The sequence below is a fragment of the Phyllostomus hastatus genome, unplaced genomic scaffold (genome assembly GCF_019186645.2).
Source record: "Phyllostomus hastatus isolate PE091 unplaced genomic scaffold, TTU_PhHast_1.1 phas_contig_571, whole genome shotgun sequence".
Taxonomy (NCBI): domain Eukaryota; kingdom Metazoa; phylum Chordata; class Mammalia; order Chiroptera; family Phyllostomidae; genus Phyllostomus; species Phyllostomus hastatus.
This window is the reverse complement of record NW_025333913.1, coordinates 10,049-82,137: the sequence shown is the minus strand read 5'-3', so window position 1 is coordinate 82,137 and position 72,089 is coordinate 10,049. Positions and strand designations below refer to the sequence as shown.

The 72,089-nt window shown below is 40.4% G+C and overlaps 1 pseudogene; it reads left to right on the top strand.

The window, feature by feature from the left end:
- Positions 1-18,071: 18,071 nt before the first annotated feature.
- On the top strand, positions 18,072-70,791 carry LOC123824511 (annotated as a pseudogene).
- Positions 70,792-72,089: the final 1,298 nt, after the last annotated feature.

The following is a 72,089-nucleotide window of genomic DNA, read 5'->3' as shown; positions in this document are numbered from 1 at the left end:
AGAATTGAGAAATGGGAAATAAATCTCTTTTCTGGTTCTATATCCTTTCTTGCTCCTGGTGTCCTCTGGTATACTTGAGAGATCCTTGGGGACCTGTCCAGAAGTGAATTGTTTATAAGGAGAGGTGAAGACAGACCAAAGTCATGGAGGATTGGAGTCTGCTCAGAGTCAGGATGAGAAATTGTAAAACCTGGGATATGTTAGGGTACTAGGCATTTTAAGATTTCAAGGGACCCTAAAGCTGCCATCCAGGAGGGTTTGTTTTGGAGGCTCAGAATGAAGCTGAATGATATGAGTGAGGGACTGACCTACTTGTTGAGGGAGGGACACTGGAACTCCTGCAGTGAAGGGGGGATGCCTTTCTTTAAGACTAGAATGGCCATGATGGTAAGACACAGAGTTGGGAGAAATGATAATGTTTTGAAGATTCAGATTATTTTCCTGACTTTGGGATGAGTGGGAGCACCAGATGTATAAGCTGGTAGAGTCTTGACCCAGGGTGTATGGGACAGAAGACAAAGAGGGGGAAAAACATAATTAAGGTTAGTACTTTCCACGAGTTAGGGTATGGGGTAATTGGGAGCAATGTCTCAATGAGAACAGTTTTTTAAGTAATTAAAATCAGTACTGGGTAGACATGATGGCTACCCAACATGTGACTACTGTAAATGACACTGAATTGTTCAGTTTTTAATGAGTAATTTTTTTGTGTAAATTTTACCTCACAAAATAATTGTAAGGAATTAAAGAAGCCAGATTAAAAAGAAAACATAGTACATGATTCTATTTATATAAAAGTTCAGAAAATGCAAACTTATCTATGGAGAAAGAAAGAAAATGTGTAATTGCCTGCAAACTCTGGGGGTTGGGTGGGGAGAAGTGGAAGAGATTCCAAGGGCATATGAGAAACTTTTGGATGAAATGGATTCACATGGAGTGTGCACACATGCCAACACTCATCAGATTGTACACTTTACATATGTGTAGTTGATTATCTGTCACTTACACATCTGTCAAGCTATAGTCTATGCTTAATGTCATGAATTGTTTGTGTGGTCAGGAGGAAAAGGTATTGTTTTCCTATTAGTGCTGTTCTCAAGAGGGTATACCTGAAATGGGTACCCATGGGAGTACAATAAAGACAATACTGACTACTTTTCAGCAGTCACTGTGTACAAGGTACATCAATTGTATTAGCTCTCTAAACCACCAAAATGAGTCAGTAAAATTCATTACTTCACTAAATGTCTTTGCTTCCTGTCCTTTGTACATGGTGTCCTCTGCCTGGACCTCTCATTGCTGGCCCACATGTGCTCTACGTTTGCCTGGGCTCATTCTCTATTTGGTATTTCTCTTTAAAAACTTTAACTGGTCCTTCATTTTAGAATTCCAGTTATGTGAAGCCATAATGCTCCATATTTTACCCTTTTAACCATGATCACATTTCTAGTTTTTTACTCATTTATCAAAGAACAGCAGCCTTGTGCTGACCATCTAGTTGACTCTCTTCTAATCACTGGAAAGAAAACAGATGTAATCTCAGTCCTCATAGGCCTGATTTGCTGGTGGGTGGGTCACAGGATAATGCAAACAACAGCAACAATAATAATGTATGATAGTGATAGGGTACTCAAGAGTTGGGAAATTTTAGTTTAGGGTAAATAGTTAATGCGCTTAGTTGATAATGCATAAGTTAAAGCCATTATTTCAGAAATTGCAAATAAGACCCATCTTTTCTCCTGAGAGAGATAGCCAGCCTCCTGAGGTACTGCTAAAGATCACCACCTGGGGACAAGTGGAGGCATCCATGCCATTGTGTTCCAGGGAGAGACAGAGGAGGACCCACCCCTGGGAACAGTTCACTGTCCCGTGAGAGAATATTGCAGTTTTTAATATCATTTTCCCTGTATTTCAAAACCCCTCATCATACTTTGTTCCTGTTATAATAAGCATGGCTTGGAAGGAAATGTAAGATGGTCAGTTAGGGTATGAACCCACCATCTTCTCAGATCATTTGCCATCTGAATAAAGGGCCCATAAAGATTCAATCCCTGTCTCTGCTGATTGGGTTCAGTATGTGACAAGCAGCATGAACGCCAGTTTTCCTTGTTTCACTCTCTTGCAGAGAGCCTCCTGCCTCTCCTGGTTCTTCCTGATTCTTACTCGGGTGTGGTTAACTTTTTATCCCCTAGCCAGGTTCGTAGGAGACTTCTCTATTTGGGGGGACCTCTAGCTCAACATTCCATTCAGTTTATTTTATGACTTCATTACACATTTACAAAATCTACAAATGAATAAGTAATGAACAATCAAAATGTCTCCTGAACACCCATACACAATATTTCTTATTGACCAAGAAAATACAGAAATTCTGTAATTGGAGCAGACACCAGTGTTTGGGCTGCCTGTCACTACCAAACCCAATAAGCAATAACAGCGATTGAATCTTGTATGGGCATTTTATTCAGATGGCTGATAATCTGAAAAGATGGTGCGTTCATACCTTAACAGACCATCTTGCCTTCTCTTTCTAGGACAGACTTTTTATACCAGGAAATAAATAAGGTGTGGTGAGGGCTTTGAAATTCAGGGAGGATTAGATGATAGAAGCTGCAACATTCCTGTCCTGGGCAGTTAGCTGTTCCCAGGGGCATAGTCATCTGTCTTTCCCTGGATCACAAACGTCTGGATGCCTCCAGTTGACCCCAGGCTGGTCATCTTTAGCACTGCCCCAGGAGATTGGCTGTTTTCCCGGGAGCCAGTACTGGCTTTATCTGTAGTTTCTGAAACAAAAGCTTTAACATACCTATTACTTGCTAGACTTAAAACTCTTTTCTTAAGCTAAAATTTTACAAGTCTTGAGCCCCCTATCAATTCCTCAAAGTAACCATGACTGCAGGGGCCCTTATAAACCCATTGTCCTTATAGTGACATCAGGACCTCTCTGGAGCATTCCTGCTATAGGCAATTTAGGAACTTAATTAAGTTAAACATAAAAGTACTTGAATGATACTGAAACACAACAAAAGATCTTATTCAGAAATAACTACTAATAGTGTAACAGGGTGCAGCCCAGAGGAAAGCCCCAAATAGGGATTTGGAATGGGTTCCAGAACTCAAGGTGTCCAGGAAATATTAGAAAGATGTATAGGATGTCCTCACCCCTTCCCCTCTCAGGTGTGAGTTAAGGGAAGGGACACATGGGACAGGTACATGCAGAGCTGTTTTGTACAGCAACAGCTTTGCAGCTAACCTCTGGCATGACCATTTAACATATCTATAACCTTTAACTGGTTGCATAAATATGTTAAATAGTTGTGGCCATGCTTTGAGTCAGGGGGATGGAAGTTACTTCCACCCAAGATGTAACTAGGGGGCAGCGCCCCCTGGTTACAGCACCTACATGAAAGCTTGGAGTAGATTGGCTCCATGACATGGGGCCACACCTGCCCAGACTCACGATGGCAGCCCAGTAAACTTGGAATAATACAGGAATGCTGGCAGTTCCTTCCAGCCCTTTTCTATGGCGGAAAAGGGGGTACAGAGGAAGGTTGTCATTGGGATTTAAACCCATACTTGGCAGCCATGTGAAGGGAGAACCACATGGCTTTGGCCAGGGTGCAGACACCTGCAGCTTTGCCAGGAGAGAAACACACATTGTTGGCAAAGTGGTGACCCCTGCAGCTTTGCTGGAAGAGAACCATGCAGCTTTGGGGTGCTCCCTTTGGCCACATGACTTGGCAAGAAGGAGAGACTTTACCTGGAAGAAAATGAGTGAAAGGACTCTTGCAGGTGGGCCATCAGACGGTCCCACATGACTTTGGATTAACTGGAGACCCTGGCTGACAACACATGATGGTTCTGGGAGGCTGAATCACAGACAACTTCTTTTCCTGAGATACAGTACCCCAGATTAGGGCAGAGGGAGAAGAAAGGACTGAGTGTGTCAATGGGTATCTTAAAGGACTTTGAGGGGAAGGAATTTCAGGGGAATTTCAGGGGAAAAGGGGAAGGGTTTACAGGAACAAGTACAAAAGACACATGGACAAAAACTAGGGGTGGGTGGAAATGAGAGGGAGGTGGGGAGGACCGGGTGGGTGGCTGGGATGGGAGTAAAAGATAGAAAATTGTACTTTAACAACAATTAAAATAAAATTAAAAAATAAATATTTAAAAAATTTAAAAAAGGAACTTTGATATTTTAATGAAGACATTAGGTCACTACTTTAAGTATGTATAGCTTTCATTCCTCCTGAAAGGGGACACACTGCCTCATGCCTTGCTCTGAAAACAGAACAAAGAATAAAGTAAGTGTGGCTTCTCAAACTGTGGTTTCTCAGGCAGAGAGGGGATTGAACATAACATCTTCTCAAATTCCTTGAGCACCTGATATAGGCAGATTGCATACTTTCAATCAATTCTAGCCTTACACCAACCAGGTTTTTTCCTATGAGATAAAAGGTTTTTATCTTCCATTAACAATCAATTCTCCAATGGCATGTCCTCCAATTCCATGTAGTTCTGACACTGAGTACCCAGAGTGCATGCAGACCCCACAGGTTCAAGACTCAGTAACACAAGACTGCCATTACTGCTGATGCCAATTGCAAGTGGGGTGTCCAGGCTACTCACATTCCTGCCTAATCAACTACAAATTTGGAAATTGTTATTACCTCCCTTTAGGTAGTATAAATCTCTAGAAAAACACACAAAATGCATAAAAGGCTTTATTTGCTATTATTGGTTTATGATAAAGACATCACTCAGGATCATCAAGGTGGAAGAGACACAGTGGGCTAGGTAGGCATTGGGTGATAGTAATGGAGCTTCCATATGTTCCCTGGTCCCCACCCTCTGAGAAGCTCCTCGATCCTTATGTTTAGGGGTGTTTTTTTTTTTTTAAGTTTCATTGTGTTGGTATGATTGATTAAATAGTTGACCATTATTAATTATTTGTAGCACCTCTCCCTTTTAAAGGTTTTGGAGAATTGGAATACATGAATTAAAAAATACATATATTAAATCTGAAAACCTCTGTGGAGGCCTGTGTAGTGAACCTATGAATACCGAGACCTAAAGTAATGACACAGAATGATCAGAAATTAAGACTTAGTAACTGAAAGTGAATCATGGCAGGTAGTCATGTTTTATTCTGGGTTCTTTTATAAGAAACATTAGTCTTTGTTTTCTCTAGTGTCTTTTGCATCTTTGATAACAGAACCTTAAAATGTCAGAATGATATGTTTATGTAGAACCCTAATTGCACCAGATAAGAGACTAAATAATTTTTCATAGTTATTTTTATCATATTAATAAACTGCTAACTATCTTCTACATATAAATGTAAAAAAATATGTCTATTGTTGTAATTTTCATCTAAACCAAGAAATTTTACCTGTATTGCATCTCCCAACTCTCTAATCCAACATCAATAAGTTTTATTCAACCTCCATAATTTTTCCTTTGATTCTAATGATAAAATAAGGTGTAAACTGCCATTTTCTGGAACACTTTTTCAGTTTGTTGAAATATTGTTTCCCATTTGAAATTAACTTCTACATTTTGTGTACATGTTTACACATTTGTAACTTTGACATTTACTTGGCTCAGTGTGGCAGGATGCCAGAGAAGCTCAGGCAGGATCACTTTACTAGGTACCAGCAGGGGACTCACTGTGTTTTACCATCCTGGTATTGTATCAAGTGAGCTTGCTTAAGTTTTTCTGAGAATAATGGACATCCCTGTTTTAAGGGAAAAGGCTAAAAGGAATTGCTTTTTTGAGAGTCTGAACAAAACATTGTGCTGGACAAATGAGAGACTGTACTTGTTTGGCTTTGAAGACCAAAGGAACTTCCTTCATCAAGGTCCAACCTCAGGTATTCTGAAGTGACTAAGAATCTCTGTGCAGGTTTCTGAGAGAATTCCCCAAAATGTGAAAGACCTCATAATGAATTCCAACTCAATTGTAATGAAATAATTGATGTGAAAAAGGATGCTTACATAAATGTTGGTTACCTAATACCTGGGAGGAAAACTGAGACACATGATAGAGTTTGATGCAACTCAGGAAGTGACAGCACCTTGGAGCTCAAATCCATAAGCAGCCCACTTAAAGCTACCATGCAGCATCCCTAGAAACTTACACTCTGCAAATACCCAAAGAAAAGTAAAGTTGGTGTAAAAAATCATGATTCCAAGGCTAAAAGCTCTCAGTCCCAGCTCCCTCATTACTTGTCTGGTGGAGAGAAAATAAGTAAGAAGACTTTACTTGCAAATACTTTCAGAAATGGAAAGATTTTAATACAAGAGGTATCAATTTCTTATGGCCAAAATAGAACTCTTTCGCTATCTCATTAACTTCTGGATGCAACATTAAAAAAAAAAACAGCTCCAAAATTTAATTGAATAAATGGCAAGCATATATCTTTTAGAAATTAGAATCCTCTAGGAGCACAGATACAACCTCTCTTCAAAAAATAATAAAACAGATTTAGGGACTGTCTCTGAACTAACAATGTCTTCTGTGGCCAGCACCTCATCCCTCCTCCTTCTACATTTCCTTCACTATATTCTTTGCCTTTTGAGAATTTTTTTTTTTTTGGCCTGGAATTTCCCTCTTTCTTATTTTATCCTTTTTTATTTCTTTTATATCTCCTCCACCACCACTTCCTAATAAACTTAGATGAAATGAGAATAGAAACTTAGACAAAAATAATGCATGAATTCTAGCACCCTCCATCAGAAAAAAAAGCCAGTTTTAAGCAGAGGAGAATGAAAGACTTTACATATAAATTTATATATATATATATATATATATTTCTAAAACTGAAAGAGAATATAAAAATCTACCTATAATTTCAAAAATTTTCTTCAGGACATGCATAGTTTTGCAAAACAAAAATTAAATTCCTGGAAGTAAAGCAACAGATTATCAAACAAGATTCGTTAGTAAACTCCTGTAGAGAAGCCTATTCCCTTTAATGGGGTTATAGAAAAGTGAAAGAGGATTTAGAAGCAGAAAAAAATACAGAACCAAGCCTATGGTTGCTCAGAGAATTATAAGGGTGTTTCCTTTTCTCCTTACTAAAACGAGTGAAAAAGAAATAATAGTGAAGAAGAAATGAAAATTACCACAATTGTGGAGATTCCTAAGGCCCTTGTAGATACGGGGGCTAGTTTATCTGTTCTTACCAACATCCAATTAAGAGTAAAGCTTCAGTGCAAGTGGCAGAGACATCTAATCAACTAATGAATGTTCCTAAGTCACAACCTATCTTCTTCTAACTATAAAATGTCATGAGGTAACACAGGAGTTTACTGGTCTAATCAGCCTCAGTTTACCTGACAGGGAGAGATTGTTTTTGAAACCAAGGGCACCCACATAGTTTTTTCCTGGAAGGGTAAAATGTGTTTGAATACTGAAACACTAGGGAAAATAATAATTATAAAGGAACTTCCACAAGAAGAAAACATATCCTGAGATGGAACATATCTTGAAAGATGTTCCAATGCAACTTTGAGCCCTTTCTAGTACAGATATTGGCAAGATCCTGTTAAAATAAGTATTATAAAGCTTTGCCTCTGCCTAATATTTGCCATTATTCTTTAAGATCTCATGAATATGCTGGAATTAAACCTATTATACAAGATTACTTTTAAACACATAATTTATATAAAAGGTTCTGTAATTCTCCCAACTTGTCAGTGAAGAAACCAAATGAAAAACAATGGAGACTTGTACATACTCTCAGAGTTATAGACAAAATAGTTATTTCCAGATATCCAGTGATTCCAAATCCACATACCTTATTATCAGCCATTTCTGTGGACTGTAAATATTTTTGAGTAATAAATTTATGTAGTGTCTTTTTCAGCATTTCAGCAAAAAAAAATAAATGCACAGTCAGTATCTATTTGCCTTTACTTGGGAACATTGCCAATTTACTTTCATTAAAATGCTCAAAGGATATATAGAGAGCTCACCTATTTTCCCAGACATTAAAAGCTGATTTAAGTAATTCTAAATTTCTTAAAGTTTCTACTTTGATCCAATGTGTGGATAGTTTACTTTTATGCTCTAAGATAGTACTAGATTAAAAAACAAACAAACAAAAAAAGAAGCACAATTTAGCTGTCAAAACAGCTAACAACAAAAGGACATCAGGCCTCAAAGGATAACCTTGAATTTTGCAACCTCAAGGAAAATAGTTTGACCATCTCATATCTAAAGATGGATACTAATCAATCTTGAAAGATTCAAAGGAATCTTTTTTTTCTCTCTCTTTTAAAATAGGGGAAGAAATTTAGAGGATTCTGGGTCTCACAGGTTATTGTCACAATTGGATTTAAAACCTTCCCAGTTTTTATATGATCTATTAAAGTCAAATTGACCTGATATAATTCATGAAACACCAACCCCCTCCAAAAAAAGCAAGATGTAAAATATCTAAAGAATTATATAAAGCTCACATTATAATAAACAATAAGTATGAACTTTCTAACTTTTTATACAAAATCATTCTGGACGTTCTAACTCAAAAACATAGAGTTTATCATAGATCTAATATGATATTAGCAAATTAGCATCAGCAATTAGACTTAGAAGCCAAAGGGCTCCCTCCCTGTGTGACAGCCATCTCTGCTATAGACACATTTTGTGAACAAAGACAGAAAACAGCTATGGACTCTCCTTTTTTTTTTGGGGGGGGGGCGGGTGGGAACTGCCTTGCCTGGTTTCAAGAGCTGTAACCCCCCCACCCTCCACCCATGACTAAGGCTGAGTAAGGGACTTTCCCACCATAAGCCACTAAGGAAACAAAGCTTATCTCCCTGGCAGGGACTCTGCCTCTGCCTCTTTTACTTTGCCCTGCTTGGCCTCCAAGTCTTGATTGGTTAGCCAATGATGGGTAAGATTACTCAAGGGAGGGAGGACACAAGATATGCAGGATCATGGGGGGACACAGGACAGGACTTGGGGGCTACAGAAAAGGGGTGATGGACCCCTTGGCTTTGACATAGCCTGAGTCCTCATTCTGTCTTGGAGAAGTCTCCTAATCTCTTGGCTGCTTTACTTCCCCCATCTGACTTAAGCCTAAAACAATGCCTTAAGCACAAAACAATGCCGGTGGTGGGTGCAGCCCTGTGCTGGGACCAGTGGGTTCCCCAGAGGGATTAGGCCTAAGAAAGAATATGTAAAATCCTGTGAAACCTGATTTGTTTAGAATGCTCTCAATTAAATGATAAGGGTCCAAGCAGGAAGTGAGTTTGTTCCCCAAAGTTTTATGGCCATTTAGCTATCTGACCCTGACTCAAAATAGGTCCTCAGAGTTCTTTGTATGTTATCTATTGTTTGATCCTCATTGTCTGATAATGATTAATGAGCTTTACCTATACACCCTGTATTCCTTTGCAAGTTGAATCTAATAAAAGCTTCTCCCAGCTAGAGTTAGGGTGTTCTCCTCTTGAGAGGGTGGCCTCATTGCTTCAAGGCTTGCTCTCCCCTTGAGAGAGAAGTCAAACCATTGCTTTTCCTCCACGGGACTCGGTAGTCCATGTGAATTTATTTCATCTCATCCATAATGCCATGGACACTGCAGACCGGTGTCCATGTCATTTTATATTTCCATTCTTTTGAATGTCCACTGAACTCTCATCACACTCAACACTTCTGTAAGTTTCTTGATTTCAGCATCTATTGTTTTATTCTTGATGTAACAGTCTTATCACAGCAAGTTTGCTGCCTTCTTTGCAGAATTAAGACATCCATGACTATATTTTTCCCACTGACCATCTCTTTGTTTCCAGGGGTGGTTCACAGGAAACTCCTCGCTGATGCTGACTTAGTGTGCTTTACATATGAATCTGTGAACAATGAACAGTGATATTACCAAACTGGATACTCAATAACTTCTATGATGGACACAAAGAAATGTGTTTATTTTTACATCAGCAAGAAACTCCCAACAATCTGAATTAATTGTTCTAATTTAGGATTGTCCTGTCAAAAAATCAAAAACCCTTCATTTGTACTAACAGTAACCATGACCTTGGCATAGCTCACAACAGTAGAATGTTGTAGAAGCAGCTGTCATCTGAACTCGTTCAGGCAACTATATTAAATACAGGAGACAGATTTTAGAATTGTTAGAAGTTATACAAATATTGAAACATTTGGAAATTATCAGAACTCGAGAACACTATCCTAACTAAAATAAGCCAGGCCATGAGGGACAAATACCATAAGATCTCACCTTTAACTAGAACTAAATCAACAAAACAAATAAAGAAACAAAATATAACCACAGAGAGTGGAATTTAGAACAATCTGACAGTAACCAGATGGGAAATTGAAGAGGATAATGGGGTGAGGTAGGGAAGGGTTTTCAGGAACAACTATAAAGGATACATGGATAAAACCAAGGGGTGGTGGAAGCAAGGCAAGAAGGTGGGGATGATTGGGGTGAGAGGTAGTGATGGGAGTTAAATAGAAACAACTGTAACTGAACAACAATAAAATAAATTTTTTAAAGGAAAATTTCTAGAGAAAAAATAAGAATTTTAAGACTTCTAAAGCTGCTACCATGAAAGCAAAAGAAATTCACTTACCTGATGCTGCAGCTAGGTGGGCAATATTAAACAGGCATTTTTTTTTTTACTTGAGAATGCTTGTTACTTCTTATTGAATCAATAAGAGCCCCTCTTTTACAGTTCTGGTGGACCAGTGCAGAAAAAGAAAAGGGGGCCTGACAGCAAAAAGGAGAGACTTTGAAGAAGAGAAGCATATACAGAGTCAAAAAGGAAACAATCTTATCTATAGGGACTCAATTATTGATACTTTGACATGCATATGAACTAATGCATTGGGTTTTTAAAAACATGATTTCGTGAAGTAAAAATATTACTGAAAACTTCTCACTGTAGCTCATAAAGTCTGCAGCAGATGTTCTATCTGTCCAAATATGACACTAGATTATCATTCATTATTATTGAACGATATCATTATCATTATCATTCACTAGATTATCATTATCATTCACTAGTATTATTGGAAGAAAGTAACACCAATATTGGAATTCCCCCTGAGTTACAGTGACTGAGGGACTCCTTTCTCTGAGTGAACAATGCAATGCATTTGTAATATATGGCCTATTTATAATATTCTCATTGTTCCCATCTCCCTGATTTTCTGGAATGGTGAAACATACAAAATGTGCAACTAAAACTAATCTAAATATTTTTTTTAGAATCTTTTAACCCCCATTAACCAAAAAGCCTTTTAACCTACAATTTACTCCTCTTGGTAAACACATAGCTTTTCTCCTCATTCAGTAGTCACTGGTTACCCTATATATCTAAACAGATATATATAGAGCAAATATATATAGAGCATATATGTCCCTATATATATATAGGGACATATAGAGCAAACTTACTGAATGAGACATTATGTATTATTATCAAAACTTATTAATCAACTTATAACAAATGATAAATTAGTGATATACATTTCACAGGGGCACTGCTAGGCAATGATGATGACTTCAAACAATGACATTGGGTCTAACGGAGGAGACATCAGTTAAAGACACTTGCCACCATTGTTGGAAAAAAACCTTATCAGGGGCCCAACAGCCAATGTACACCTGCCCCTGTCTCTGATGCTTGCCTCTACTCATCACAATTGAACATATTTCAAGGATGAGAAGTTGCTGGTGTCAGAGACAGACAGCTAACCCAAGACATTGACAAATGCTTTGTAACTACAAATTGATATCAACCATTGTAAGTTTGATTGTCCTTACCTGTCTTCTAAATTTAGTCATAATAGTAATTATAGTTGTTTTGGGGGCTTTTCTTAAACAGTGTGTGTATAACATAACTGTTGATAATTTCTACAGTGTATGTGTTAAATTTTATTTTACCAAATATGCTCCTGTATGTTTTTTTTCTTTTGAGGCAGGTTAGTAAGAAGCTAGAAATACTCCTTTGCAAGTGAAATGGGGAAATTGAGAAAGGTGGTTGAAAAAACTGGTTGAGCAATCTACACTGGATACAATAGTTTACCCAGGTGAAAAGGCCCAGGTTCCTTGCAATAAATTAAATGTGCTGGAACTTGCTTTCAGGGCTGTCTTTTCTCTTCTGGCATACAGCTGCTCATGCAATTTAGACCTTGTGGCCTGGTACTGACCAAGTAGTTGAGACCACACCCTGGAAGGGCAAACCTGAAAATGCTGATGAATATTATCTTGAGATCTTCCTGAGACCTCACCTAAAATTTTTGCCTTTTGAAAGGCAATAAAACTCCTCAAAACATATTACACTGTGTGCACTCTTCTTTTTATTTTTAAAGGATTTTATTTATTCATTTTTTTAGAGAGTGAATGGAGATAGAATGAGAGAGAGAGAAACATCAATGCGTGAGGAAAAGATCGATGGGTTTCCTCTTGCATACCCCCAACAAGGGACCTGGTTTTCAACCCAGGCATGTGCTCTCACTGGGAATCGAACAGTGACTTTTCAGTTCACAGGCCCATGCTCAGTTCACTAAGCTAATCAGCCAGGATGGCCTGCAAATGTCTTGAGGTACATCTACTGAACTGTTTTTCTTTTTTTAGGGGAGGGTAAATTTCCTTTTTTGTCATCTTTGAGGGGTTCCATGAGACTTGCAATAAAGGAATATGGAAGTAGCAGCTTATCCCAAGAAACACCCATAAAACTTTCCACAAGGCCCCTTTTTCTGTTGCTCTGCAATAAGCTGAGAGCAGCCCCTCCCAGTGTCACCTGTTTCCCATAATGTTTTAAGAGAATCAAAGCAGCCCCACCTAGTCCCTCTTCTGATTCTCTTTTTATTCTAGGCTCATCTTTGTGTCACTGTCCCCTGCTTAAATAAATATACCCCCCAAATTACCTGGGCTTGTTTTGTGAACTTCCTGCACCAAGTCAAGAATCGGTGCAATAATGGTTAACCTTAGGCGATCCTACCTTGTGCAGGGCCCGCATTCTGGTAACTGCTGCAGACACCAGCCCACAGTGTCCGTGTCATTATGGATGAAATGAGACATTCACATGGATTACTGAGTCCAGTGGAGGAAAAGGGACAGCATGGCTTTTCTCTCAAGGGGAGCAAAAGCAGCAGCCTCCACCATGATAGGCCGTTATTTCTATCTCTCTCCACATTACGTGATGGTCCTCCTTTACTCTGCCCAAGTTTCCCTTGGGCAGGTGGTTCCCCTTTACAAAAAACAAAGGGTCCCATGCTGCTAATCACATCACAGAAGAGGAATATTTGCAAATGAAAAGGCAAAAGTGGTTGAACTGGTTACATTCATCCTTGGAAGGTTTAGCATGGATTTTAGGAAATCACTTTGCAGTAAATGTTCTCAATTCAGGGTTAGGGAGCAAGACTCAAAGTGGCCTAGGCACATTGCAGTCCTGATTCCCCACAGGAGAACCTATCTGTGGGCGTGGGTCCTGTGCATGTCTGAGTGGGAGCTGGGCCTGTAAGGTTTTCTTAGACCCCGCCGAGGAAATAAACAGCCAATTAGCAATGGAAACAGGCAAATGAGCTTTATTTTGGAAGTTTGTGCTCTCGGGCAATGTTTTCCCTGCCAGGAGAAGGGGCTAAGAAAAGACCACTTGGGAGAAGGGAAAGGCTGGGAGTTTTATCTGGCTTGACTTCGTGCAGGAACCAAGGATTGGTTCTTGGTGTACAAAAGAAGCAACTTAGCATTGGTGGCTTCTGGTCTGATGTCAGCCACCTCTTCTGGGTCAGAGTTCAGTTGCCATATTACTTGTAGTCCAAATGGTGGCCATGTTTGTAGTCCAAAATGCTAATTGTAACTAGATTCCCACTTGTCCTACCCTGCCCATCCTGACAGGGCCCACACCGTGCAGAACAGTCTCCTGCAGGTAACATCTTGAAATTTTGAAGAAATGTCATTGCAAAAGGAGGAAAAGTAATGTGTGTGTTTTATGAGAGTTTAAAATTCAGGTGTTTATCCCTGGCAGGTGTGGCTCAGTTGACTGAGTGGAGCCAACAAACAAAAGGGTAGCCAGTTGGATTCCCAGTTAGGGCACATGCCTTGTGGGGGCATGTGAGAGTCAAGCACACATTGACGATTCCCTCCCTCTCTTTCACTCTCCCTTCCCCTCTCTCTAAAATTAAATTTATAAAATGTTTTTTTAAGTAAGTAGTTTCTCCTACTAAGTTGGATATTTCTGAGTAAAAAGAAAATAAGATCAAATAAAGTTGTAGAATATTACTGGAATAAAAATACTGAGAAAGGAGTTTTATGAATAAAAGCTAGGACCAGTATTTTATGATTAAAAGCTAGGACCTAATTATATGAATATCCTGATACCCTAACTCAATAGGGACTGTTAACTGTATTATTCAAGAGGAGGCTGAAGTGCCTATAAAACACAGGCCTCCATGCCTGCTGCTGAAGCAGAGGAAATGTACTTATGAAACTCTTACTGTCCTCACCTTTGGAACTTTTTTATTCTAATTGTACTTTACAACATTGTGTTCTTACATCCTGGTCCCCAAATAAACTTTAAGGTGACATCTTCCAAGGGCACAACTACCTGCTTTTCTCCTTTGAGAACATTTGGCTTTGACTTCCATCCAAGGTGAAGGTCTTGCTGCATCACCAAATGTTCATCATTCAGCGAGGCAAACACTTAAACTTCCTAAAAATCCCTCCTTAATGTTGACGGGAGAGACCTGGTTCTTCTTACTGACACATGTAAAGAATTACATATCAGCAAATCTAGTAGTATGTAATCAGTTTATTAGTGGCTCCCTTTCATGGAAGAGAACAGGACTGGGTAGCGTAGGGGGTGAAAGGCACAACTTCAGGGCAAAGCAGGGTGAGAAAAGCAAGAAAGCCTGAAGACCAGGGTGGCAAGCCCCTGGGCAGCCTGAGGTCAGGTAGCCAGAGGCCCTGTGGACTGAGAGCCAAGAGCACCCTGAGCCCCTGCAGAGCGAGCATCCTGAGCCCCCAAGAGAGAGTGAGTCCTTTCTTCTTAGGACTTATATAGTTGGTGGGATAGGAAGGAAAGAAGTTACATATCGATTAATGGGTAAATGTGGTGCCAGCTTTCCTGGGGAAATGTGACTACCCAAATTTAGGGATGAATGGGGGTCTGTCCTCCTGAATTCTTATCTTGCTCCAGACTCCATTTGGTCATCTTGTTGTAAAACAAATACGTGACGGGAGGCAGTTAATTAAAATTGGGGCACTTTCAAAAGTTATTTATGGGCTTTTTCTGTATATGCATCAGGGACTCCCTCCTAACACAGATAGTGACCAGAGGTAGGCAATTAACCAAAGTTGTTTTATGGGCTCTTTCTTTGGGCACCAGGGACCCTCTTCCACATTCAGGCCTTGGGATGAAAGGACAGTTTCAAGGCTTTCTTTCCCAGACAGTGGAAATGTTACATGGAATTTCAAGGCCTGTCCTCCTTTCTTGCTAACATAGTGTTTCTTGTGATGTTGGAAAACCTGGCAATATTATCAGACCAGGCTTAGGACTGCTGAGTTAGCATGTGAGACTTGACTCCTTCCTCTTCCCTGCCTTGGTTTACTATTTATTCCACCTAATTGGTAAAAGGCATTTCCTGGCAACCATGGTGCTAAATGCTGGCCAGTGACAGTATAGCAGTCTCAGAGTTCTTACTATGCTCTCTCCGCTTCACTAGCACTTGAGACCATATTATTTAACCAAAAGTTTGGTCACCAATGCATCTTTTAGGTTGATTTATAACCAAAGAGGGCAGTGTAGACAAAAAACAAAGTGGCCACATAATAAACCTGATGAGCTCAGGGGAAGCTTGTATGGTTGAACTTACAAACTCAGAGACCCGAGGTGACCACATAGGGTGTTCTGAAATTAAAAATTTAACCAAAAATGAGTCATGGAGGTAGTCATGTCCAAGGCCAATATCTTTCCTGACAAAAGTCAATCTTTACCTTAAATAGGGTGTTTATTTTATTTTTATTTTTTCCTTTGCCTTAACATACCTTTAAAATGTCAGGGTAATTTTCTTTTTTTCCAGACCCCTCACTGAACCATAGCAGAGACCACATACCTTCTCATTACTATCGTTACTGTGTTTATTGTTAAGTGCTATCTTTCCTGTACAAACCTACAGAACAATTGTGTCTATTTGTTTCACTTTTTACCCAGTCTCAGAGACTTCTGCACTTTTCATCCTCCAACTCCTTACCGGATAGCCCATGGATTTCTTGTAACCCCTTATGCCTCTGGCTTTCACTGTGCTGTATAAAATAAGGGGCAACACTGCCATGTTTCAGAACATTCTCTCAGGCCATTGTCATTTTGCTTCCCAGGAATTATTATTATGTTTGGCCAATGTAGCGTCATAAAAATCCCCTTCAGGTTGAAATATTTCCTAAGTTGACAGCTGAAAATTCCAAGCTTCCTATCACAAGTTGGTTTTTCTGGTGACCTGCGCTCACTCTGCAACTATCCAGACACCAGCCAATAGTTGCGTCATTACAACAAAAGGCACTCTATCACCCACATCACTTAGAAAATTCCAAGAAAATTAGCTGCTCTTCTCTAAAACCCAAGAAAGAACACCAAACATATTTTTAAGACAACACATGAGAGAAGTGATGCTCACTGAGGCGGAGCCACTTAAGCAGATCGCATAACCTGCAGGTGGGCTCAGAAATGTCATGCATTGTCTGTGGTCACTTGGCATACGTGTTTTATTTTCTTAGGTTTCCTTTTATATCAGAGGGACTAAAAGTTAAATACTACCGTCTCCCTACTCTGAGTGATTGAGAATCCAGAGGTGAATTAGATGCGGTTTCTGAGGTTCACTGTTTCATAATTTAGAAGCTGGACTTGAGATGGAAACCTTAATCCTGTTACTGTGTTGACTGATGGGTGGGCTGGGGAAGACACAGCTTTATGTGAAGAAGCAGGAGTTTCTCTACCTCTGGGTGGGGCTGTGGCAGTGCAACCTTGAGGCCAAACTCCAGGTGTATCTCCCTAACTTCCATTCCTCTAGATATTCATGGTTTTACAATAGCTGATTCTTTGCATTAAAGACTTTTCTGCACACAAGTTCATCGCAGGGTTACTTGTAAGAACCCAAAACTGGAAACAACACAAGTGTCCATAAAGGGTGAATAGGTAAACAAAATTAATGAATCCTTGAAATGAGATATAACTAGGGAATAAAAAGAAAGAATTACAACAAAATAACCAAAAATGGCCTTAAATTAATTACCTTGTGATAAAAATTTTGAAAATTCCAGAAAATGAATTTATAATGGAAAATAAAAACTGAAGGCAGTTCCCTGAACACTAAAAAAGGAGGTGGAGACGTGAAGAAAAATGAGATTACAAGAGGGCATGAGAAGACTTTAACAGTAAAGGACATTGTCTTTATTTTCATTGTACAACTTCTCTGGTGCATGCATCTGAAAACATTTCATAAATTGCATACATTCAATATCTTAAGCTTATTATATTAAAATAGAATCCAATAAGTATACTACAATTATATATAAATCTATGAAATGTTTCCTAAAGTATAAGTTGAATACAAAGTCCAAAACTAAAAAAAAAAAAAAAAAAAAGATACCTAACTGTAACATGACAATTTCTTGCCCATGTTTCTACCTGTCCACAGGGCCCAGCAGAATTACTCTGTAGGAGGAGCCTTTCTGGGGCACTGCTGACTCAACTTCAGCAGCACCCATAGTGCAGCAGGGGACCAACCTCAACAGCATCACTCATTCCACAGTCTTTCTAACTCTTCAAGCTCATGCAGTGAACTCTGTCTACTCTTCCATCCAGCCAAGCATCACTCCTACAAAGGTCAGTTTTCTGGGGAAGATTTTTTTCTTTTACACCCTCTGTTTTATATGGAAGAAATGTCCACTAATTCTCCAGGTTTCAGCCAAGAGGTGACTTTCTCAAAAGTGCGCTGTGTGTTCCAGAGACCAACTGGGACTCAATTACATACTCTGGAGGGACCAGAATTTTTCTTTTGAGGCCCTTCACTGGATTATAATTAAGTTCCTAGAACCATGATTTACCTGACAGCCTGTCGGTGTTACAAGGTAAAGTCAGTGAGCACAGGGCCCACACTTGTTCTATTCTGTTTGGAGTTTCCAGGGCTCACCAGGAGCCTAACACATGACAGATTCTCTGTAAACATGTGTTAAATCAATAAGGGGAACTGCACATTGGAAGCCTGTCAATCTGTGTCATACTTGCAGTCAAATTTTGTTCTTATAGACACAAAGGCACTGGTGTCATCCTGACAGGAGGATTATGCCTGTTTGCGGACATGCTAGGGTTGGGCTTTATTTCTCATTCATTCAGGAGGAACAAAGGGAACTTCCTAGCAGTGAGGGGTTGGACTGCATTTGATTCCTCCAAAGTCACAGCCCTCCACAGTTTCACCATGTGAGTTATATCTCATCACCCCAGGCCTGTGATTTTCCTGTTCTCACAGATACCTGACTGGACAGAAACTCAGGATCTTCATCCCCTGGAAGAATTACTATCAGGGGAGGAAAGAGCATACCCTGACCTTATAGGAATCAGGGAAGACTTTTCATTCCCAAAATTCCTGTTCTGGGGCACACCTGCCTATTGTATCTGAAGACATGTCTCCAGTTCATGATGTCCTGGGGAACAAGGGAAATTCCCTGTGAAGAATGGGACAAGAAAACCCAGAATCTGTGGTTGCTTCCATCTCAAAGGGGCTGAGGGTTCTAAAAAAACCTCTCTTCTACTAATAAAAGAACACACAGGGGCCCTAGTTGAGTTTCACCTGGAGATACTCTTGCCCATGGGCCTTGTGGGAAGACAGAGATACAGGAATGACTTATATGCAACATTTCCGTGTAGTGGTCGTGGACACACAGGACATATTTTGGATCCACCCTCAAGGCCAGTAGCCTCTCTCAAGACCCTCAGAAGAACCTTCACCAGGCCCTTTTTATGGATACTTGAAAGCAGAAAGATCTGTATGACTCAGCACATGCCCCTTGGTGGGACAGTTCTCCTGGCACTGGACTCATAATATTTCCAACAGTGCCTGCCTTTTCATTGGGCTCACCCTGTATTGGTCAGCATCCCAGTCCTTGGCTGCAGGTCTGCTTCTGTCCTCTAGGGGACAACACTAAAACACACTGGGAGTAGTCATAGGAATCCTGCTTTGACTAAGATGGAGAAGTAACCTGATTTTCATCCCCTGCTGCAACAGGTCTTTTTTGGGCCCTCCCTCATGGCTGCTCTGTGGAACCTGCTACTATAGAGACTGTTAACACGAACAGACTGTAAAGTGACCCTGAAAAGCTCAGGGGACTACATGGCAGGTCTGACAACCCTCACAGGATATTTTCATCAGAAATTTCTAATTTGGCAGGCTGCCAAATCTCAGGCCTATATTTTCCTTAAGAAAGGTCAGTCTTTAATTTAAGTGAACACTGACCCATTTTTGTGCATCTTGGGGAGCATAACTTTGACCCATCAGAGTGATTTTCTTCACTGGACCATTCATGTCACAGAGTCTGGAACAAGTGTATGAGACCACAGCATCCTTTATGTTATCTGGTCCCCTGGGCATCTTCTCTGTGTCCTGTAAGTGCTAATTATCCTCTACCAACCAATGTAAAAAATATGTTTCTCCATTTTTGCCTTTTCTTTCAGTTCTGGGGATTTCTCTACTATGTTTTCTGTCACCTCCTTCTGGATTTTATCCAAATTTTATCATCTTCTACTTTGATGATAATGTATAAAATAAGCTGAAAAACTGCCTTTTTTAAAGTATTTGAGTCCTTTCATTGAGGCATATGAGGTCAGTTTGGCTCAGATAAACTCATTACATTGCTGCATAAGATTGGACTTTTTTTTTTTTACAGATCCTAGTAGCAACTCTTCTCTCAGGAGTTTCTGTGCTGCTTTCTACTCCATGCCTGGCATCATCCATGGGCAATTCTGTAGATGACAAGGAATCTCCCCAGGTATAACTCAGAGGTTTTCCCACCAGCTAGCAGCACAAGGACAGATCCTACAAACAGACTTGGAGAGGAAAGGTCTACCTGAAACTGCTTCTTTAGAACCAGGAAACTAATAAACACCTGACTTTCCACCACAGTCCTTTCTTCCTGAGACACACAGGACACCTCCCACTTCACATCCAAAACTCCGTGTCCTAATGAAAATTCTGGTTTTGAGATTCCATGCCTGGAAGCAAAAGCCAGTATGGTGACAACCTGAGATAGAAGAAGGGTCCCATCTTCAATTATCAGCAAGTGTGACCACTTCTCATCCCCAGAGTAATTTCTGGGGGTGAGTAATTACATTCATGAGGGAAAAAATAAAACCAGAGAGCTTTTGAGAACATGGAGAGACCTGGTGCCCAGCTGGGCTTCTGTGTCACAAACAAATAATCCCCTTTTTTGATGATATCTGGGGCTCTCTGTCTGGTGCTGACAGATCCAAGCTAAAGACACAGCTGAGGCTAATGCTGGCATTATTGTGTGATCCTCTCAAGACACCTGTGTCCCCATCAGCCTTGCAATTCCTGTGAACTCCACAGGCCATTAAGATCAAACTCCCCTCAAAGCTTGTCAGATACAGAGTCTCTGGCCCACTGCACCCAGTTAGAATCCACAGTATAGCAGGATCTGGAGACTTCCCCTGTGCACAGTAGAGTAGGAGAGGTGCTGCTACTTTTACATCTGGGGATCTCACTTTGAATGGGCACCTACATTAGCTGGACAGCTGCTTACGCTTTATTTTTAAGGTGTCATCTGGGCATTGCAATGTTACAATGATTCACAGGTGATCTGATGCAGAGCAGAAATGAGTTCCTTATGACAGTTTTTTGTGATTTAGTTAAAAAGTATTGCTCTAAAGGAAATACTCAAATGTGTGTGAGAGAGAGAGGGCTATGAGAGAGACTACTAGAAACCAGACAGGAAACCAAACAGAAACCCTTGACCCCAGAAAGCCCAGGCTTGTGCTTTTCCAAATACAGCATGAGAGTGGGTGTATGCGTGTGTTTGTTTATGCTCGCATGCATATGTTTACATGTGTATTTGTGTGGTGTTGAGAGGCCTCAGGAGTTCCCAGGGAATCAAGATATAAGAGAGCAATACTGGTTAGAAGGGCCAAGGTTGGCACAAACTAGAGCAGGGAGTAGGATATTCATGTGCATACTCCCTGATCTCAGCCCACATGACAACATTGGTAACCTTACCCCAGAATAAAGCTCAGCATACAGGTAGGACACACAGTACACTGCACCATTCTGGACAGAGGTGCCTGTGAGACTTACAGATCATCAAGCTTCTCTCAAAAAGGCAGCCACTGAGCAGTCAACATACACCATGGGGTTCCCTTCAGTTTCTACCCACAGAGGACTTCACCACTGGAAAGGGATCCTGATGGTCAGTAAGTAGGAGACAATTCCTTGGAGTAGACAATGGATCTGACACAGAGACTGGCTGGGATCTGCTGGAGAGCCCAGTGCACTGAGAAAAGAGGGAAGGCTTCTTTCTGGACTTGAGTGTAAACAATGAACTGGAAGAGTAGGATTGGAAAGGGGGCCCAGCAAAAGGAAAATCTCAAAATCTGGAAGGGGTGGGAGGAAGGAAAACCTGGATTACTGTTCATTTTCTGTTATTCATAGCTGAGTATTGAGTTATGAAAACTGGTAATAATAATAATGATTTATGTCAGGAAACACCAGAAAAATTAAACCAGGGGTGCTAGGTGTTTTCTTTCTTGCAAACCCCAGAAATGGGCAATTTAGCCCCAAGAGGTACAGGACTCATTCATTTAACCCCACATATTTTCAAGCTTTTGTAGTCACTGGGGGCACGATCATATAAGCCCTGTCCTCAGAAAGCCCATGTTTTGTGGAGGAGAGAGGGACAAGAAAATGTGTAGATGTGATATCAGGTACCCACAACAGTCATGAAAAGAACAGAGCTGGACAAGTCAGAAAGGCCCGAAAGCAGAGAATCTTTAGAGAAGGTGGTCAGCAAACATATCTTTCAAAAACTGCCCCTGAGTTTCAGAAGGGGTCTAAGCATAGTGAAGAGGTAACCAAAACAAACACCTAGAGAAAAGTATTTGAAAGAGAAAAAATAACAGCTTCAGAGGTGCTGAAGTAATGGGGGCCATGCTGTTGACCTTGACCATGGGAGACACACAATCACCTTCAGACCAATGCTGGGAGATAAAGAGACCTGCTCAGGATTCAGTGTCTCATCTTTCTGTCCCAATACATAGATGCAAATATTGATCCATCTTTTTCTTATTTCCTAGTCTCACTCTTAACATTCTGGTGCCCACCCACCACAGCCAAAATCAGTATTGAATTGACCTATACTGCTGAAGAGAAAGATGTAGTCCTGCATATCCACAATAAGCCTCCTGAGGTTGTAGGCATCATATGATACACAGGGAGAGACATGGATCAAAATAATATAATTGCATGTTTATTATGACATCAAGTTTCCATTTAAGTGGTCCTGAAAACAACAGATGACAAATATTAAACAATGATGAATCCTTGCTGTTGAAGAAGGTCACCACTAAGGAAACAGGAATATACACTGTAGTGGGCCACTTTCCAGATTCAGAAACAGAAATAGGATTTGGGCAACTTGACGTATATGGTGAGTGATTGTTCTCTGATGACGGGGTTTGGGTGGGGTGACTCCTACTTCACACAGAGGACTGACAGCCCTGGACACTACCTCCATTCCACTCTGCATTTTGTTTCAGGTTTGGTTTTGACATTTAATGCAGGATACACAGATTGTAGACAAACTTCTTAAGATCTCAGTTCCCTTCCCAAGTTGCAGCCCTGCAGACAGTCACGGCAGACAGAAGGGTCAGTCTGATGAGAGTCACTCTCAGAGGGAGACCAGTCTCAGTTCAGCCCCCTGAGCATGATTCTATGAACTTGACCTGAGGCTAACACTGCTATACCAGGTCAGAGCATGGTCTGAGAGACCTCCAGATATTCATACAGAGCTCAGCTCAGAAACCCCTCTTCTGAGTCCTGTGCCAGGGTTCTTGACTCCAGGGATGCATGGCAGCTTGAGCCAGGTTGGGTTTGGGGTCCATTAAAGAGCTTAGTGTGTAATGGTTTAATGGGCACCTGAGTCAGAAGGCTCCTAGCCTGTCACCACTCCTGGCTCAGGCCCAAGAGTCACATCTTGGCAGAAATGGAGTTTGGTGTCACCTGAGACTGTGTGTGGAGAGCACAGTTAGACAATATCTGTGGATATAGCTGACTGTCCTGGGGGGGCTTAGGAAGGTTCAGAAAAAGGTCAGCATCTCCAGAAAGAAACTGAGGAAATAAGATGCTCCTGGAAGGTCCCCATTCACCAGGGATCAGCCCAGACCAATAAGAGAACTGGGAGTTCATGCTTTGTTTGAGCATGCTTTGTTTGAGCAACTCTTCTATTTCAGGATTTAGGTCAGATAGTGACAATATTTTATAGGTGATATACTGATAGCCTTCTTCAGTGAAAACAAACAGAGGAACAGGGAGATACAGTCAGTACAGCAGAATCACACAGAATATGAGCAGCTCATCAGAGTCACTCTTGGGCTGTCTGTAGCCATAGACTTAATTTCTCTATCTTGGGGACCATAAAAGAGGGTCTTTGGATTTGAAACAAAAAAAACTGGTTCAGAGACTTTTTTATTAAATGTCCTCAGCTCAAAGGAATACAATTTGGTCTGTGGAGTGAAAAAAATAGAGACATAGTCTGTTTTTACTCTAGAACCAAATTACCTGCAGTAACAATCAGAATCACTGTATAGATTACCCAGGTATCCCCCTCAGGTGGCCTATTCACACCTCCCTGCACTGAATTTGACATTACTTATTTGTTTCCTGTTTGGGTGCAGTCTCTCCCAGCAGATATAAATGAGAGGAATTTTTCTTCTCACTCCCCACTCTCCCCCTGAAAACAGCTCAGGGACCAATAAGTAACAAACACTAAGTTGCTGTTGATGAATTAGGAAGAAATAAATGGGGAGTGAGTGAAATGAATGAAAGATCCAATATTACTTCAGAACCTAGAACCTGGATACAGAGTCCTTTAAATTATGGCCATGAGGTACAGCTTTTCTGAGCCTCCAGGAACTAAGACCATCATCTCAGATCCATTTCTTCTTTTTCTAAGAAAATAGTCTTTCTTGCAATTAGTCTTTGGCCCTGGGGTATTAAGCATCATTTTCACATGCAGAATAATTTTAAGTTTTTCCACATTTCTCTCTCATAGCCTCCTAACACAAATTGCCAGAAGGACTATAATTTCAGCAAGTCTATGCTCCACACTTGCTTTAATGATATGGGGCTCAAAACTTGGACAATTTTGGCTTAAGGCAAAAAGCTGTAAGTCTATCAAGTAATGTGTATGTTAAGCTTTTGTTTCAGAAACTAAAGATAAGGCCCATCCTGGCTCCTGAGAAAAGCAGCAGACCTCCTGGAGCACTGACTAGAGATTACTGCCTGGGGACTTATTGGAGGCATCTGGGCCTTTTTTGTGACCACCCCTCCTTTTTGGGAACAGCTAACTGCCAAGAAGAGGAAGGCTGCAGCTTAGCTCACCTAATCCTCTCTGAATTTCAAAGCCCTCACCACACCTTGCTTGTCCTCCCCCAGCCCCTTATAAAAGATCTGTCCAGGAAAGAGAAGGCAAGATGGTGTGTTAAGGTATGAACCCACCATCTTCTCGGATCACTGGTCATGTGCACAAAGTGCCCATAAAAGATTCAATCACTGTCAATGCTTATTGGATTTGGTAGTGACAGACAGCCCGAATGTGGTGTCTTTTCTGATTACAATATGAAACTGATTTTGCATTTGCACAAGTCGCCATCTGCCCTCAGGGGAGAGAGAATGACTTGAGTGGTCAGGGGCAGAGCACATGATTCCATTACCGATATCAGCTTCCTTGCTTCTGGATTGTATGTGTTGCTTCACTCAAACCCCAGTCTCTAGCATGTTCTGGGGAATTGTTACAGGGTGCAGCCAAGAGGGGGGCCCCAAATGGGCATTTAAAATGGGGTCCAGAACTCAAGGTGTCCAGGAGATTTTAGGATGTACTCACCCCCCCACCCTGCCCACAGGTGTGAGTTGGGGGATGGGGCAAATGGAGCAAGAACATTGCAAGGCTGTTTTGTACAGCAACAGCTTTGAAGCTACCCTCTGGCGTGGTCATTTAACATATCTATAACCTTTATCTGGTTGCATAGATATGTTAAATAGCTGTGGCCATGCTTTGAGCCAGGGGAATGGAAGTAATTTCCCCACCAGGACATAAAGGGGCAGGTCCCCTGAGTTACAGTGCCTGCATGGGAGCTTGGAGATCATTGGTTACATGACATGGGGCCACACCTGTTCAGACTCATGATGGCAGTCCAGTAAAGCTGGAAGAATATGAGTGGTGGCATGTAAGGCCAATTGTAGGAGGAGTCAGAAATGGGGTTGCAGAGAAAGATTGGCACAGGGATTTAAACCCAAACTCGGCAGCCATGGGAGAGAGAACCACACGGCTTTGGCAGAGTGGGGACCCCCGCAGCATTAGAAGGAGGAACCACCACTCGGCTTTAGCAGAGATCTTGGTGACACAGCTGAGGGTGCCGAGAACCCAGGGAGGCCAACCAGCCAAGACTGATTACAGGGAAGAACAAGGGGCTGCCTGAGCCAAGGACTTCTATTTCCTTTCCTGAGCTATGGTACCCCAGACTCGGCAAAGGGGGAAGGAAGGATTGTGTCTGTTTCTGGGTATTTTAAGGGACTTTAGGATTTTGATGAAGACATTAGGTCACTACTTTAAGTCTGTATAGCATTAAATAAATATTTCCTTTCCTTTTCACAAATCTCTGGCATTGAGAGACATCTTTCCTATAGGCGGTGGACATAAAGAACCTGGGGGGTTTCTTTTGGGTAATAGTATATCCTCCCAGGCCCCCCTTGTTTGCTCAGTAACAAAATGGTGCCCCATAGAAACACACCTCATCTGGGTGACAGAAGTCTGCGCAGCTGCAAGGAAAGGCTTCTGGTCAACCAGGAAGTCGGGATGTCTGGAGAATATTGTGTTAGCTCTGGGCTGTTATGTATGGCCTTTAGTATATGAATAGTTTTCTTCTCTTCCTACAGCCAATGTCTTTTGTTAAAACTTTAACTGTTTACCTCTAGAGATTAATTATACCATCATAATGACTCAGTTGGCAAGGAGACAAATTCTTGTTTAGAGTGAGAGCCTTTTAGATATAAATCCTCAAGGTGTAAGCCATGAACACTGGATTGGGCCATCCTTAATGCCTAATATTATTTTTTAACAAAAACTGAATGGTTTTCCACTTGCTGTAAACTTCCCTTGGTCCCAGAGATGGACAAAGGTGGTAAGCTTGTCTTCCCTAAAATATTTAAACCTTTACATAAGAAGGGGAACCTGATGTCTTGTGGAGTCAAAATAAAAGTTCTACAAACAGATGGATAAAGCTTACTAGAGAAAAAATGTACCTGATAATGAGGTTATGAGCCATATGCACTGGAAAGGGGTTTTGTGTCCTGCTACTACAAAGAAGAGTGAGGGAACAGGTATAGAATCCCCCTGAGCTTATATGGGCTCAGAGAGGAGGTGAAACTTTAACTGTACATACTGTCACGTAAATTTAGAGAATTCTTTCTGCAAATGTCAGGACCATGCTCTGGTGACCTTTACATAGCTCACTTTAGACTGTGAGTGGTGGAGATCTCTGAGGAAGCAGCATAGCTCCATGACTCAAGGACATTCTCAAAGATTCACATTCTCTGTTTCTCCACAGAGTATCTGAGAGTGCCTGTCCTCCTAGCCAGAAGCTATGGAGTCAGAGACAATGAAGATGATGTCATCTTGACTTGCTATACAAATGGAAAATTCCCCCAGTGGCTTTTAAATGGCATGGATCTGAAGTTCACAGACAGAATGAAGCTGAACTCAGATGGCAGAAGCATCACCATAAATCCCGTCATGAGGGAAGGTGCTGGGGATTACAAGTGTAAAGTGTACAACCCCATCATGTCTACTGAAAGTCGGGGTCTTGAACTTTATGTGTATTATGACTGACCTTCCTTTCTTCCTCTGTGTTATTGAACTTTAAATTGAATTTCATTACATTATTATAAACATTTGTCTGCAGGTGAGTAGTTCTTAAAATATTTACATTAAGTCAATAAACACTCAAAAATGTGATATGACATTGTCATTACTGTTGACTTAAAGTCACATTTCAAACATGTGCCTTGGTTTGGTCTTACTTTTACCATGTCCACAGTGAAGTTAACACTGTGTCCCTCAGGGAATTTGCAGTCATTTTATGATAGCCAACAGGAGCAGGTGATGAGCTCACAGAATCTGAGCTCTGTCACTTCTCCATGCAAACATGTGAAGGCATCTGGTGACAGTTTAGACAATGGAAATGGACAAGAGGACACCCATGTGGATAGCAACTCTGATCTTAGCTTTTCACCTAGATTGCTTTCAAAAGATTTCTAAAGTCTTCAGTATTGTTATTTATATGTCAATAAAATTATTTGTGAATGGATCAAAAAGCCATGGTACATGTACACAATGGAATACTATGCAACAGAAAGAAGGAGGTCCTACCATTGTGACAGCTTGGATGGAATTAGTGAGCATTATGCTAAGTGAAATAAGCCAGGCAGTGAAAGACAAATACCATGTGATCTAACCATTTAGTGCAACCTAATCAACAAAACCAACAAGCAAGCAAAATATAACCAGAGACATTGAAATTAAAAACAAACTGATGGTAACCAGAGGGGAGGCAGGAGGAAAGAGCGGGGTAAAATTGGGAAGTGTTTTCAGGAAGAATTACAGAGGACATATGGCCAAAACAAAGAGAGCACAGGATCAGGAGAGGGATGTGGGGATGGCTGGGGTGGGACAGTGCGGGGAATGGTGGGGGTAAAAGCAGACAACTGTACTTGAGCAACAATGAAAAATAAACAAGAAAAAGTATTTGAATAAATTTAGCATATTTCTGTTCTTTTTCTTAGTAAGATATAATTGGAAACTTTGGTAATAAAGCCAGGACTTTAGTTCAGATGTCTTAGTTCAGACCAATGCCCATGGAATTAGAAATGAACCCATAGTTTATAAAGCTAAGTTTCATCTCTTGCTCTTTTGGCACTTCTTGGAGTAAAATACATAACTCAAAGCTAGAGAGAATATAGGTGAAGTGTGAGAGTGAACCTCCTTAACCTCGTTAACAAAACTCCCATCATATGTTTTATAGAAAAACCTTCATCAGAGCAAACCAAGTGGTAAAAGTTGATTCCTCTGCACTTAGGTAATTAATGAGGTAAAAATATGTGACTCCAGCTATGGTGTAGGATCAAGTACACACTTCTTCCTTAGGGATTATGTTTGATAAGAGGGAATGTTACTATAGAGAAAAATGTAGTGTCTAAATGGAAATCTCCAGAAGCACAGCCTTCTGGGAGGTCAGATTCAAGCTCTGTTCAGGAACCCTTAGCTATTTTGTGCCTGTTTATAAATAGTGGGAATTTTCACCTGTTTATAAATTGCATTAATAGATGGAGATGAAAACTGGGTCTTGGCTGAAAAAGATTTACTTGTGTTTCCCACCACTGTACAGAAAGCAGTTTTGTTATGACCCAGAGGCCTTCATGTTCCTGAGAGTCACTGACCGTTACACAGGTTCTTCCTGATTGTAGGACTCTGACCTCCATACTTTTAGAGCATTTTTCTTCAGAAATATAATTGAAATTTGTAATTTCAGATTCTTTTATTGCCCATTTGAAATGTACATGAGTCTTCTTAAAATCTTATTGCCAATATTACAATTCAAAGTGTATCTGTCAAGTGGGCACATGACCATGACTTTAAATTTAATCATCCTAGTGTCTATGTCTCATCTCTCTGGGAGGGCAGAAAACTAAGTTGTGTGAGGACCTTTAAAACCATGAGGTAAAAAGATATACTGGGAAAATTTCATGACATGATTTACTTTTTATTTCTTTTTTGTTAAGCCAAACAGCAAACAGAGGTGCCTTCAGTTCTTTCTCTTGTTCTTAAAATCTATTCAGCCTTCTCTTTCAAGGGTGTTGAATTCTGACTCAATATACTAACACATAGTTTTTAAGAAGTCTCTCTTACCTCTTTAAATTTGTTTGATGCATCTTTCACTCTGCTATAACTTACTTGTAATTAGCAAATTTTTTCACCTCACTCACAGTGCCCATCCATACCTTATATTCAAATCTTCCAGATTTTTAACATCCGGCTGCAATTTTCCAAGTAACTTTTTTTCAGTTGCCCTACCTTCCTTCTGATTTGGTGTCCACAGGCAAAGATTACCTGATTGCCAAGATTTCTCTCAGGATGTGTTTGTCTTAAAGTGGCCTTTTTCTTAGAATCTGACAGAAAGGACAGTTGTGAACCTCTGCACCTCTGCAGTGGCCTACACATCAATAGTGTTTGCATTGTACATACATTTTCACTCACCTTCAAGGCAAAGCTTACGGAGGTTTGAAAATTATTCTGTTATGAACCCTAGAAAGTCTAGTAAACATGTAGGTTCCTGTGACATCAGCCCCCACAGGCCTGCACTGGGAGACCCTTTTTTTTGTGCCTCCTGTGACCTGAGACTCAGGGCACAAATCAGTGTCTTTGTTCTGTGATTTCTGTTAGGTTTACAAAGTCCACACCTCTACCTTTAGTGTCTACAATCAGATTTTGAGAAAGGTGAAGTTAATTTCTTTTCTGGTCAACTTTTTAATCCTATCTGGGTCCTCTGAGGCATTTGACTGAATCCTCTGGTTAGAGGTGGATTGTAGATAGGTAGAGGTGTGCATACAGGGGTGTCAAAAAGAAATAGGATCTGCTCAGAGTCCTGAAGGAAAAGTGTAAAGCATATGGATTTTGGGTATTAGGCATTGTATGGATTAAAGAAGACATAAGAGGGTGACGGGAGGGGGGAGTTTGTTAAGGAAGTTCAGCATGGGGCATACAAGGGGCAGACCTAAGTGATGAGGGAGGGATCATTGGAGCTGGTGCAGTTAAGAGAGAGGAGCCATTCTCCCAGAGTAGAATGTCTATGTGGGGAAAGACACAGGGTTGGCAGAGAGTAAGGTTTTGAAGACTCAGATCAGTGTTCTAAGGTTAGTGTAAGAGGGAAAACCGCATGTACTAGGCAAAAAATATTATGAAAGAGGAGACATGGGATAAGAATCAAGGGAGAGTTGAGATGAGCATCCTGTTGGGCACTAGCAGTCTGAAGAGTGATGAAGGTATATAAGATTGGGGGCAACATGAAGACAGAAATTTTAATCAGGAAGAGAATTGGAGGGTGTGGTAGTCAGACTAGCAAATGGATTGCAATGGAGCCTGGCAAAGGTGGGGAATGCAGGGCAGGCTTGAGGATGAGGACAGGATTCAAGGTCAATGGTCTCTATTCTGACCCAGTGGAAACATGTGGAGCAGACTCTCAAAGTGTGCTCTGATGGCCACTGTTTCCACATGGCTTTGGAGAACTGAGAATAACTAAAACTAAATCCCATAATCTGAGCCAAGTCAAGAAGCTGAGTCCCATCAGTTGAGTCAACAAGTCAGCCATGTTTTAGGGGATTTGTGTGTTAGTAGGTTGAGTAGGTGCTGGGGGAGAAGCAAAAATCGTGGCTGATGGTGTATGAGGTTGGGAGGCGGAATTGAGGGCCAGAATGAACTCGGTGTGGAGCCATTGAATTCTTTGTTGAAAGTGATGGTGAACCTTCTGTGATTCCATGATAAAGCTATGTGACAGGCCACTTGCTAAAGCAGTAGGTGCTAATGGTCTGGGCCACCTACCTTGTGTAATCCAGATCTCTCACTTCTATTTGTGATGGACACTACTCTTCCTACTTTACATTAAAATCTGAGTATGCAATAGAACCCAAATCTGAGGAGATCTGGCTACCTTGTCACATTACAGCCCATATTTAGGCAATCTGACACCTCTGCGAGTTGAAAGCCAATTAGGAGCAATTGCTGTATTGCTGTGGAAAGCATGGCCTTGCTCTGAAGCCTAGAATTCTGAATGTCATTCTCTTATTAGGTCAAACCAGGGGGTTCATAAAGCACCTTTCCTTCTTCTAACATTAACTAAAAGGAGGTAGAAACACAACAACATGGCTGTTACTCTGGAGGGTATGTCCAGCATAGCCCAGACTGTGTGACAGATCCGTGAATGGTCACAGAAGTGGATGTAATGCTCTGCATAAACTGCCCACCCTTGTAGCTGACCTGTACCCTGGTGTCACTGGTATCACTAATGTCATTGTCTGAGAAATATCAACATTAGTAGGTGTTCAATTCCACCCTCCAAAGCCCATGTGTCTACTGAGGCATTTGAAAACTTGCCCCTTTGATCATTTCTAGAAAGAAAGCCTGTAGTTCAAGCCATTAAGGATGACAGTACTAGTAAGTCTGTAGGGCTTTCATGACTTGAGATTGGTGTGAAAATGACTTGGAGGATGAACATATTCATTTTCCCTGCTGGGGAGGTTTAGCTTCATGGGTTCACACTCTGTGCAGTCACTAAGAGCCGATGGTAGGTTTAATACTCTGCCTTCACCATCCTGAAAATCATATTGACTTTTTAACAAGGAACCCCATATTACTTGACACTAACTTTTTCAGGTTTTGCTCCTAGGCATGACTTGGATTGGGAAAAAGTAGTTTGACCCCATTGGAAGCTGCCATTTGAAATGTGATCACCAGAGGGCAACAACAATGCAAAGTAACCAGGAGGGGCTATGAAGAGATTGAAGGAGTTTGGGGCTTTATCTACACTATTTGTGTCACTAGAAGTGTCTAAGGAGCAGAAGTATTTCACCCTCACCTCTCCAGCTCACAGAAGGTAAGGTAACTTCTTCATCTCTGATGTACTTCAATATTCAAACTTAAAGAAAACTCTGTTGGTGGCTCAAATGTGAATAGAATTAAAAAGACACAATAAAGTTTACACTAAATATCATTCTTTAGAAAAATACTGGAAAAATAGGATGGGAAGTTTGGCATGTAAGGTTGTACATCTATGTGTGTGTGTTTTGGTGATGGGAAGAAAAGCAGCTGAGTCCTTGTTTTTCAAGAAGGAGGATCTTGAAAATATAATGCATAAAAGTCAAAAATTAGGGTATCTTCTGGGCAAGACTGAGGCACCAGTGGGAGAAACTGCAAGCCTCAAAGGAGAGTTGTTGGAGAGACCCACAAGTGTAGGTGGACCACTGTGCCTCCTTGCTCAATGACAAGAAGGACAACAAAAAATGTAAACACAAAAAAAAAACTAGAACTGACAGAAAAATTGATCTGTATGCAAGTTCCACAACCAAGGATTTAAAGAAGAAATAATCATGCAGACTGGTAGGAGGAGCAGAGACAGGCATGCAGAGAGGACTTGGGACAAAGGAGCAGCTGGAATACATGGGCTGGAGGGGCAGCTGGTGGACCCGGCCAGGCAGCAGCTTGCTGACTGGGTACCCCCACATTTGTGTGCTGATAAGCCGGGAGGATCAACTGGAGAGTGAGATAGACCACAAAACCCATAGTTCCAGCACAGGGAAATAAAGCCTCAAAGCCTCTGACTGAAAACACCTGTGAGTGTTGAGGCACCAGTGGGAGAAACTGCGAGCCTCAAAGGAGAGTTGTTGGAGAGACCCACAGGGTCCTAGTGTATGTTCATACACAAAACCACCCATCTGGGAATCAGCACCAGAAGGGCCCAATTGGATTGTGGGTAACAGCAGAAGTGACTGAAAACTGGCAGAGAGTTGAACAACCAGCATTGTTCACTCTCAGACTTCTCCTTCACATATAGTGTCACTAGATAGCCATGTGGGTTGCCCCCCTGGTGAATACCTAAGGTTCAACCTCTTATATGTAATGGGCTTGCTAAGAGAAAAAAAAAATCAAATGAAAGAACAGATCATAGCCCCAGAAAAAATACAATTAAGCAACAAAGAGATTGGTAACCTATCAGATGCACAGGTTAAAACACTGCTAATCAGGATGCTCATAGAATTCATTGAGCTCACTTGCAAAATGAAGGAACAAATAAAGGCTACCCAAAGTGAAATAAAGGAAAATGCACATGGAACCAACCGTTACAGGAAGGAAACTGGGACTCACATCAACAGTTTGGAGCAGAATGAAGAAAGAAACATTCAAACAGAACAAAATAAATGCACAAAAAATTAAAAAAAAAATGAGGAGAGACTTAGGACCCTCCAGGACATCTTCAAATGTTCCAATATCTAAATCATAGTGGTGCCAAAGGGAGAAAAAGAAGAGCAAGAAACTGAACAATTATTTGAACAAATAATGAAGGCCAACTTCCCCAATCTGGCAAAGGAAATGGACTTCCAGACAGTTCAGGAAGCTCAGAGAGTTCCAAAGAAGTTGGACCCATGGAGGAACACACCAAGGCACATCATAATTAAATTTCCCAACATTAAAAATAAAAAGAGAATCCTAGAAGTATCAAGGGAAACGGAAAGAGTTACCTGCTAAGGGGTCCCCCTAAGACTAGTAGCCAATTTTTTTAAAGAAACCTTGTGGGCAAGAAGGGGTTGGAAATAAGTATTCAAAGTCATAAAAGGCAAGGACCTACATCCAAGATTACTCTATCTAGCAAAGCTATCATTGAGAATGGAAGGGCAGATCAATTGCTTCCCAGATAAACTCAAGTTAAAAAAGTTCATCATCACCCAGCCCATATTATATGAAATGTTAAAGGGACTTATCTAAATAAAAGAAGATAAATAATATGAACAGTGAAATGACAACAAACACATAGCTATTAACAACTGAACCTTAAAAAACAAACAAACAAATAAAACAAAATAAAATTAAGCAAACAACTAGAACAGGAACAGAATCACAGACATGGAGATCACTTAGGGGGTTATTAGCAGGGAAGTGGAAGGGGCATAGAGGGGAGAAAGGTAGAGAGAGGAAGTAGTATAATTTGTATGTATAAAATAGGCAAAAGGAGGTTAAGAAAAGTATAGGAAATGTAGAAGCCAAAGAACTGGTATGTATGACCCATGGATTTGAATTAAAGTGGGGAGAATGTGGATGGAAGAGGGTGTGCAGTGTGCAGGAGAATAAAAGGGGAAAAATGGGACAACTGTAATAGCATAATCAATAAAATACATTTTTAAAACAGGAAAGGAAAATTAGTGAGCACCCTCAAAGAATGTAATGTAGAGAAGACTTGAGTTCTCCCCAGAGGGATTTCTTATTTTGGGCCAGATGTACTCAGTGTGGCCCACAGAAGACAGAGCCTTCCTGTGATCACTTTGAGCAGCACACACTGAGATACAGGGAATACCACAGCAATGTCCAGTGTGGTCACAAATGCAAGAAAAGACATTTAACATGAGGTAGTTGGGAAATGGTTCTGTTCACAGTATGAATATGAAACAAAATTATTTAATGTTTCACATTAAATGGGAGTCAAAATCTACTGAAGCTTTTAGGTGTTCACTCAAAAAAACATATGTCCTCCATAGTCCAAACGAGTCTTAACGCATTGGGTAAGATTTGTTTGAAAAAAACGAAACTCTCAGCTCTTGGACCAATTTATAAGTGGTCTGCCTTTTTTTTCTGTAGATAAATAATCTTTATTTTTTTTCTACAAAAATACAAAATGCCTTTTATTGCTAAGTGGAAAGGTGGGGAAAGTACTTGAAATAAAGATTTAAGAGGAGTCTTATTTATTATGCATCATTCTCTTGAAATTACAGACATGCAACTGCTTTAAAATTAGTTTGTTGTAGAAATCCTTTCATTAAATAAACCATAATTATTTCTTTTTAAAATACACAAGTAAATAAACAAATTTTTGCCATGACACAGGTACAAAAATGCAAAAAGCATTAATTTATAACCATTGAAATAAATTGAATTTATTCATTCATATAGTTAAAACGTTTATTAATATTTAGAGGACAATTTTAAGATTTGTATTTATTGGCCTATGGTAATAATTTTGTCCCAGAGCTGGAAGATGGTGTGCTCCTTAGGTAAGTGAATGTTTGAGGCACTCATTAAAAATCTTTCTGCCCTGGCTGGTGTGGCTCTGTGGATTGAATGTTGGCTTGTGGAGAAAAGGGCTGCTGTTTTCATTCTCAGTCAGGGCATACGCCAGGTTCCCAGTAGTGGGTGTCTGAGAGGCAACCACAGAATAATGCGTCTCTCCTCTTTCTCCACCAATTCCCCTCTCTCTCTAAAAAATAAATAAATAAAATGTTGAACAAAATATTCTTCCATTTCTCTTTTGGTTTATTTTGAATTAGGCAATAAAGGCTGTGTTTATATCCTGTCTTGTTTTTTTTTTTTTTAAGAAGGTGTTGAATATGCTGAGAAGTCTTTTAAAAATCCTGTTAGGAATGGGTCACCCCGCTCCCATCACCCAGAGAAAGAACTGCTGACTTGAGCTTGCTCACCTCGTTCACCTGGGTGCACTGCTCACATCAGAACCACTGATGTTCTCACATGATGTTGGTGTCAACCCGTCTCTGGTAGTTGGGCACTTGGTCTACTAGTAAGTCAATTATTGTAACTGGCTATTCTTTTTTTAAAGAAAAGAAAACCACTTCTCTCTTTTGCTACATCACATCTCCCCAGGAATTCGCCAAATTTTATTTTGTTCCCCAAAGACTGACCTTTAACTGCACCAGCAGAGGCAACACACTGCAGTTCAGAGAACACACACTCTGTGTTCTGGCAGATGTGCTCAAATTTCGTTATCCCTGCTCTACTCTGTGATATCAGACAAGCAAGAAAAGCTGTCTGATCCTCTTAAACTCACCTGTTTCCCAGGGCTCTGTAACTGAGGGGGCCTTGATGAAAAAGAAAACCCAGAGCTAAACAGGTGCTGAGCTAAGGTCGTTTTCCCTATTATTCACTAAAGCTGAAACTTACTTTTCTTAAAATTTAAAAAATTACACTTGACATTTAATATTCTATTAGTTTTAGGTGTAGAATGTAGTTATGAGACATTGATATACCTTATGAACGAATTCCACAACAAGTCTAGGACCAAATTTGTCAGCACACACAGGTATTACAATATTATTGCCTGTACATGCCAAACTGTGTTGTGCATCCCTGTGACTATTTTACTATCTAATATTTTCTCTTTTTAATGTCTCACTTCTACTGGTGTCAATGTTCCTGTCCCCAGTGGCTACTGCATAACACTCACATGTACTGCCTAGGGGTGCAGAGCATTCCCCGGTGTAACCCCAGTGAATTCAGGTGTCACTCACCACCCTGAAAGCATCGGCAGCCCCACTTTTAAATGTCCTTTGCTCTGGTCACCTCCCCAAACCGAGAAAGCAAATTTAACCCCAATGCCAGGTTCTGGCTCATGCTGCTCCCATAACCAGAACTGATCTTTATCAGGGTTCAGATCATACATGTTTTCCAGATTGAAACTCATTTATCACATCTGGTTTACCACATCTCAGGGACTGAAACCCAAATAACAGTCAGTCGCAGGCCCCTGGGAAGTTAGGATCTACTCAAGAGAAACAGACACACTGTAAATAAATAACTTGGAGAACTGTGGGTTTTATGGACTCAGATTAGAACATAGCTAACTTTTCGTGTCCCCAGCCCCCTCACTTGCTGTGCATGTGGTCTGTTGTCCAATTTGCCCTTCATCAAAAAATGGAACTATTAATAGTATAAATTGATAGGGGTGTTGGAAAGACTAAGTAAGATAAAGTTTATAAGGACTTAGCACAGTGTCTGGAATACACATAAAAATGTAGTTACTCAAAAAATGAGCATGAAATGTGAAATATGAAAAAACATTTAATTTTTTGTGTCTTAATAATTCCTTTTTCAAAAGCATACCTTTCATATTTAGGGGAGGAATCACACCCCTGAGTACTCACATATTATCTGCTCCGCCTTCACACACGGTGGGGGAGGCCTAGTGGTTTTGCTACTTTCAGCTGATATTCCTGAAATCAGGATTTAGAGCCAGCTTCCTGCCCACCCTCATCTCTGCTCCAGGTTCCTCCCTCAGCCTGGACACATCCTTGGTCACTGAGGCCCACACAAGGCTGCTGAGAAAAGCATGGCTTTGCAGGGTGGTGGCCCTATTTTCTCTCAGAGCTGAAAATGAGGGTGGGGAGCAGGTTCTCATGAAAAACCTTATTGCATTTTTAACCTGATTCTTATTAAAAAAACTTATAACATGAGAAAAGAAACAATAATCTCACATTAAAAATTAGTTTGACAGAATTCTTTCAAAGCACAAGAACCACCTTTATACAGAGCATCCCATGGTCAGGGAAAGATTCATCAAGTGGTGCTAATTGGGGCACATCAGCTGTGGTAGGGCTCCACAAACTCCCATCTGCAGATAGATTTCCATGTTGAGAGTTTCCATGAACAATGTTTCATAGCCAACAGGAATCAGAAGAGGTGCCGAGGAACACCTGGGAAAGTGGCTTCTCACACACTCTACTGCTTGCAGCTGCATCCTTCTTGGCTGCCTGACAGCCAAGAGGACATCTGGTGTCTGTGCATCTCATAGTCCCTGAAGAACCAGTGCACAGCTGCCACATAACAAGTTTTAAAGGGGTAGGCAGCATATGTCACAGGGACAGCAAGATAAATCTCTGGTTTGTGTCTGAGGCCACTGAGGGAAGACATTTGATCTGGCAGGAATGGGAGTAGCTGATTCTGTTGTTGGTGTCACTGTCATCACTGATGTCATGTCTGAGAGCATCAACATTGGCAGTCACCCACTTTCACCCCTCAGAGCAACCGTGTCTTCTAAGGCATTTAGAAACCTGACATTTGATCTTCTACAGTGAGAAAACCTCTGGTGTGCACCATTAAATACAGCATGACCTGCAGGTGTGTAGGTATTTTATGACTTGAGTTTCTCATGGAAGTCACTGGGGGAATCAACACATACACTTGCCCTGCTAGGGAGGACCAGCTTCATGGGCTCACAATCTGCCCAGTCATTTAGAAGAACCTGCTGTAGGTTTAATGCTCCACCTTCACAATCTTGAAATTCTTAAAGAATTTTGAACAAAGAGCCTTGTATTGTCACTTGATTCTTACTTTTCTTACGTCTGCTTTCAGGAGTGACCTTAGGTTAAAAAAAAAATGTTTTGACCTATTGGGACATGACATTTGTAATGGGACCACCAGAGGGTGGTATCAACACCAGGCAACGTGGAGGAACTATGAAAAGATAGGGAGAGTTTTGAACTTTTTTACTACTCTTTTTTTTTAATCATTACTTTTATCTAATGAGCAGGGCAATTTCCCACAAATCCATTGCTCACAGAAGGAGGATTCTCCATCTGCAATGTACATCAGAGATTCAAATGTAAGGAACTCAGAAAGTTATTTGGCTCAAATATGAATAGCATTAAATCTACACAATAAGATCTACACTAAATTTTGGTCTTTAGAAAATACTGAAGAGACAAAATAGAAAGAAGTGTGTGTATGTTAACAAATATGAAAGAAAGCAACTGAGTCTTCATCTTCTAAGAGGGAACACCTTGAGTTAGGTCATGTGTAAAAGTGAAAAATCAGTAAGCATCCTCAAAACATGTTGTTTAGAGATAACTTTGGTTACACTGGGGGGTCTGCCATTGTTTGGAGCAGATATCCTTAGGGTGGCTGAAAGAAGCTGAAACCTTCCTGTGATCAGTCAGAAACAGCAGAAACAGAGACCCAGGGAGTTCTATGGCCAAGTATAGTGTTGTCACAAATACTAGAAAGAATGTGCAACTGAAGGGAGCCAGGGACTGGTTTTGCTCCCAGTGAGAATGTAAGACACAGAGCAATAAATTTATGTTCCCGCCATAATTGGAGATAAAATATTTTGGGGTTGTAGTTGATCACATCAAAAAATGTGTTCTCTGGGCATAACAAGCTGATTAGGATTTGTTCAAGAAACCAGACATTCTTGGTTCTTTGTCTAAATGACCAAAGATGAGCACTGACAAGATTTCTCTTGTTTTTTTTTGTTTGTTTGTTTGTTTGTTGCTAATATCAGGAACATAGAATTTGATAATTATATGCCTTAAGTCATGAAACAGAATCATCATTACTTTATAAATAATCTGCTTTTTTTAAGAAAAAATGACCCATTTATAGTAACTTAATATTTTTATTTACATGTATGATAACAGAGTGAAAACAAAGCTTCTAGAAGAGTATCTAAAAGCAGACTAGAGATCTGCCTCACTAAGAAACTTGTTGCTACTTCCTGGGATATGCACGCTACATTGCTCTCTGTCCACAAACCCTCTGAAGCCTTCTTAGTCCTTACTATAGCAAGAGCCATAACAAACATCTAACAAACACACTTTCCTCCTCCAGAAACCTTACAATGAAATCTTTCAAAGACTAGAACTTGGATGTAGACTCTTTGAAATTCTAACCACACAAATAGGCTCCCTGTACCTCAGGAGGCTGAGCCCCATGTCTCAGATTCTTTGTTCCTCTCTGGAGAAATATTTTCATCATTGGCCTTAGGCTCTAAAATACTGATAATAATTTCACATATAAAATTTTAATTTGTTCAAATGCTATTTCATGACCACCACACATAAATGGCCAGAATTTAGGCAATTTTCTGCCGCTGGCTTGACACTCCACACTCCTGCATTTGCACAAGTCCTGACCTGCCCTTGGTAGAGAAGGAATAAACAAAATGACAAAGAACAACCCACATGAATTGGCTGCCACAGATAGCTCCTGCCTGTTTCCCTCACTTTTCTAGCTCATTTTTGGACTCCGCGCTATCACTTATTGGCTAACTAGCTCATGTCAGTTACACTACCTTGGATGTCCTCACACACCTCCTGGACCAGTGGCCTTAGTAGTCAGCGTTTAACAGCCTTCTCCTGGTCCCCATGTGTTATCTGGTTCAGATTTAAGTTTGTACAATGACCTGGGAATGGGTGCCTCACAGAAGCACATCTCCATTGGATGAGGAGGGGTGTGCAGCCTGAAGGAATAATGCCTTGTCCACCAGGACAGTCAGCTGGTCAGTGAAGCACCAGAAGTTCAGAGTGGTCTCTGACTTCCAGTCCCTTGTATTCCGTCATCAAAACCCAATAGTCAACAGACAACTGAGAATGTTAGTATTATTTTTTAGATATAGCAAGAGCAGTTAAAGCTCTGAGCAATGGGATCTCCATCTATTTGTTATGTGACTCACAGACCTGCCTTATTTCTTTATAAAACAAGTTAGCTTAAGGGTGAAATTCACAAACTCTAATTGAAGAAACCTTTGGAGGACTGAGAGAGACCACACAGTGAAATATTCTCTCTGTCCCTGCACAGCAGCAATACCCACAGCCAACATCAGAGGCAACCACTTTGACCCTGAATTTTGTGATTTGCAATTTCCATATTATACTGAATATGAGCATGTTTTTATGTGTTTAATGGCCATTTGCATATCTTCCTTGATGAAATATTTATTCAAGAATTTTGTTCATTTTAAATAGTGTTCTTCGGTTCTGTTGTTATTGTTCAGTTGTTTGAGTACTTTGCATATTTTTCACACGGGAGAAAAAAAGGTGAGCACCTAGGGGAGGGTGAGAGTTTGGAGTCTTGACATTGAAGAGACATGGTAAGATTGAAAAACCATGAATGCAGAAAGTGAGCTGAGTTAGCTTAGAGATGTGTGACAGAAAGAAAGATGCAGTGAAGAGTAATCAGACTAGAACAGAGGTTGAGATGAAACCTATGGAAGGTAAAGGGTGAAGGGCAGTCTTTGGGGGTAAAAACCCAATTAAAGGCCAGAGATGTCCATTCTCCAGTTCTGACATAGAAGAAATGTGTGCAGCTGGCTCTCAAAATGTGGTCTGGAAATACAGGTTTCATAGGGCCTGGGAGTGCTATGAAATATCAAATTTAATTGCTGTACACAATGTGCATCAGCTGAGTCAACAAGTTAGCCAGGTTTAGGGAATGTTTGTGTCAGTGAGTAAATATGACTGGAAATCTAGTGACAGGTAAGGGAGTGAGTAAAAGAGTGTGTGTATGAGAAAGTGGCGGTTAAGGTCTGGTTGAGCTTGGAGTGAGTGGAGTCTTTTCTTTCTTTGCTGACTCCTCAGAGTGAGCTTTCTGTGCTTCCACAGGTTAAGAGTTATGTAACAGGTCACTGTACTGTATTGGTTGGTGCCAATGTTCTCAGTCACTTGCCCTTGTCTAGCCCAGGATCTGTAACTCCCATCTGTCATGGATGCTGCTCTTCCTACCTGACCCTATGTTGGCGGGTTTGATAGCACCCAGGTCATCATGAATATTTCCAGCCACCTCTCCACATTAGAGCCCCCTTTCAGACTCTCCATGTTTCCTGAGGGCATAGGGCCAGTCTGCAACTCTGGTTCCATTTTTGTAAAAGGCATGGTCTTGCTGTAAACTGAGGACATCAGCATGTAATTGTCTAAGTAATACTCACCAGAGGCTTCACAAATTACTTTTTACCTTCTATCATTGGCGAGATAAAGGTACAAGTACAGCAACTCGTTCTTCAGTTTGGAGTATATGACCAGCATGGCCCAGACTATTGGAGCCATAAAACTCTCATAGAGGTGGCAGATCCCTGCATGGTCACAGATGAGGGTGTCCCCACAACTTATGCTTTCCTGAAATTGCTCATCACTAAGCTGACTTTATCACTGGTGGCACTGTCATTACTGACGCCATAGACTTAGTGAATTGACACGAGCATGCATTTACTTCCTACCTTTGGAGCACATGGGTCCTACTAAGCCATCTAGATAATGTGATACTGTGTTTATCTCTAGTGGTCAAGTGCTAGTTTTTTTTTGGAACTGTGACCCTCAGGCTGGATATGAAATATGCCTCATCTTCATCCTCTACTTTATTAAACTCTAAATAAAATCTTTTGAACTTTTAAAATGAACTTGTTGACAAAGTAGAAAGTTTTTAGAAGATTTTCCTTTAATTATTGAATTCTCAAATATGTGAGCTATTCTATAGTGGAACTAAACAACTCTAGTAAATAAGCTGATCCCTGTCACATTAGCCATGTGCAGGCCTATAACTAAAAGACACTACCTTGTACCTTCCATGATGGGGAACTCAGGGCAGACATTGGTGTTTTGATTCTTTGTTGTTTTTATAATTCCACATGCCTGTCCTTAGAGTATTTGGAATGAAATCCTGGTAAAGGGAAATATAATTTTTCTCTGGTTCTTATTTTTTCCTGCCTATTGTGGTCTCTGGGTTATTTGGCTATAATAATAGAAGACCCAACCAGAAGTGGATTGTTCATAAGCACAGGTATTCATATAGAGGGGTATTGAAGGATGTGTTGTATGTACAGTCAGAAGGAGAATGGTAAAGTCTGGGATGTTTGAAGTTAAGCATTCTATAGGATCAAAAGGGTATAGCGTACAATAAAGGAGGGCTTCAAGGGAGTCTTAGGATAAGGCCAAAAAGTGAGTGAGGGACAGACATTCCTGCTGAGCAAAGACCCATGGAGCTGATGTTGTGAAGTGGGGGTTCCATTTATTCAGACTTGGATGGACATGAGGGGTGAGACACACAGTTGGGATAAAGGATAATGTCTTGAAGACTCAGATTAGTTCTGTGACAGTGGGACAAGATGAAACTTTACATGTATAGGTTGGTAGGAGGCATGGGACAGAGGTCATTAATATGGGGCAAGCAGGGATGAAAATGAGCACTGTGTGGTGGGCTAGGTGTCTGAAGAGCAATAAAATGTTGTAGGAAGGGGATACATTGAACCCAGAATATGTGTGAAGGGATTTTGTGGATTGGGGTCTGGAAGGTAGTTGGAGTGTGGGGTAATCAGACTACAAAAGTGTTGGAAAGGAGACTAATGTATGTGGGGAAAACAGAGCAGCTTTGGTGGTGAAATCTGATCGATAGGCCCAAATATTCAGTCAACTTATGACCCAGTAGGGAAGTGTGAAGCTGGTTTTCAGTGTGTCCTGGGAACTGCAGTTATTACATGGGTGAGGAGAGCTGTGAAAAGCCATATCTCACCCTTGCACCTGAAGACATCACTTAGCTGAGTCAACAAGGTATCCAGGCCCCAGGATGTTTGTGTGTCAAGGACAAAGTCTGACTGGGAGCATGGGGACAACCAAGGAGGTGACTAATGGAGTGTGCATGTGAGGGGTGGGATTGAGGGCCAGAATAAACTTAAAGTGAGTGGATTCTTTCCCTTCCAGTCAGAGTAGACTGTCTGTGATTCTACACAGAAGACCTGTGTGACAGGTCACCATGCTGGAGTGGTCAAGCACAGGCACTTATTCATTACTCTGGATGGTAAGTACAGCATGCCCCAGGCTATTGGAGCCATGAAAGTTTCATAGATATAGCAGATCCCTGAATGGTCACAGATGTAGGTGTCCCTAGAGCTCAAGCTTTACTGAAGCTTCTAATCACTAGAGCTGCTGCTGTCACTGGTGTCACTGTCATCAGCGATGTCACCATCTTAGAACATCAATATCAGCAGGCATGTAATTTTAGCTTTCAGAGCACATGTCTAAATGATTTTTAAGGCTTGTCACTTAGCATGTCTTTATTAGGAAGGCTTATAGTTCCACCATTAAGTATGACATTAATTGTAGCTCTGTAGGCTTTTTATGACGAGTTTGGGGCAGAACTGACTTGGTGGCTGAACACATCCATTTTTATTGGTACAAAAGGCCAGTTTCATGGGCTTGCAATCTGTGAAGTCACTTAGAACAGCCTGTGGTAGGTTTAATCTCTGCTTTTTCCATCATAGAATCCTTTATGATTTTCAACAAAGAGCCCTGCACTTTCATTTGGTACTGATTTTCTGGTTTTGCTTCTTGGAGTGACCCGAGTTGGAAAAAAAAGGTTTGATCCCATTGGGGTATTCAATTTGTGACCTGACCGCCAGAGGGTAATGCCAACATCAGAGAACCTGGAGTAGCTTTAAGGCAACTGGAAGAGCTTTTGGATTTTCCATGCTATTTTTGTCATTACAAGTGTCTAATGAGCAGGACCACAATTCCCCCACATCTGTTGCTCACAGAAGGATGTTTCTCCATCTCTGATGTACTTCACAGTTTTAAATTAAAAAAAAAAATCAGAGTTAGTTGGCTTGATTGTGAATATCATTAAACAGACACAGTAGCCTACACTATATATTCCTCTTTAGAAAAAACATTAGAGAGACACAGTAAGAATGTGTGTGTGTGTGTGTGTGTGTGTGTGTGTGCGTGTGTGTGTTTTGGTGAAAAAAAAAAAAACAGATGAATCCTCATTTTCAGGATAGAAGGCCTTGAATTAAATAATTCCTAAATGCTAATAAAAAAAAAAGGAACCTCAAAGAATGTTATTGAGAGATGTCATTGGTTCCATTTGGGGAGTTGTGTTTATTTGGGGCAGACCTCTAGTGCGTGGCTCAGACAGAGAAGCCAGGGATCCTTCCTGTGATCATGTTGAACAGCACAGACAAGGACACAGGACTTACAACAGTACAGTCTGGCGCTGTCACAGATACAAGAAAGAACATCAAACAGAAGGGGCTCAGGAACTGGCTTTGCTCACACTGTGAATATCAGAGTGAGAATAACAACTTCATGTTCCAGCCACAGTGGGAGTTGAATTCTCATAGAGGTTGCAGGTGATCACCCCTTTTGGTATTACACACTGATTAAGGTTTGTCTGTGAAAACCAAATGTTGTGGCTTTTTGTGTAAATGCCATTAGAAGGACACTGACATGTTTTTGTGTTAGTTTCCCTTTAATATAAGAAACATATAATTTAAAAATTATAACCCTCAGTTTGTGAACCAGTATCAACACAAGTTTATAAAAGGTCTGCATTTTTTAGTATAGTATTACTTATATAAATTAATTTATTTTACTCAGATATTTGGAAGCACATGTAGAAACACATGAAGCTGTAGCTTCTAGAACGATCTTCAAAACTGGACTGAAGATTTGACTCATGAAAGAAACATGCTGCTACTGCCTGCAAAATGCACACACTGTACTGAGCTCCAGGCACAGCCCTTCTGCAGCCTCTGTAGCAACAGTCGAAGACACAGCAGTAACATGGCCTTGGGTGCTGGGAAAGGCTCAACACACATTTCACAAAACCACTTCTGTCTTCTAGAACTGTCACATTTAATTTGTTTACAGAGATTTTGAGGATTTATGGGTTCAACATCTGAGTTATCTGTTTGTTTTCAAACAGGTTTAATAGCAAATGAGTTAAGCCATTTGGGGGGTATCTATTTTAATCATTATTAGGGCACCTCTAATGTATCATGTGCACAATCAAGGTCTTCATTCTCCCAAACTGTCAACCTGAACCTCTCAGACTCATTCTTTTTTCAGTCAAGGTCAATTCCTTCATTTCTAAGCTCAGGTCTAAAATCTTGGCTTTATTGGTGATGCCTGTCTTGCTCACAGTGATATCTACCCAGCACCACACCTGAACTCTGTTTTCAAAGTGTAGATAAAACCTCAACACTAAGGTCTAAGCCAACATTGCTTCTACATGAAGTAATGTAATAGTGACTTCACTCTAAGTGAGGTGGGAGGGTGAAGCCTCCTAACCTCAAGAGACTATTGAACTCCCATCTTATGTTCTATAATAAAACCTGCATCACAGCAAACTATGTGGTGACTGTCAGTTAATCTTCACTTTATTATCAAATCAGGACAAAGCAAATCGCAGAAGCCCTGTTGAAAGGTCAAGAATTTTCCTCTTTATTTGACATGACCTTTGGACAACAACCAAGAAAGTGATTGCATGGAGGTATTCATGCACAGCCTCTTGGGAGATGAAATCTTGGCTCTGTTCAAGGACTCTCAGCTCTTTTGCCCCTGTGCCTACATTGCTCAGAACTGACACCTCTTTATAAAATGCAGGAACTGATGGAGATGCAAACTGAGACTTGGCTAAAATAGATTTAGCTGTGGGTCCCTCCACTGTGAAGAAAGCATTTTTGTTGTGATCTGGAGGGTGAATGTTCCCTCAGAGTCAGGAACACTTACAAAGGATCTTTGTGAATCTAGGCCACTCATATCTTTTTTTTTATACTACTCCATTAAAAATGTAATTGCAATCTGATAATTCTTGATCCTTTCTCTATTCTTTTGAAACATACATAAGTCTTTTTGAAAGTTTCTTGCCAGTGTTAAGAATCACAGAATATCTCTCTCAATATCCTGGTCCCATTACTTAGAATTTTATTCCTCCTGCTGTTCAGTAGAGACATACCTTTGTTGGGGATCTTTACAGCCAAAACATAAAAGGACTTCCCATCAAAAGTTTATGAAAAGTTTGCTTTCTTTCTGTGTAAAGAAAATTAGTAAACACACATTCTCATGGTCCCTTCTGTTCTAAAATCTGTCCAACGTTTGTCCCAGGTGAGTTGTGTTCTGCTTCCCTGCCCTATTTCGTGGTCTTTATAAAGTCTCTTTCTTCTTTTTAAACTTATTGAATGTATGTTTTACTTCAACATAACCTCCCTATAACTAGCTAATCATGTGGTCTTACTCAAAGTCTCTATGCTTAACATATTTTTAAATATTCTAAATTTTCCTTATTTTGCTAATTTACACACAAGTTTCCAATAGTCTTGCTTCTGTTTTGCTTGATGTTGACAGCAGCAGAGGACCTGAGTTCCCAGATGCTCCTGTGTCCCCAGGTTGGCTCAAAGCGGCCTTTGGTCAGAATCCTAGAAGATGTAGCAGCAAGAAATGGCTCATTTTGAAAGCATCTTACCCATCAATAGTGTACTCATTCCACATATGTTTTCCCTGAATCATCATGAATCAAGATCACAGAGATCATAAAAGATATTCTGTCATTAACCTCAACAACTCTAGTAAACATGCAGGTCTCTGTGACATCAGCCACCCACAGGCATGTACTGAGTGACTCTCTCTCAAGCCCTATTTGACTTGCAGCTCAGGGCAGACATCACTGTCCTCATTCTTTGTTTTCTTTGTTCTTTTTGCAATTTCCACATGTCTGTCCTTAAAGAGCCTGCATCCAGAGTTGGAAAATGGGAAATAATTCTCTGTATTGTTTCTATTCATTTTCTGCTCCCTGTGACCTCTGTTGTGTTGCACTGAGATCCTTGGGGACCTGTTCTGAGGTGGATTGTGTGCAAGCATAGGTGAACGCAGAGCAAAGTCATGGAGGAATGAAGTCTGCCCAGAATCACACAAGAAATTTTGAAGTCTGGGAGGTGAGAGGGCATTAGGCATTTATGTTTCAAGGGACCCTAATGGTGCCATATAAATGGATTTGTTGTGGAAGCTCAGGATGAATCTGAATCAAATGAGTGAGGGTCTCTTCTACCTGTTGAGGGAAGAGCCACTGGAGTTCCTGCAGAGAAGTGAGGGTGCCATTCTTCCAGACAAGGATGAGCATTAGTGTAAGACACACAATTGGGAAGAGAGGGTAATCTTTTGAAAACTGAGATTAGTTTCCTGACTTTGGGACAAGTGGGAGCACCAGATGTACAAGCTAGCAGAGATCATGAGACAGGACATTAGGACAAAAAATGAAGAGGTAACAAAGACAAAATTAAGGTTGGTACTTTCCACAAATTAGGGCATGGGATAGTCGGGAGCAGTCTCTCAATGGGTATAGTGTTATATGTGATTGAAATATTTCAGAACTGGATAGACATGATGGCTACAAAACATGTGACTACAGTAATGACCCTAAATTGCTCACTTCATAATGATTAAATTTAATGTGTACATTTTACCTCATAAATAATTATGGGGAATTAAAGAAACCAGATTAAAAATAAAACATGCTACATGATTTTATTTAAATACAACTTCCGAAAATGCAAACTTATCTATTGGGAAGAGAGAAAATATTTAATTCCTGACAACTCTGGTTGTTGGGGGGGGGGACATAGAAAGGAATTTCAAAGGCATGTGAGAAACTTTTGGGTGAAATTAATACATTTGGAGAGTGTATGCATGCCAACATTCATCAGATTATAAACTTTATATATATATATATATATATATATATATATATATATATATATATATTTCTTTCCTGTCACTTATACTTCAGTCAACCTGTAGTCAATGCTTAATGTCATGAATTGCTTGTGTGGTCAGGAGGAGAATGTATTGTTTTCCTATTACTGCTATTCTCAAGTGGGTCAACTTGAAATGGATATCCTAGGGGTGCACTAATGACAACACTGGCCATTTTTTAGTACTGACTGTGTACAGGGTACCTCAAATTTACTAGCTCTCTTAACCACCAAAGTGAGGCAGTAAAATTCATTACTTCACTAAATGTCCCTGCTTCCTTTCCTTTGCACATGCTGGTTCCTTTGCCTGGACCTCTCATTCCTGCCCCCTCATGAGCTCTATGTTTGCCTGGGCTCATTCTCTGTCAGATGCTTTCATTTAAAAAAGATTTAACTGGTTGTTCTTGTAGGTCAGATTCCAGTTGTGTGAGGTCAGAATGCACCATATTTTAACGTTGTAACAATTATCATGTTTGCAATTTTTTACTCATTTATCAAAGGACACCGACCTCTAGCTCACCATCTCCCTGACACTTCTAATCATTAGAAAAAAATTGACAAAATCTCAGTCCTCATATACCTGTTATGCCAGTGGAGGAGTCACACAATAGTCCAAACAACAGTGACAACAATAATGTATGAAAGTATGTTAGAATAAAGTAAGGCATACTTGGCATGATTTCCAATATGTTGGCTCAGCACAGGAGATGTGAACTTATTGGAGCAGAGAGATCAAAAGATGGAAATACATAAAGTCAGAAATAAAGAAGCCAGAAGCCATAAGTGACTTGGCTTTACTCTGAATGAAGTGGAGAGCTACTGAAAGGTCGAAAGAAAAAAAAAAAGAGATGTTATTAATTTGTGGTTAGTGAAGGAAACCAACATTTTGCCTTCTTGAAATTTTGGTTTTAGAATATTTATTTTAAACTGTTTGTTAAGAAACAAACTCAGGGGAGAATGGGAAGGCTTTACAGGAACAAATATAAAGGACACATGGACAAAAACTGGGGGGCAGTTAGAAATGGGAGGGGGTGGGGAGATATGGGCAGATGGGCTAAGATGGAACTAAAGGACATAAAACTGTATGTGAACAACAATTAAAATAAAAAAAAAAGAAAACAGAAACAAACTCAGAAAAACTGTTGACCCTCTCCACATTCCTCCCAAGAGTTCCAGATAGAAAATGTGCTTCAGAAGAAAAATCACAATGTTCCCTTTAGACCAATTCTTTACATATGGTAAATGAAAGGGCTTTAGGAATTACCTGTTGGCTAGGTACCTCATGTGTCTCTCTGAATCTGAGTTGCCCAGAAAATAATTTCCTTGCCATGTAGTATCTTCACTTCTCAATGACACGAAAAGCACTTTTCTAGCTTCTGAAATATAAGACTCATTGTCCCTTTTTTCTCTTTGTCCAAAATATATTATAGCGTAGTGTTGCCTCATTCCCATGGGGATTTTTATGCTATGTAAATTCTCCATGATCATTTATTAAAAACTGTTTGCCCTTCTGCTAATCAGACTCTCTTAATTTGATGACTAGTGCAGCTGGAAAACAATTTAGAACATGGGAGAGACAATATTACTAATTTTTAGCCTCCTCATTAGCCAGGATTCGTGATGCTTCTGGGTTGCAAGCAGGGAGTATGTGGAGAAAACAAGTATCGTCATTCAGGTAACAGGAGAGGATAGTTGGAGGTGTGTGAAGAAATAGTGTCCATTTCTAAATTTGTTCTGAGCACTGAATCTAAGAATTTTCTGAGGAATTTGATGTGAGGTGTAAGAAAAAGTGAGGAGTGGCAAAAATACCAAGAGATTAAGAAAAAATCTCCAGGAGCTCATTCAGGTCAATGTTCTGCCTGGGATTACAAATCCTAAAGCATCCTGAAGTGCCTTTGATATTAGCGGTCTAATAAATACTCAGACATCAGCAATCATATTCAGTTTGTCTCTTTCAACCACTACCAGGTCTTCATTGCCTCAGACAATGCCTGGTAAGTTTATAAGTTGAGTCCATTACACATTTACAGAAACTACAAATGAACAAGTAATGAAGAATCAAAATGTCTCCTGGACTCCCATACATAGCATTTCTTATTGACTAGAAAATACAGCAATACCACCAAGTCACCATGAATGCAAGGGCCCTTCTAAGCCCATTTGTTGTTGGAAGTGACATCAGGACCTTTCTTGAGGCTTTGTGCTGTACTTATTTTTGGAACTAAATTCTGTTGAACATAAACGTAATTGAATGATGTTGAAATTGAGCAGGCACCACTCTGGGAGACCTCCTGGTTCCAATTTGTCAACAATAAAAATGGGACTGGAGCCTTTCAGGCTGCAAGAGGCTCAGCAAATGTTAATTGATAGGGGGCATGCAAAAACACAACAAAAAATGGTTTAAGCAGTAATCAATGATAGCATAAACACTAATCTGAGACATGAGTCCGAGTCATAGGACTCCTGGGTCTTCCTGAACAGCTGTGGATAAGATGAGAACACAGGTGTGGAATTGCTTTCCAGGAGTTAAAATCCTCACTAGAGGGAAGCTGTGACCACCACCACAGGGAACATTTTTTCCTAGACGATTCAAAGTTATCTTATAAATTTTCTCTCCAATAAGGAGTCAAAAGTTGATACACTGAGACTGGCAAAACAGTGTTTCAGTATCTTATCTTGTTTGGTAATAATTTATGGACTCAGAGACTTTAGTTAAATGACGAGGTGTGATGAAAGTGAGCTTTCAGTGAGACTTGTTAAACCAGCATTAAGAGTCATGTCTCTCTGTGAAGGGAAGGAGAGTTCCCACCCCAGATTTGTCTTTGAGGGTATTGATTCTGATCTTGTTATTGGGAAACAGAAGGCTCAGGGGAAAAAAAAAAAAACTTTGAACTTCTCTCTTAACTGACTAGGAAGTCTTTAAGTGCAGCGCTAGCTCAAGAAGGTACATTCACATTGATATGCCAAGGAAATGTTTATTTACAGTTCATTTGCTTTGGAAATTCCATGAAAATGGCTTTTTTTGTCTTATGAAGCTTCAAACAAAAATGATTTTTATTCTTTACCTTCAGAATAGCATATGAATGTTAACTACCCAATATTTCTTTGGGTCTGCATTTCTTCACTTCAGAATACTCAGTAGTATAAAAGACTTTGTACATTGTCTCCTGTTAATCTACCTCTGTTAATTTGATTTTTAGTTTAGCTAGAGGAATTCCAAAGATGAGAGGAAAAATTACCTTTTGCATCCAAAGCTGGCTGTCATGATTTCTACTTGAAGAATAAATGGGAAACTGACTTTTGAGGCTCAGTTAGTTGGTTGTTCTCCCACAAAGCAAGAAGGTGTTGCTGGCTCAATTAGAAGTCACGGCACATGCCCTTGTTCCAAATAGGGTGCCCTGTCAGGGTCCACATGAGAGGAAACTGATTTATTGTTCTCTCTCACATCAACATTTCTCTCTCTCTCTTTCCCCATCTCTTCTGCTTCATCAAAATAAACAAGTAAACAAGTAAATAAATGAATGAGTAAAATTTAATAAAAAATAAAAGGTAAAAGAAAGTACCAAGCATTTTGAGTAAAAAAGAACAATCTTCTCAGGAAAATAGGTTGCAAGAGGTACATTGCTCAACATCAGAGTAGGGCACAGCCTGCCCAACACAAGGCGGAGAGATGTGTTTTCTTCTCTTTAGTTAACTTCACCAACATGGTCTCAAAACTAGATGCAGTACTTTGTGTTGTCTGAAAGCAGGAAGAACCACGACTCTAATAACCAATGACCCTCAAACAGAAAGAGGCCAGGGAGAAATAAGTCAGATTTAAATGATCATCCCTGGCTGGTGTGGCTCAATGGATTGAGTGCCAGACTACTAAGCAAAGTGTCACAGGTTTAATCCCAGCCAGGGCATATGTGTGGATTGTGGGCCATATCCCCAGTATGGGGTGAGGAAGAGGCAACCACACATTGTAGTTTCTCTCCTTCTCTTTCTCCTTCCCTTTCCATCTCTCTAAAAATAAATAAATAAAATATTTTTAAAAATGCTCTAAATTTTCTTTAAAAAACATATAATAACTGAACAATTCTCAGAGGACATGACTTTGAAATCCCTAATAATGATTTTTAATCTTTCCCTTAAAAGTCCTTAAATTTAAGTTACTGGGCAGTTCCAGTTTGAGAGCATTAGCTGCTTATTCTCCTTTCAATGTTTCCTCTGAAATACTCCTACAGTATTTTTTTCCTTTCACTACCACCTGCTGTCAATGTTTTAGTTCTTTAGGCATCAGATAAATAGCCCCACTTCAGGGTAGACAACAGTCTGTGTAGGTTTTCAGGCCTGTACTTCCATTCCTCCTGGGGGTGGGCACACTGACTCAGGGCTTGCTCTGTGAAAATAGAGAAAGGAAAGAAGTAAATTCAGCTTCTTAAGCTGTGGGAGGTCTTAGGGAGAGAGGAAAGTGAACATAAAATATCAAATTCCGTGAGCATCGGATATGGGCACATTATATGCAGCCAATCAATTCTAGCCTCACACCAACCAGGTTTTCTTCCCATATGAAATAAAGGGTTTTTATCTTCCATCAACAATCAATTATCCAAAGCCATGCCCTGAAATTCCATGTAGTTCTGACTCTGAGTACCCAGAGTGCATACAGACCCCACAGGTTCAAGGCTTAGTTACACAAGACTGTCTTTACTGCTGATGCCAATTGCAAGTGAGTACCTCGGCTACTCACATTCCTGCCTAATCAAGTACAAATTTGGGATTTTTCATTACCCCCTCATGTGTTATAAATTTGTAGGAAGACACACAGAATGTAGAAAAGACTTTACTTACTATTAATGGTCTATTTTAAGGACACAAGTCAGGAGCAGCTGCATGGGAGAGACACCCTGGGCTTGACACTGGGTGATAGTGATGAAGCCTCCGTATCTTCCCTGCATTCCACCCCCTCTCAGAACCTCTCTGATTCTTATGTCGAGGCTATGCTTTGTTTGTTTGTTTGTTTGTTTTGGGAGGGTTCCTTATGTTGGTATGTTTAATTAAATAGTTGGCAATTTTTAATTCTTTTTAGCTACTCTTCCTTTCAAAGATTTTGTAGGATTGGGATATATGAATAAAAGAAAAGACACATACTAACCCTGAAAACCTCAGTGGAAGCCTGTATGGTGAGTATTATGAACCCAGAGACCTAAAGTAACCACGCAGACTGATCTGAAATGACAACTCTCTAACTGAAACTGAATCGAGACAGGTGTTTATGTTTTAGTCTAGGTTTGGTTATTTAAAAGAATGTCGATCTTCATTTTATATGGTGTCTTTTGTTGCGCGTGGGTCACCAGCCAGCAGTGACCACGGAACGCTGTGGATGGCTCGACGATAAACACGCGAGAAAAAACATGCACAGAGACAAACTAGTTTCTGTGGGGAAGTAGGGACGAAATGGCCACCCCCCCTAGTGGGGAGCGCACCGATCCACCGTCCATACCTGCTTTTATTAGGCTCATTTTGCATAATAACTCAGGTAACGTACAATACTCATTAGGGGAAGTAAGGAATATAGAAAACAAAGAACTCTGCCGGTCTATTGAGTTGGGGGTCAAAGAGCTGTAAGGCTGAGGAACAAACTAGCTTCCTCCTAAGACCCTCCTCATTCAACTGAGAGCATTCTTGAACAAAGAAGGTTTCACAGTAATTTACATGTTCTTTCTTAGGCCTGATCACCCCGGGAAATCCGCACTTCCCAGTACCGAGCTGTACTTCCCCGTCATTGTTTCAGGCTTAGGTGGAGCGCGGGAACTAAGGCCACCGAGAGATAAGGAGATTTTCTTCCGGACGCTGAGAACTCAGACTTTGTCAAAGCCGAGGAGTGAGGGTCCATCACCCCCTTTTGCTGCAGCCCCCCAAGTCCTTCTTTTGGGGGGGCCTCCCAAAGTGATCGTGCCTGGCTTGGGTTGTTCCCCCGTGGGGAATCTTACCCGTCTTTGGCTAACCGACCAAGCTTTTTGGGGGTTCAGCAGCAGAAACAGCATTACTGCCAGGGAGATAAGCCTTTGTCTCCTTGCCGGCTCACGGTTCCAAGGGCGTTCCCTTAGCCTTAGCTAGGCGGGGGTTTCAGCTTCTAATACCAGTCAGGGCGGTTCCCAACAGTCTTTTGCATCCTTGATAATATAACTCTAAATTGTCAGAACTGTATCTTTCTTTCTGTCCTCTTATTGCATCAGAACAGAGAGAAAAATGCTTTTTTCATTGTTATTTTTATGATATTATTTATCTGCTACTATCCTTTACTCATCAATGTAAAACTTTATCTATTTATTCTAACTTCTGTCCTATCCCAGATTTCACTTATTTTCCTTCTCCCAAATCTGTAATTCATCACCAATAAGTTTTTGTAACCCCTATGTTTTCCCCTTTGATTGTAATATATAAAATAAGGTGGAAAATTGCCATTTTTTGGAGTATTTTTTCAATATCTTGAGATATTGTTTACATTTTCAAATTAACTTCTAAAACTTCTCCACATGTTTAAACATTTCTTACTTTGACATTTACTTGGCACAGTGTGGCAAGATTTCAGACAAGCCCATCCAGGGTCATGTTGGTAGGTCCTAGCAGGAGACCCACTCTTCTTCACCAACTCCTAGAATTGTGTCAGATGGGTTTGTGGGAGTTTTTCTCAGAATTCTGGATGTCCCTGTTCTAAGGTAAAAGGTTGGAATTTATTAGAGCTATTGTTTTAAATCCTCCATGTGAACCTACATGTTAAGAGTTCAGGGAAACCAGGTTAACAATGAGTTGAAAACCCAGACAAAAGCGAAAACGGATGGCTGCTAATTTTTTATTCAATTTTATTATATTTTTCCATTATCAATTATTTCCTTTTTACCACCCACCTCCTAGCAATCACCACACTGTTGCCAATGTCTCTGAGCCTTTTTCCTTTTTGCTCAATCCCTCCATCCCCTAACCTCACCACCCCCCACCAAACTGCCTGTCATCTGTTCTCCATCTATGAGTCTGTTTCTGTTTGATTTGTTACTTCCAGTTTTTCATTAAATCCCACATAAGAGTGAAGTCATATGGTATTTGTCTTTCTTATACAGGACACTTTCTTATGAAACCTTTACTGTCCTCCGAACCCGTGCATAATTTGGTGGTAATGAAATTTACAGCATTCTGTTTTTACAGCCTGATACACAAAAAAAGCATGGGTTTATAGCTCCCAAGTGTACAATGAGCAAAGCTCACACTAAGATTAAATAACAAATAATGTATAACAGGTGGGTCATAGTAAGTAACATTCCACTCCAAGGTCAGATGATTAAAACTGGATTAGTTCATAGTGTGCCCTTAATCTATAAGTAAATTTAATACAAATGCAAAATACAGAGAAATGAGACAGATCATGAAAGCTTGTAGGTTCAAAATGATCCAGAGTGTTCTTCTTTTAAAGACCATGTCATACCGACTGCCTCCCATTTACCTGCTTTTGTGTTTTGAGAACATTCAGCTTTGACTTCCATCCAAGGTGAAGGTTTTGCAGCGTCACCAATGATTTATCATTCAGAAAGACAAATGCTGCAACTAAGACTTCCTAAGAATCCCTTCCTCGTACTTTAGACATTATTATCTGACCAAGAGATTGCTCACCTATGTGTTCTGTAGGTTGATTTGTAATCAAAAAGGTCAGTGTGGACAAAAAAGGGACCACACACTAAACGTGACAAGATCAGGAGAGGCCTGCATGGTGGGACTTACAAACTCAAAGACCTGAGGTGACCACAGAGGATGGTCAGAATTAAAATTTTTAACCAAAGTGAGTCATGGTGGGTAGTCCTGTCCTAGGCTGGTATCTTTCCTGATAAAGCTCAGTCTTTATTTTAACTGAGGGTGTTTATTGTCTTTCCCTCTACCATAACTTACCTTTAAAATGTCAGGGTAATTTTATTTTTCTCACACCTCTCCATGCACCATAGCAGAGACCACATACCTTCTCCTTTCTGTTGTTATTGTGTTAATCATTTTTTAAATAAATCAATAAATTTATTTTTATTTTTATTATTATATTTTTATTTTAATTGTTGTTTAAGTATAGTTTTCTGTCTTTTACTCCCATCCCAGCCCATCCCCCCAGCCATCCCCACTTGCCTCTGATTTCCCACGCCCCCCTTGTTTTTGTCGATATGTCCTTTATACTTGTTCCTGCAAACCCTTCCCCCTTTCCCCTGAAATTCCCTCCTCTCTTCTCTCTCATCACTGTCAGCCTGTTCTCTATTTCAGTGTTAAGTTTTTACTACTACCTTTACTGTACCAACCAACCTAAAAAATGCATGTGTCCATTTGTTCTAGTTTTTACCAATCACAGAGATTTCTACATTTTGCTTTCTCCCAACTCCTTAATCTATTGCCAATGGATTTCATGTAACCCCTTAGGCCCCTGAATGTTACAATCCTGTATAAAATATGTTGCAAAATTGCCATTCTTCAGAACATTATTTCAGTGCATTGAGACTTTTCTTCCTCATAATCATCATCATGTTTGGACCAAGTAGATTCACAAAAATACTCTTCAGGTTGAAACATCTCTTACATTAACAGTGTGAACTTCCAAGCGTTTTGGTAGAACTTGTGTCTTTTTGGTGACCTGCTCTAACTGCAACTCTCCAGAGGCCTGCCAAGAGTTGCCTTACCACAACAAAAGACAGTCTTATCACTCTGATCCCTCAGATCATTTCAAATGATTTAGATGCTCTTCTAAAATCCAGAAAAGAAAATCAAGCATTTTTCTCTGATATCACATAAGAGAGTTGAGGCTTCTTGGGTGGGGTCAGTCCCAGATTTGCATAGCCTGCAAGTAGACTCAGACATTCTGTGTATTTTCTACTGGTACTAGGCATTTATGCTTAATCTTTTTTTTTTTTTTAGGTTTCCTTTTATATCAGCAGGATTGGAAGTTTAAACTCAGCCTTTCTCCTACTTCCAGTGATTGAGAATCCGGATGTGAACTAAATTCAGCCTCTGAGGTACACTGGTTCATAATTTGGAAGCTGGAAGGGAAAATGACCATTATTTCTGCTTTTGTGTTGACTGATGGGTTGGCTGTGGCAGGCACAGCTTTATGTAAAGAAGCAGCTGTTTGTTTAGCTCTGAGTGAGGCTGTGGCAGTGCGACCTTGTGACCAGACTTCCAGTGGCAGCTTCCTAACTTTCATTCCTCTATCTATTAATGGGTTTACAAGCACCATTCTTTGTAATAAAGGCTCTTCTACAATCATATTCATGACAGGTTTAATTTAATTGTCCTAAATGGGAAACAACACAAATGTCATTAAATGGGTATATAGATAAGATTTACGTATCTCTGGAATGAGATATAACTAGAGAATAAAGAGAAAGAATTATGTCAAAATAGTTTTGTTGCATCAAGGAGCCAACCTCAGCCTACATTTATATACTTTATAATAAAAATTTGCAAATTCCAGAAAGGCAAGAGAATTTATAATAAAAAATAGTCAATAAAAGTTTCTTTAACAGTAGAAAAGGAGGTGGAGAGGAGAAGAAAAAAGAAATTGCAAGAGGGCATGAGAGACTTTAATAGTAAGGGGCATGACCTTTATTTTCATTGTACAACTTCCCCAGTACATGCATCTGAAAACACTAAATAAATTGCATACTTTCAATATGTTAAGATTGGGATATTCAACTACAAATCAATAAATATGTTAAATTATCCAGACATAAATTAAAAATCACCTAAGGTATAAGCTGAATGGAAAGTACAAAACCAAACAGAGAAATACCTAACAGCAACATGACATTTTCTTGCCCATTTTTCTGTGTGTCCAGCAGGAGGCAGCAGAATTACTCTGCAGGCTGAAGCCTTTCTGGGCATTGCTGATCTCCCTGAATCAGCAGCAGCCACAGCCCAGCAGGGACCAGCCTCGCCAGTATCAATCATTCCACAGTCTCCCTAAGTGGTCCGGCTCCCCATGTGGACTGGGTCCACTCCTGCATCCAGCCAAGGGTCAGCCCACCAAAGCTCAGTCCTGTCCAGGAAACTTTTTCTTTTTTAAACACACTTTGTTTATCAAGTAGAAAATGGCCACTAACTCTTCGGGTATGATCCAAGAGTCTTTTCTCAGAAGTGCTCTCTGTGATCCTCAGACCAGGTGAGATTCAGGTAAATGCAAATGATCCAGAAGTTGTCCTTTATGACCCTTCACTTGTTTATGGATAATTCTTTAGAGCCATGATTTATCTCAAAGCTGGTTCCTATTACAAGGTAAAATCAATAAGCACAGGGCCCACATGTGTCTTATTCTCTTTTGAGTTTCCAAGATCCAGCTAAGAGCCTGACACATGACAGATGCTCTGCAAACACACGTTAAGTCATTAAGGGAAACTGCACAAAGGAAGCCTGTCACTCTGTGTGACACTTGTAATCACATTAAGTTTCTTAAAACTGAAATACTTGGTGTCAGCATGAGAGGAAGCCACTGCCTCCTTGGGGACATCCTTGGATCAGGCTTTTACTTCTCATGCATTCAGGAGGAATGAAAGGATCCTCCTCACAGTGACATGCTGGTATGCATATTATTCCTCCAAAATCTCAGCCCTCCACAGGCCCACCTTCTGGGATATATCTCATCACCCAGGGCTTAGGTTTTTCCTGTTTTCACAGACACATGCCCTGACAGAAACTCAGGATCCTCGACCCTTGGAAGAGTTATTTCCGGGGAGGAAAGAACATACCCTGACCTTAGAAGAATCAGGGAAGACTTTTCATTCTCAAAATTCTTGGGCTGTGGGACACATGCCTGTGGTTTGTGAAGACATCTGTCTAGGTCATGATGTCCTGGGGAACAAAGGGAACTTTCTGTGCAGAATGGGACAGGAGAACCCAGCGTCTGTAGTTGCTTCTATCTCAGAGGTGGTAAGGTTTCTACAAGAACCTCTCTTCTCCTGACAATACACAGGGCCCTGGTTGAATATTTACATGGAGATGCTCTAGCTCCTAGGCCCTGTGGACACACAGAGAGACAGAAATGACTCATACACTTCACCTCAATGGAGTGATGGAGGACACACAGGACATTTTGGGGATCAAACCTCAAGGCTAGCACCCTCTCCAAGCCTCAGGAGAACCTTCAACAGGCCCTTCTGTTGAACATTTGAAAACAGAGAGCTCTATCTGAAAGAGCACATCCCCCTGGTGGGACTGTTCTCCTGACACTGGACTCACAGTAGTTTCAATAATATAATGCCTGCTTTTTCACTGGGCTCTCCTTGCACTGATCAGGGTCCCTGGAAAGCCCCTGACATTGGCTGCTGTTCTATTTCTGCCCTGTAGGCGGAAACATTGAGGCACCCAGGAAATAGACACAGGAACCTGCTTTTGGCTAAGAAGACAGAAGAGGTTGATTTTCATCCCATGCTTAAACAGGCTTTTCTTGGGCCCTCCCTCTTGACTTTTCTGTCCCACCTGATACTTCCAGAGACTGTTAACAAAAACGGGCTGTGCAGCAAACCTGAGAAGCTCAGGGGGCCACGTGGCAGGCCTGACAATCCTCAAAAATATTCTGATCAGAAATTTCTAGCTGGGCAGGGAATGGCAAGTTGTCACATCCCAAGCCTATATTTGCCTTAGGAAGCATCAGTCTTTAGCTTGAGTGGGCCCTGATCTTTTTTTTTTCTTTATTTTTTCATTTTTTTTATTTTTTAGTTGGGGGGTGTCCATCCTGGATAGGATAACTTTGACACATTAGAGTGATTTCTTTTGCTGGATAATTTGAAGGCCCAGAGTCTGGAATAAGTGTATGAAACCACAGACTGTTTATGTTATCTGGTCCCCTGCACACCTTCTCTGTGTCCTATAAAAGGTAATTATCTTGTATTCATCAATGTGAAAAAATATATGTCTCCCTTTTGCTCTTTTTTCCTGTTCTGGAGATTTCCCTGCTATGTTATCTCTCACCTCCTAATGGATTCTATGCAATGCTTTCACTTTGTACTTTGATTATAATGTACAAAATAAGCTGCAAAACTGTCCTTCTTCCAAGGATCTGAGTCCCTTCTCCAAGGCATATGTGGTCAGTTTTGCTCAGAAAAATTCACCACATTGCTTCAGATTTTGGACGTTTTTTACTTTGACAAGGCCTGGGAGCACCTAGTCTCTCAGAGGGTTCTGTGTTGTTCTGTCCACTATGCCTGGCATCATCCATGGCAAGGTGAGTTGGCCACCAGAAAGCTTCTCAGGTAGAAATCAGTGATGGTCCCAGCAGCCAGCAGTACAAGGACAGGTCAAACAAATAGACATGGAGAGGAATGGTCTATCTAAAATTGCCCTGTAAGGAACAGTAAGCTCAGAGTCACCTGACTTTTCACCACAGTGTTTTCTTCCTGGGACACTCAGGACTTCTCCTACTGCACACCCCAAAACTGCATGTGCTACTGAGAATTCTGTTCTTGAGTCTTTCTTCCTGGAAGCAAGAGCCAGTCTGCTGACAGCCTGAGATAGAAGGCAGGGCTTTGATACTATTATCACCATGCTTGTCCTCTTCTCATCCTTAAATTCATGTCTCTGACCTTCCCACTGGGAGGAATAAAACCTACATGAAGCAGTTGAGAACATGAAGAAGACTGGATGCCAGCTGGGTTGCTGTGCTTCAAGCAGAAATAATCTTCAATGTCCCCATTTTGATGATATTTGGGTATCTTTCTAAGGTGAAGACAGACCCAAGACCAAGTCACCACATAGGCCAATGGGGGCATAAGTAGGCGATCCTCTCAGGGATATATGAGTGCTTATCAGCCGTGGCATTGCAAATGTACCCTACAGATCAGTAAGAGCAATCTCTCCTGAGAGCTTATTACATGTAGAGTCTCTGATCCACTACACCGCTGCCATTTCGGAATTTGCAGTTTAACAGAATCTGGAGTCTTTCCCTGTGCACAGGAGAGCAGGAAAAGTGTTTGTATCTTTGTGTCAAGAGATCTCATTTTAATATCTAGGAATAAACAGAACTAACCAAAGAGGTAATAGACCTGTATTTAGAAGACTACATAACACTGAGGAAAGAAATCAAGGAAGACAAACAAATGGAAACGTACACCGTGTTCATGGATTGGAAGGATTAATATAATCAAAATGTCCATACTACCCAAAGCAACTTACACATTCAATTCAATTCCTATTAAAGTACCAATGGCTTATTTCACAGACATAGAACAAACACTTCAAAAATTTATATGGAATCATAAACGACCCCAAATAGCTGCTGCAATTTTGAGAAAGAAGAGTAAAATAGGAGGGGTCACAATACCTGACATTAAACTATACTACATGGCTACTGTAATCAAAAGAGCCAGGGACTGGCATAAAAACAGGCGCATGGACCAATGGAACAGAACAGAGAGCCCAGAAATAAATGCAAGTCTCAACAGTCAATTAATATTTGACAAAGCAGGCAGCAACATAAAATGAAATAAAAATAGCCTCTTAAACAAATGGTGTTGAGAGAACTGGACAGCCTGTGCAAAAAAATGAAACTCGAGCACCAACTTATACTTTATAAAAAAATAAATTCAAGGTGGATAAAAGACTTAAATATAAAATGTGACACCATTAAAGTCCTAGAAGAGAACCTAGGTAGGAAAATCTCAGGTATTTCACACAGATACTTTTTTACTGACATGTCCCCTAGAGTAAGGAACATAAAGGAAAGAATAAACAAATGGGACCTCATCAAAATTAGAAGTTTCTGCTCAGCTAAAGAAAACAGTATCAAAATAGAAAAAGAACCAACTGTATGGGAAAACATATTTGCCAATGATACCTCAGACAAGGGTTTAATCTCCAAAATATATAAAGAACTTACATGACTCCACTCTAAGAAGACAAGGAATCCAATTAAAAAAAGGACAAAGGACTTGAAAAGACACATCTCCACGGAGGACATACAGAAAATCCAAAGACACATGAAACGTTGTTCAATATCACTAGCTATCAGTGAGATGCAAATTCAAACCAGAATGAGATACCACTTCACACCAGTTAGAATGGCCATCATAAACAAAGCAACAAACAACAAGTGTTGGAGAGGTTGCGGAGAAAAGGGGTCCTTAGTGCACTGTTGGTGGGATTGCAGACTGGTACAACCACTATGGAAAGCAGTATAAAACATCCTCAGAAAACTCAAAATGGATCTGCCTTTTGACACACCAATTCCACTGCTGCAGCTATATTCTAAGAATACTAAAATACCAATCCAAAAGATCCTATGCACCCCAGTGTTCATAGCAGCACAATTTACAATAGCTAGGTGTTGGAAGCAACCTAGATGCCCATCAGTAAATGAATGGATCCAAAAACTATGGCACATTTACACAATGGAATTCTACGCAGCAGAAAGAAAGGAGCTGCTACTCTTTGCAACAGCTTGGATGGAGCTGGAAAGCATTATGCTAAGCGAAACAAGCCAGACAGTGAAAGACAAATACCACATGAACTCGCCTTTAAGAGGAACCTAAACAAGAAAACAAGTAAACAAAGAAGATATAACCAAAGACAGTGAAATAGAGGACAGGCTGACAGTGACCACAGGGGAGAGAAGAGGGAATTTCAGGGGACAATGGGAAGGGTTTACAGGAACAAATTTAAAGGACAAATGGACAAAAGCTAGGGGAAGGGTGGTAATGGGGGGGAGAGGGGAGGGTTGGGTGGGTGGGCTGGATTGGGAGTAAAAGGTAGAAAACTGTACTTGAACAATGATTAAAATAAAAATAAAAATGGGGGAAAAATATCTCATTTTGCATAGGCACCCACATTAGTGGCACAGCTGCTGAAGCTGCATTTTTAAGGTGTCATCTGGGCATTCTGTTGTTTCTGAAGCTTCACAGGTGATCTGATGCATAGCAGGGTTGGCAATGGTGACATACCTGTGATAGGTTTTTCCTTTTCCTATAAAGATTGTATTTATTTACTTTAAGAAAGAGAGGGAGGGAGAGAGAAGAAGAGGAAAACATCAGCGTGTGGTTGCCTCTCATGTGGCCCCCACTGGGGGACCTTGCCTGCATCCCAGGCATGTGCCCTGCCTGGGAATTGCATCAGCAACACTTTGGTTCACAGCCTGCACTCAATCCACTGAGCTCCACCAGCCATGGCTACGTTTTTCTGTCTTAGCTTGAGAACTTCTGCTGTGAGGGGAAAATTCAAATGTATTAGAAAGAAACGATGGGAAAGGCCAATGTGCACAATATAGGGAGCTGTGGAGAATGACCCAAATCCTCCAAGCCTGGCTTCTGCTTTTCCAAACTCAGCCTGATAGTGAATATTTGTGAGTGTTTATATGCATGTGTACATCTCTGTGATGTTAAGAGACCTCAGGAGTTTCCAGGGAACCAAATTATAGAAGGGCAGTACTGGTAGAAGGGACAAGGGTGGCAGAATGAAGGCATGGAGTGGGAGGGTCCGGTGCACAGACGCGGCCCCAAGCTCATATGACAAGGATAGTAAACATACCCCAGAGTAAAGCTCAGCACACAGGGAGGACTCACAGCAGACTGCACCATTCTGGACAAACGTGCCTGTGAGCCTCACCGAACCTCAAGTTTCTGTCAAAGACACAGCCACAGAGAAGACAGCAGACATCATGGGGTCTCTATCAGTCTCTACCCAAAGAGGACTTGTCCACTGGCAAAGGATCCTGGTGGCTGGTAATTAGGGACAATTCCTTGGGGTAGACTGAGGTTCTGACACAGAGACTGGCCTGGATCTCCTGAAGAGGCCAGTGCTGGGAGAGAAGAGGGAAGGCTTCTGTTTGGAAATGAGGGTGAAGGACAAAGGAGCAGAGCAGGATGGGGAAGCAGGCTCAACAAGAGGAAAATTTCATAATCTGGAAGTGGTGAGAGGCAGGAAAACCTCAATTGTAATTTATTTCCTATTGTTCATCATTGAGTATTGAATTATAAAAACTGCTAATAATACTGATTTATGTCATGAAACACTAGAAAAAAACCTTATCCAGGGCTGCTTGACATTTTCTTTACCACCAACCTCAGAAATGGTTGAATGCACCCTAGAAGGTACAAGCCTGGAATTGCTCATTCATTCAACTCCAAGTACTTGCAGCCTCTTGAAGTTACTGCAGGTAGAAGATCAAATGTGGCCCTGCTTTCATGGTGCTCCTGTTCTATGGAGGAGAAAGTCAAAAGGAAGGAGGTAGGTGTGATGTCAGGTACCTATAAGAGCCATGAAAAATGCAGAGCAGGGTGTGATCAAAAAGTGCAGACAGAGGAACTTTAGAGAAGGTAGTCATGAAAGGTGATTTCAAAATGCCCCTGAGTGTCAGAAAGAGTCTAAGCACAGTGAGGGCAAGAACAAAAAACACCTCGGAAAGAGTATTTGAAGCTGAGAAGATGAGTTCCAGAGGTGCTCAAGTAATGGAGGTCATGCTATTGACTGACCATGGGAGACACACACACACAGACAAAGGATGAGAGTTAAAGAGACCTGCTCTGGATTCAGGGCCTCGTTTTTCAATCACAATGCTTTCAGAAAAACATCATTTTTTTTTCTTATTTTCTAGTTCCACTCTTCAACTTCTGGTGTTACCCCACCACAGCTCAAAAAACTATTTTATCAACCTATACTGCTGAAGAAAAGGAATTGTTTCTACATATTTGCAATAAGCCTCCCAATGTTTCAGGCCTCCAGTGGTACAAGGGGGAAGGCATGAACAAAAATAATATAATTGCATTTCTTACAGAAAAGTGAAGAGTGTATTTAAAATGTCCTGCATTTGGACAAGTGCAAATAAAACAAGATGGGTCCTTTCTGATAAAGAAGGTCCCGAAGATGATGCAGGAATGTACACCAGAGCAGTCTACCTTACATATTCAATAAAAAAAGAAAAGGGATTTGGAAGGCTTGAAAGGCTTACTGTATATGGTGAGTGATTGCTCTCTGTTCTGTGGGTGTTGGTTGAAGTGATTTCTGCTTCTCACACAGGAAAGATAATCCTGGATATCCCTGCATTCCCCTCTGCATTTTGTTTCAGGTTGGGATTTGAAATTTAATGCAGGAATACACAGAGTGTAGAAAAACTTCCTAATATCTCAGTTCCCTCCCAAATTCCAGCCCTGCAGACAGTCAATGCAGACAGGAGTATACTAAGATGGAAGGAAGGCAGAAGAGTGAGACTTGTCTCAGTTAAGCATTCTGAGCACCTGCCTATGAACTTGACCCTGAGAATGATCCTGTTGTACTAGGTCAGAGCATGGTCTGAGAGGCCTCCTGAAATTCTTCCCAAGCTCAGTTCAGAAACCACTCTCCAGAACACTGTCCCAGGGATCTTGACTCCAGGGAGTCACGTGATCCTGTGCTAGCTTGGGGTTAGTCTCCTGGGAAAGGCTGAGTGTATAATGCTTTAACAGGTGCCCAAGTCACAAGGCTCCAGTGCTTGTCACCAGTTGGGGCTCAGGCCCAAGAGCTACATCCTGGCAAAAATGGAATTCAGTATCATGTGGGCCTCTGTGTAGAAAGCACAGATAGATAATGTTCTTGGATATACCTGACTGCCCTGTGTGACTTAGGAAGGTTCAGAAGAAGTCAGCATCTCCAGAAAGAAACTAAGGAAAAAAGATGCTCCTGGAAGGTCCTTACTCATCAGGGATTAGCCCAGGGGATTTTCTCTCAATGAATTTGTGTGGATCCTTTTGTGTTAGGTATCCGTAGTTCATAGAAATACACTTTGTTCCATGTAGTAGAAAAAAGAAAAATAAGAAAAATAATGTATTTTTACTTTAGAACCAAATTACCTGCAGAAACAATCAGAGTTACTGCACAGCTCTCCTGCTCAGGTGGCCTATCCTGACTCATTTAGCTTACACTCACCTTGAAAGACCTGACATACCTCTTGGTCCAGAGGCCTGAGTAGTCAACTGACCACCAGCTTGCCCCTGGTTGCTATGTGTTATTTCTGCACAAACCCCAGCCTCTGGGGTGTCCTGGGAAATGATGCCTCACAGAAATACTTCAGCTGGTTGATAGAAGTCTGTGCAGCTGGAAAAAAAACACTTCTTGTCAACCAGGCTGTCAGGTGGTCTGTGAAGAATCAGAATTCCAGAATCTGACTCCCACTCTTATATCTTTCCTTAACCAAACACTGATACTTAAATGACACCTGAGAAAATCTGTACTTTCCACCACACATATAGCTGGAGGCCATACATTCTCTGAGCACCCAGATTTCCATGCATTTTGTAGTGAGGCACAGACCTCATGGGTTCTTTCAAAGACTCAAGTTGACTGAGATGTGAGAGGAGTCAACTGTGGTTGAAGAAGCTTTTGGAGAAAGGAAAGGTACTACACAGGGTGATTTTTACTCTTTTTCCTGCAGAGCAAAGTTATCTACACCCAACATCACAAGCAACTAAGTCAACCTGGAGAGTTTTGACTTTCATCCATAAATAATAGTGGTGTTGAGCATTTTTTTCTGTGATGTTTGGCCTGTTGCATATATTCTCTGGAGAAATGTCTATTGAAGTGTTTTCTTCATGTCTAAGTCAGTTTATATGTGGTTTTGTGGTGACTGTTGAGTTGTAGAAGACTTTTTGTATATTTTACACATTAACATTTACTTTCCATATGATTTGCAAAGTATTATCTCATATTTCATAGGTCACCTTTCAACTTGTGTTTTTGATGAAGAAAAATGTTTCATTTTGACAAAATCCAAATTGTCTATTTTTTAACTGTTGTTTTTAGTGTCAGATTTATGGAAATCATTGCCAAATCAATGTCATAGTGTTTCTTCCTATTCTTTCTCTAAGTATTTTATAGTTTTAGGTGTAACCTTTACAATTTGATCTCTTTGAGTGAATGTGTGTGTGTGTTGTCAGACAATAACCCATGTCACTTGTCTACATGTGAATATTGTTGTGCAACCCATTTGTTGAAAAGAGTGTCTTTTCTCCATTGAACAGTTTTTACTGCCTAATAAATTATTTAAAAAAGCTAAATGCTTTTCTGCTTACCTCAAACTTCCTTGGCTCCAGGGATGGATATGGTGGTAAGCCTGCCTTCCCCAACATGGATAAAAGTTGATATAAGATGTGGGACCTGATGATTTGTCAGGGGAAGAAAAAAGAGTCCTAGAAAAAGATCAATAAAAGCTCATGAGAGAAAAATTCTATCTGATGATGAGGTTATAGGACATATGAGCTGGGAAGGGGTTTTTGGAGCTGCTAACTCAGATGACTGAGGGAATATGAATGGAATCATACTGGGGTTATATGGGACTAGAGACTAGCTGCAGCTCTCTCCTTACATAATTTCACCCGAACTTACACAATTGTTTGCCTGTAAATGTTGGGAACATACTTTGGTGGCTGTTACATAGCTCACTGCAGGCTGTGAGTTGCTGAGATCTGAGTAAGTAACATGGCCCCATTAAGCTCATTATTATATTAAGCTCATATTAAGCTAATTCTTAGCCAGTCACATTGCTTATTTCTCTACAGAGCTTGAATTAGCAGTCTCCCTTGTAGCCTACAACACCACAGTCACAGACAATAAGGACACTGGGGTCCTGACTTGCAACACAAATGCACTCTTCATCCACTGGTTGTTCAGGGGCATGAATCTTAAGATCAATGAGTGCATGATGGTATCTGAAGACCACCGAAGCCTCACCATCGACCTTGGGAAGAGGGAAGATGCTGGATTTTACTGATGTGAAGTTTCCAACTCCATCACATCTACTGAAGTTGGCCTGTTGTGCTGGATGCAAAATTTGAGTGACCCTCCTGTCTTCCCGTATGTTATTAAATTCTAAATAAATTTTTTTCAGTATTATAATAATTTTTTGAAGATGAATAGTTCTTAAGAGATTTGCATTGCATCAATAAACACTCAAAAATGTGAGCAGACATTGTCATTATTATTGCATTAAGGTCATATTTCAGACAACTGTCATCTCGGGTTGGTCTCATTTGTACCATGTCCACAGTGGAGGTGACATTGTGTGTAGGAGACCATTCCACGTGGTGTGGGCCCAGCTCCCACTCAGAGATGCACAGGGTCCACGCCCATGCATAGGTCCTCTCATGGGGAATGAGGCCTACAATGTGCCTAGGCCACCTTGAGTCTTGCTCTTGCTAAAAAAGTCCCTCATCCTGAATTGAGGTCATTCACTGCTAGGTAACTTGCTAAAATCCATGCTGAACCTTCCAAGGATGAGTGTAACCAATTCAACCACTTTTGCCTTTTCATTTGCAAAGATCCCTCTTCTGTGATGTGATTAGTGGCATCAGCTCCTTTGTTTTCTGTAAAAGGTAACTACCTAAAGCAAACCTGTGCATAGTAAATGAGGACCATCCTGTAATGTGTGGAGAAACCAAATAAAGACTGGTCACTGCAAGGGCCAAGGCTTTTGCTCCCCTTGAGAGAAAAGCCATTCTGTCCCTTTTCCTCCACCAGATACCGGAGTCTGTGTGAGTATCTCATTTCATCTATAATGACTTAGGCACTGCGGGCCAGAGTCTGCATCAATTGTGTCCTTCAGAGGACAAACAGTGGTCCTGTGTTAACCAATGGGAGCAGGTGATGAGCTCAAAGAATCTGAGCTCCGTCCTTCTTCATGTAAACATGTGGAGGGCACCAAGACACTGCTGTAGACAATGGGAATGGACAAGAGGACACTCCTGTGAGTAGTAACACTGATCTTTGTCTTTCTCTGTCTACTGCATCCCAACTTGTTCTTCTTTAGAGGGCTTGCCACCATCAGGAAAGCTTTGGTAGGTCTTCCTTGGATTTAGTCATTCAAATGTTTTACCCACTGCTCTCTCTCTAATTTCTCTTCTGATTTCTTTCCATGTCCCTCCCTCAGGTGAGGCTTGTTCCCTCAAACAATTCACAGTATGGACTCAACCTTTTATTGTACTTCTTCTTATCAACCCAGATTCCAGTGCCTGGGAGGCTAACTATTCTATTGCAGGGAGAATTTCTTTCCAATTTCACTACAGTTGTTGGTTTTTCTTCACCCACCCTAGCTGTCCTCTGGGGCCCAGAGCACAGACCCCAGGCATGATGTCACAGAGACCACTCCACAGAAACAAAGGATAGTCTTCTATGGGTTTAAAGATATTCCCTTAATTGTTTTGTTCTTATTTTTTCTTCGATCTACTGCATTGGATACTATGTAAATAGGCTGTTGAAGACGTCATTTTTAAATTACAAATGTTTTGAATGTATGATATTTCCATTAATTAGTATGGAGAAAGGCAAGCAATTCATTGATTACACATATTTAGTTTTTTTAAAACCACATGTGCACACATGGTTCATGAAGCTTCTTGCTCTTCTTAAAGAAGTATTTGATATTTTTAATGTGTGAACAATAAAACCTATTCCATGGCAGCCACAATCATTCTTATTAGTCCATTAAAAGTATTTCAATTTTGTAAGTACACACCAATATTATATAAGTTGTTGACTCATCTTTAGATATGCCCTTAATAGATTTAGCAAAAAAAAACCACATTATTTTATTTATGAAAAAATATTGGCCATTAATAAGCTAGAAATTGGGTTAGCTTTTATTATATTGTAATTTATGTAGCCAATTAAGTTGAGGAATCTTTATAAACCAATTCTAATTATTTCCAGAAAGGTGGACATACAGACATCTATTCAGAGAGATACAACCAATGACCTGATTATTTAATTTTAAAACTAATTAACATTCTGAGAATATCGTGAAGGTCTCAGGGCTTTCCAATGTCTCAGGAAAAATTGAAGAGAAATTACAGTATAGACAAAAGCAATCTCATGAAATAGTGAGCAAATTGTGAATGCCATCAAGAAATCAATTCAGGAATATGTTGCTAAGCTTGCAGATGTGTTTCGATCATATATGAATAAGCGATGATTACAAGCCCAATCTGTGGCTGGATACCTGGAACTGTTTTGTCTGCAGGAGTTGAGAATAGAGTTCTCTGGGAGTCCCAGAGTCAATGAACCAAGTGGCATGAGTTTGAGGTCATGGAAAGATAAGATGAAACTGTACAGTTGCAGTACAGTTATACTGTACTGTACAGTTGCAATTGTTCATGAATATCAAATTAACATGGCTAAAAAGAAAAACTTTAAATTCATATTTGAAACGCTCAAGGGGAAAAGGATTGGAGGCCAATCAGGAACTGAATAAGGGTCTTGAAAATTTGTGGGAGAACATGAAGCCTAGTATGAACTTGCAGGACTGAATGTTACTCTGGTAAAGCAACCTTATGTTTGGAGAACCTTAGGATGAGTTTTGGGCACATCCACTTATACTCTTAATAGTGTAATTAAATTAAATATACCCTAGGTAGACTTGGAAACATTGAACTTCTAAGCAACTATTTTGCACAAATCTTGAAACAGAACAACAATAATCCGAGAGATTTGTGTAGACTTTAGAAGCCATATTGCTTCTAATTCAAAAGCAAGTGCAAAAACAAAAAGTGCAACATAAAATATGCTAATTCAGCAGCTAGTCAAATAAGCAGAGCTTACCATTTTGCAGGTAAGAAGGAAACCAAATACTCTCTTCAGGCAGTTGAAGACATGTTGAAAACACAGCAGATTACCCAGTCTTAAGGTTTCAAAGCCTCTTTCATATTATATTTCACAACTGCACAGTTGAACTTATTGGCCTGTGACTTATTTTAGTATATGCCTAGTGCTATTTATATACTAGTGTTCTGTTTAGGTAGTTTTAAAGTTGCTGTTCATGTAAACTGAGGACTGTCTTGTACTGCTAAGAAGAAATACAGGGAAAGTCCATGAAAGAAAAATGTCAGGGGGCTTTTATTGATTGCACATCATTCTTCTAAAGTCGCTCACATGTAACTGCTTTTAAACTATAGTCTGATGCAGAGGATACTCCCTGAAATAAACCATAATAGTATATTTTATAAAATAAATAAATAAATAAATAACTATTCAGCCATGACAAAGGTATAAATATGCAAAAACCATTAATATAACTGTTTCAATAAGTTGGATTTATTAATTCATAATACTAAACTTTACATTAATTTTTACAAAAGAATTTTGAAAATTTTATTTGCCATTGCAAAATACTTCTAAGAGAGATGGAAGAGCGGGTGCAGATTATTATTGTATTATTAATAATCCCATCAGTGATTATTTTGGCCCTTCTTACTAAAAAACTTACTTTTGTGTTTCTGGCTAAAAAAGACGTGAAGATAGACTCACGTTGTCTGCTCACACAATCATAAGAAGGATAACAAGCAATCTTAAAACAAAAAAAACAATGAGAACTGCTAGAAAACCAGAGTCTATGGTAGTCCAACAACCAAGGAGAACAGAGAACCATGCAAAAGTAGGGAGAATGCAGGTGAGGTATGATGCTGACTCTTCCTAACATTGAGTGGCTGTTAAAACTCCCATCTTATCCAAAACCTAGCAGAAGGAATAAATAATCAAGATCACAGCAGAATTAAAGGACATAGAAACTAAAATACCAATCCAAAGGATAAATAACTATAGGAGCTGGTTCTTTCAAAAGACAATTTCAACAAGCCTTTAACCAGGATCATCAACAAAAAAGGACATGAGCCCCAAATAAATAAAACCAAAAATGAAATTGGTAAAATTACAACCAATACACAAATACAGAGGATCACATGAAAATACAATGGACAAAAGCTTTCCCACTGAGATCAAGGACAAGGGTGTATGTTTTAACTATTTTTATCCAACATAGTGTTGGAATTCTAGCCACAGTGTTCATACAAGAAGAAGAAATAAAAAGCATCCAAATTGCACAGAAGGAAGTAAATCTGGCACTCTTCACAAATGACTTGATTGTGTACATAGAAAACCCTATGAACTCCACCAATAAACTACTGGATTTAACACATTTACAAAAA